Genomic DNA, 64,850 nt, shown 5'->3' with positions numbered 1-64,850 from the left:
TCCTCACTGGGTTTGAGACTCAAGCCGTCTATGGCATTGCAAAAGGTAGATCGGCATGACATATAGTTCTCAGGCTGATTGTCAAACACCTTGAACCTTGCTGTGAGAAGGTCACGACGAGCGAGAAAGGCAGCAAGGTCACAAACATCTGTAAACCTCGGTGTAAGCCTGTCCCTGACTTTACGTGGAGAGCTTGCATGTTCATACAATCTACGACGGTTACCTGTGTATACAAGGAGGACAGGCAGTCATCAGGTGTCTCAACCTGAACCGCACAATTTAAGAGCTGTGGCATCAGAATTCCACGCCCAGGCACAAACTACGGAACCAGAGGATGGGCAGCAGCTAGAGGAAGCGTTTCCACTGGTCGTACCAGCATCATTACCAAAACCAACACCAGCTGACAGCCTGCCTGCTGAGGGAAGCCCGGAACAACTTGTAATGGATGATAATGAGGGTGATGCAGGAGCGCCGGCGGAGTTGGTGGAATCGGACACCGCGTCACAAAGTGGAATGGAATCGCTGCCACGAAGGTCTACTCGTACTCTAAGACCCAGAGAGATATTTACATATGAACACTTGGGTCATCCATCATACCAGGCTTGGAGACCTGGGGTAAATGTGTTGTATACTTGCATGCCTTACCCCACGACTCATTATCTAGTGCAACCTGAACACTATTGCTACTCTACCCCGACGGTATGGACTTGAATGTAGTTGCAGTATAATGTGATTGACACCACCCTACGGAGACCAGACAGATGACTGTGCTTCTACTGGTACTTGACTACTTGTTGGTATAGTCGAGATGTCGGGGGACATCTTTTAAAACAGGGGAGAGTGTAGGGGGTTAGAAACGATCTCTGTTATTGTATGTTAGTCGATGAGACTACCAAGTCAGGAGAGGGCGCTACGCGCCTGTGAGTGGAACAGAGGAAGGCGATGTAGGCTCAGCTCACGCATGCGCAGTTGTCATAAATGCCGTTGTATGAAGCTGATTAACACGGTTGTCTCGTGTCGTCTTTCCTCGTCGTTCACAGGTATTCAAAATAAGTGTTAGACATTCTCAAGATGTTAAAGTAATTGGGGACTTATTGGGCGATGCTAGATATGAAACCTTGTTTTGTGGCTTTGATGAATATTTTGTGGCTTTGATGAATTTGGATTTTTGGATGTCAATTGTAGTTCCCAGTACAACACACACGAGCGGGCAGACGTGCATAAGCATGTGCGAATGTGGAGGATATATACAATGTATAGATGTTGAATGTATAGATCTACACATGAATGTATTCTGATATTGAAATTGATGTTTTGATGAGTAAGTGGTCATAAATGCCGTTGTGTGAAGCTGATTAACACGGTTGTCTCGTGTCGTCTTTCCTTGTCGTTCACAGTGCTACCTGCCTGTGACGCGTTTGAACCGATCAGGTACCCCCTAGGCCTGAGGCCGGTTACACTTGCTGCATTGTTGCCCTGTGGTGAGTGTGATCTGAAGGCATCAACATTGGCATGAGGGAAGACTGGCCGTCGTGTGGCCTGGGGTTGCTCAGAACGCTGGGTTGTACGAGATGCTCCAGGCTGCAACACGCTCGGGCTATTATGAGAAATGTCCTATCATGGCGCTGTGGAGCGTATACTGATTTCCCTTTGTGATCACCTTTATCGTCATTTTGGGGGCTAAAGTGTGCGTCAATGTAGTCATCAACGTGTTGTTTTGATACAGCCGGTGATAGAGCAGGTCCAATAGCCAAGTCAGCGCAACCACTTTCACTTTCTGCTGCTGCTTCAAATACCTTTGCTGCAGCCAGTGCAGCTTCAGCTTCACTCTCTTCTTTAAGAGCATTCAACGTTGCATCAATGCGGGCTCGTTCAACTTCCATGTCAATTCTAAGTTAAGCATATTCAGCTCTTTTGCGGGCGGCCTCCACCTTTGCCCGTGCTGCTGCAGCATCCAGGCTTGAATTTGACTTGCAAGAGCGCTGACTAGCACTTGATGATTCACACACTGACCTGACTTCCAGTTTAAACATTTATTTGGGCTCTGACATATTGATTTTGAAGGAGAGTAATATGTATCCAATCCACAGTTATGCTTTCGACGTATAGGTAATCTTTTTACTCTTCTGCCCTGACCAAATGGTTGGTGTGTAGACAGCGAGCTTAACAATCTTCCAATAAAAACATGAAGATGAGAATCCACCGTTTAATATTTTTATGGAAGTCTTTCTTGTAAAACTGCATACAAACAGAAAAAGAATACAAATGTTGTACAGCATCCAATTATGCATATAAAATAACATGAATGAAACAGGCCTATTCTCTAGTCTAGCACATTCAATGATCCTATGGAAAACATGTGAAATGCTTAACTGGCGAAATATCGATGTAGGATTATAGATAACTTGCACAACAAACAATAAAATGTATAATCGTGTAAATGTATTTACAGATTGTGCCTGAACAAGTCGATAGAAAGAGGATGGACATGGATGTAATCACAACTCTCCACTCTCCACGATTTCAAAATGGCTACTCCACAACGTTTTTGAGTGGTTTAAACTATTCCACCACTAGGGGCACTGTACTGCATTGTAACGTAATTACTGGGGGCAGCACACTCGGTATGAAAAAGCTAAACAATGTCCATCACCCGGATACTCTATAGCAGGGGTTTCAAACTCAATTTACCCGGGGGCCGCTGGAGGTAGAGTCTGGGTGAGGCTGGGCCACATCATGATTTCCATAAGAAAAGCATAGATTAAACATTCCAATGTTCTCAAAATCGTTATGTTTAACACACAAAAAAATAATTAAATGAATACATTTTAAAATGAATAACAAATAAATTAACCAGTAGTAAATAAATAAAATAATTATAATGATCATAAGGCAGATACTGACTGAGAAAACCACAGGAAAACTAATTCTTTTAATAAAGCTTCAAATGTCAGTATTAATAGTTCTTTAACCTTTAGCTTTCTTAACATAAATAAAATATTGGACATGAACTGTCCTAAACATGGCTTCTCTTGCCTACTTGTTCAGCTCCACATACAAGTTTCATTCGTATCAATCATGCGGGCCGCACTAACATTAATCTTTCATATCAAGGCGGGCCGCAAAATATTCTTTCGGGGGCCGCAGTTCGCCCGCGGGCCGCGAGTTCGAGACCACTGGAAATTTGGGAAATTATCATAGCTGTCAGCAATATGCAGAACCTTTCCACATGTGCAAGTCAGAGCACAACTTGTTCAGTGCTTCTACACTGACGAGGACACAGTGGAGAATAACCACACTGAAGCAGTCAATCACAAACATGGGCTTTTGGATCAGCTCTTTGTGTGCTATTTATTGCAGTCTTGTGGGAAAGGTTTCAGCAGAGTCTTTTTCTGTCAAGAACTTCCACAAGATCATCTAGGTCCACTTGTGAAAAGCCCTTCATTGCTGCTCACAAACTGCATAAAATGGCTTTTAGATCACTTGTAGACACATTTGAAAAGCATCTTGAGGAAAGGAAACATAAGTTTGTTTGGGAAATAGCAACAATCTTGGTAACCGTTCACAAGGATTCTCCCAACTGCTTTCCACTTTTCTGCTGGAAAATCATCCTGAATAAATATAACTTTAATTGTTTTACCAAGGGTGCATAGGTCATAGAATTCTTGCCCAAAGCTTGTGAGAACATCTCTCAATACTCCAGATCTAATGCTTCTGTATTATCTGGGAGTGTGACTTTCACATCGAGTGATTTGTTCAAAATATAATTTTCAGAAAATTATATGATCATATCATTCAACGTGTCAGTGTAGTGAACAGTTATTGTCATCACATTTTGTGGATCAGGTGGACACACATATATCAGTGTGATGTCTGCATCTTCTTCTGTGTTGTATGCAGGACCAAAAGTAATTTCTGAACCAACAGAAATGTTGAATGCCATGTAGATTTCACTTGAATCAACAGAGACCTCTTCAATTTCAGAGTTGTAGTCACTGGCATTGTGTGACAAAACCAAGACTCCTTTGGAGACTGTGCTGTCATCATTGTGGCCATCTTTTGGCCTTGTTGCAACAGCTTCGTGTTTGCTTTCAATATTTAGCTTGTTGCAGCCGTGCACATTTCACTATGATGTCCCTGATCCACTGGTGAAAAGGATGCTTTCATCCTCGAGCACCTCGACAACATTCCTCGGGCACTTCGACAACACAGTAACCTACGCAAGGATCCTGTTTGTGGACTTCAGCTTTGCGTTCGACACCATCATCCCGGAACTCCTCACCCCCAAACTTCTCCAGCTCCGTGTATCCCCTACTATCTGCCAGTGATATTCAGTTTCCTGGCAGGACGGACACAACCAGTGAGACTGGGAAAAATATAATCATCAACACGCACCACTACCACTGGAGCCCCACAGGGATGCGTCCTCTCTCCACTGCTCATCTCCCTCTACACAAACAACTGCACCTCAACGCACCCAGCTGTCAAATTCATAACATTCTCAGATGACACCACGGTCATCGGTATTCATCAAGGACAGCGATGAGACTGCATACCGACAACAAGCGGCACAGCTGGAGCTATGTTGCCCGCCGACACAACCTAGAGCTGAACACGCTCAAGACGGTAGAAATGATAATGGACTTCAGGAAACGTCCATCACCACAACTGCCCCTCACACTACTTCCTGGGAATCACAGTCTTCCATGACATGAAGTGGGAGGTCAACACCAACTCCATCCTGAGAAAGGCCCAACAGAGGATGTACTTCCTGAGGCTGCTAAAGACATTTGTACATAGCAGCCATCGAATCAATCCTGTATTCTTCCTCCACGGTTTGGTTCGGGGCCGCCACACAAGTTGACAAAATCTGACTTCAAAGGACAGTTAGGACAGCATAAAATATTTATTATAATTAAATATTCTTTAATACGCTCAGTGGCATTACAATATGTAAGAAAGAAGAAGAATGTTATTTTGCTGTGGTTGTACTTTGTAATCACGATGATGCTTGATCTTGTGTTTGTAGAATGCTTTATTACAGCTGCAATTGTGAAAGCGCTATGTTGAGTTGAGTACTTTCACATGGGATGAACATGTCACATGGTAAGTCTCAGTGGCACACAAACATAGTACAATTTGAAAAAATACTGAACAAAGTGAGTCTTGTTCTGTTACCTTGAATGAGGTCTGTTGGTGTTACAGCACATTGGGAGGCGAACCAGCAGGAAAAAGTTCTCCATGTGTGAAGAAAGTTTTGACATAAAAAGGGTGAGTGTGTATCCTGTCTGCTACGTCTGAAGGTCCATCGTAGACTGGAGTCTGTTTTGCGCAAAGTGACGGAAGGTAGGAGGGGAAGAGCCTCAGGATCAGCCCGCCTACTGGCTCCCACAACCACAGAACTTTGTCCAACACTATTACTTTACATTCACTATGCTCTTACTACCTCAGTTGGCGAGCACCCAAGAGCTCTCACCGCACAGAAACTGGGTTGGGTCATATGTGTTGGTGAATTTGCATTGCATTTGTTTTTTGTTTCTGCTGCTATTTTTAGATGACAGGTATTTAAAATGATTGAACCCCCTAAAGTAACCCTGAAACCTGACTTCTATGATGCTTCCTAACATGTTTACCCAAATTTCCAATTCTGAGCACGTTATATATAAGAGAGTAATTGTACATTTTCTTATAACCAAAACCCCTATTGCAGTAACTTAAACTATAGATGAATAAAAGACTATTATTGACTTCATGATGTGGTTTCTCAATCATAACGCCCCTCTATGGAAACTGGAAACATTAATGTCGGCGGTGACAAATATGAGTTTGAGACCTTACATTTTCTTCAGATGTGCCTATGTATTATTTAGACAAGAGGTCCCCAACCCCCGGGCCACGGACCGGTACCGGTCCGTGGGTCATTTGGTACCGGGCCGCGCAGAAAGAATAAATATTTTACATAATTTCCGTTTTATTTATTATCTGAATCCGAACTATGTTTTATTTTGAAAAATGAAAAATTACCAGATTACATCCGTCTATGGCTTACTCTTGACGCATGTCAAAACGCTTGTCTAGGACAAGCGTTATGCCATAACGCTCTATGGCATAGAGCGTTAAAGGGGCAGAGATGATGTTACATATGTTGTTGTTGGCGCGATGTTACCAGGACTCTGCGAATAAAGTTGTATAAAAATACACAATGGATTCACATTTATTATTATATTTAAAAGAAAGGAAAAAACAGTTTCCTTGCCTGTCGTATCATTTTATTTAGTTGTATTTATCCGCCGGTCCGTGAAAATATTGTCTGACATTAAACCGGTCCGTGGCACAAAAAAGGTTGGGGACCACTGATTTAGACAACCAATCCAAATGACCATCATAGATGCTACTGTTGACAAAGCATTAAGTTTACCAGTGTGGGAGAATCAATGAAGAACACATACCAACCATTCAGTTATGTTTAGTATTTATAATATCCATATGATTTCAGTGGATTATTCTTATTCTTTATTTTTATAGCGTATTTCACTCCATGAAAGAATACAAATAAACTGACAACACACAAACCCTCAAACTAATAACACATTTGATAATAGATACATTAAACAGAAACAATGTCAAACAGTGGCATAAATTAATATCAACATTTTAGAAAACTAACTAAAAATCATTCCGATTACATGAGACACCTCAAACTCTAACTTGGGAGACTGTGGAGAAGTTACCATTCTAATCGTGCGTCACCCTGCAAGAGGCTTTGCCAGTAGTGGTCAAGTATAGCATTTGGTATCAGTTCTTCATCAGCAACCAAATGAACTGCCTTAATGTTCATGATATGAGTCAGGCTGCTCGTCACTGCAAGACAAAAGATATCCACAAACACCGATTTACAAGAAGAGACAATTATAATGCCATTACTGGAAAAGTTCAAAGAACTTCCAGTAGGGAGAGAGGTACTGAAATACCCACTTCTATGTTTGTGAAATATTTGACAGTTTGATCTCATTATTTTGAGGTTCTCATAAGGAAGTGGCAAAAACAGGAAGCGACTGGAGCAATCAGAATTAAACATGTCAGCAGAGTGGGACAACAGACCTGTGGTCAGTGTTTCCTGAGAAGAACGAATGCTGTAATGATGCATCGACTTTTCAGAGCGTCTGGATTCAGGTCTCTTATCGAGAGGGTAAGAGAAATTATTTTCTGAGAACATCACCTGGTAAACGAGAGGAATAAATCAGAAAAACACATATATACACCACAACGTTTTGTTTGTTTTAAACAACAAAACAAACTGAAAGACTCATAAATAGGACATGTTTTACTACTTACTTTTAAACTAAAATGCAGATCAAATGACATTTAGCAACACTGAGAACCAGGCAGACATTACAAAGCCCTCTTCAGTACTTCTATTGTCCCTAATGAGTTTTTCTGTGTGCGTGTGTGTGCGTGCGTGTGCGCGTGCGTGTGCGTGTGTGTGTGTGTGTGTGTGTGTGTGTGTGTGTGTGTGTGTGTGTGTGTGTGTGTGTGTGGTGTGCATGCAACTTTTAGGTAGGGAACAGAGGAGACCTTTAACTTTGGTTAAGCATGTGCTTGACAACTTGACAGACTTGTCATCACTGTTTGTTGTGCCGGCATGGTGGAGGTAGTGCCTTGGTAGAACCCCCCCCTCCCTCCACACACACACACACGCACACGCACGCACACACACACACACACACACACACACACACACACACACACACACACACACAGGTTTTTTCCCCCCCAAAATTGCAGGGCAGCGCCTTCCAGCTAATTTTTATTGGCGCTCCCACCCAGATCAATTATATTGCTCAACACCACGTTAAGCTCCACCTGTGCTGAGTGAGTGATTGATGTCTCTCTGCATCAGCTTTGTATTTTAACTACAGTTGCATCAATGCACCACTATGAAGGTGCAATGCCAACAGCAGTGCAAAGGGAAGACAAGAAGCACTGGCTGATATTCGTTCACCAAGCTGCAGTACCCCTCCATGTCGCGCGCACATCCACGTCAAGTGCTGTCTCAAAACACGCCACAAAGAGGGTACAGCAAATCCTAAAGAATGAATGACTCTCTGTGTCTTTGTGTTGTCATATTTGTTATTTTTGTTTTTTTTTTCCCCACGATGGCGGCGCGTGAACATACAGTGGGTCCCCTCTCCTGGCAAATTGGCATTTTCGTGTTTATTATGTTTGTTAAAGTCATTATAAGTGACTTGCACGCTGGGTCTGAGAGGACAGTAATTTCATCTGAGCTGTATGTCATGCATATTAGCATATTTAACAATAAAGCTGACTTTGACAAACTCAGGATGCACAATAAATATCGGAATCATGACATCTTGTCAATAAATCTAAAAACATTACTAAAAAAACAAAGGACGGTCATGGGAATGATGAAACCCAACAAAGACTCAAGTAAAAGTCAAAGTCAGTCAGCTTTATTGTCAAATATGCTAATACTCAGCTATCAAGAAATGACTATCAGAATCAGAAAATCTTTATTCGTCCCAGAATGGGGACATTTGCAGTCCACAGCAGACATTTGAAAGGGGGTGTGTTGGGGGGGGTGAAAGGATAGAAACAAGATATTCTAAGCATAGCAAAATAAAAATGTGTTGACTGTATACTATAAATGTGCAAAACCGTTTCATAAAAAAAACTACATAGTGCAAGTATCAAGAAAGGCATATTGATATATGTAGCTGTATTGCATCAACCCATATTTACAAGTGTCCAGTTGTTTTTTTTTTCTTTTTTTTTCGCATGCGATCATAGAGAATTGAGAAGACTAGTGCTAGATTTGCCATTTTGGATGCTTAGTCAACAACTTATTCTTGAGCATCCTTGACTTTGGTGAACTACAAAACATATACAGTATCCTCAAAAACAGAAGAAGGGGAAATAAGGAGGCCAGGTGACATTAGCCCTGTCAGCTTTGCAAGCTCATGTCAAATCTTACACTGCAGTGTTGACAAAAACAGAGTTTTTTTTGCAGTCTAGTAAAATGTAATCTAACATTGTCTTGGACATATTGAGAACTGATTGCAAAGTTATTATCCAGGATAAACTGCAGCCAGAGCTCTGGAGACAAATGTAGCTTTCTTTTGCTGCCTGCCTGTCAATCTGTTTTTGCACACAGGCAAAGTGCCACACATCCTGAGGAATGAAACACACAACTGTGAAATGGGAGGTTTGCAATAGGTGCAGGAAAATGGACAAACGAGATAAATGAGGCAATGCCGTCCTGAAAGTCACAACCGTATACGGTGGTCCAGACAACATCAAGGGACATTGATGGAGGACAGTTACGGTACAAATAAAAAAACTGAAAACTTCGAGCAGTGATGTTTTTATTCTGTGTTGTCAAACTATTTGAGATTCCACAAAAGGCAATGAACAATTGCAGGCTACATGTAAAAAAATTTTCTGCAAATCATGTGTAATGTCTACCTTGCAGTGTGCAAATGCTATACTGTAAAGGCCAAATCACCGCTTGCACTACTTCTGTATACTATTCCATCAGTGACATGGGACGGCAAAAGGAACATTGAACAGTACAACCAGTAAATTGCCACTAAAATGGTACCGCCCGAGCTGAAAAAAATACACGCCTAGAGCTCCGTAAACACCTAAATCGGTATTGTGTTTTGCTTCGTCCTTGTCTTACTTTGTAGATAGAAAACATTTCACTTGGTGCCATGAATACTGTTTGCTCTCCTTTGGGCTGCTTAACATTTACTATGTTTCAATAATTGGAAATTCCATCTATCCATTTTGAACACTGCTTATCATGATGATGGTCGCGGAAGAAGAGGAATAGCTGAAGCCGATCCCATCTGATTGAGAACAAGAGGCAGATTAGCCCCTGAGCCCGTCGCCAGTCAGTCACAATGCACTTACAAACACTAACAATAATATATTCCCACATTCACACCGACACTGAATGCAAACTGATCCCACACTGCTAAGACAAATCAGCCAGTTGTCGCACTGCACCAAGGGTGTCAAACTATTTATTTATTTTTTGCTGTGGCCCGCATTGTATTTACCGTTTCCTCTCGGGGCTGTTATAAATTTGGGGAAGCCATTAGGATGTTTAATCCCGTCCACATATTACATGTAGAGCGCACAACAAATTAATGAATACGTCGTTTTCAAATTTGAAGTAAAAAGTCATGACTGTTATTGTGGTTTCCATGGGACAATTTGAAATTTTGGTTCCAACTTTAGCAAGCATCATGGAATTTCATAAGTTTGATTTGCTTTCATGGGCTGAATAAGTGATGTGGGGGGGGGGGGGCAACATTGGCCTTGACTTTGACACCAGTGCACTACACCATCAGCGACCTGATGAAAAAAAGCCCATTTGTTTGATATTAGGATGGTGACAATTGGAAGTATGGCAACCTGTGATAAATTATTTCACTTGGCTTTGTATCTAGCGGGGGAAAAGTACTTGGTGGATTGAGTAATTCCGCTGTATCTGAATTGATGAGTCAATAAAAAATATTATAGTTAAACAACTTAGTTTCACTAATATTCATAAATGAAATTTTAATGTGTGGTGTCTTTGAGCAAGAAGAACAGAGAGCACCACAAACACTCCTCAAAATGATCCTAAAAAATCCATTTGCTCCCTGGCGTATGATTTTCTTGCTCCTATTATTGCATCATCACAGTCTGAGACTTCTGCATTTGAGCCTGGGGTTTTGGTGTCAGGTGCTCATTGGGATTCCCCGCTGCCCACAACCATGAAGTCAGGCAGGAATTCTGGAGTGGTTAAGTCTACCCGTGGCCGTCGGCCCACAGGTAATGCTCCATGCCCCATGATACAATGTCCCCTATGATGAGTGAGGCACCTCATTGGCGCCACTCATTAGGGTCCCGTCCTCAACTGCCACCTGGCCCTGTAATCTCATACAAGAGTCTACAGTTCTACTGGAGCTCGTTCCTCACATCCTCTGTTTCCAACAACCACCGTCAGAGTTGAGCACAGCGTCATAAGACATATTAATTATTCCGATACCATCAACCGCTGTTATCCCCCCAGCAAAGGTTATGGACAATGGTGAACATCCTGCCTGGTATTTTTTATTCTCTTCCATCATCCATAACCCGGTTCATTGTCCACATAGGGACAATCAAGTGTGTCAACAGTTGGAGCAAACAAAAAGAGATTACATGCCGACTTTGGTTTGCCAAGAACTTGGAGAGAGTCTGTCTGGATAAGCATCCCTTTACCAAGGTTATCCCATGGCGTCAAGCGCTTCAGTTCTATTTTAAATGCATGGTTATTAAGTAATGTCAACCTTTTCTTGATTCATCCTTCTTCTTACTGGGCAGATGGTGTTATGAGCTGTAATCATCCACCATGACGTCATCAATTTCATTCCCAGTTGACTCTTCTTTACAAAGTACTCAGTGTGTGCCCTTCTACTTCAACCCTCAACTATGGCAATAATAATCTCACTATGCCAATTCTACCAGCACTTTCCCCTTCACTAGCTCTGCAAAGAGCCAACCCCTCTCCCCTATCGCTACCACCCCCATTGAACAGTTTCTTCATTCAAACCGTCACAGACAAACACATCCATCCCGCACGCACAACCAAAGCATTTTAAATGGTGACAATCAGGTACATGTCAGCACTTTGCATTCCTGCGACAATGACCGCATGTCCAGCACAGACATTACTTTAGCCGACTCTTTAAAACAAAGCTTTTATCATTAATCATAAACAATCTGGAAAGTATTCTTTTATCAGAGATATGGCTTGGCACAGATGCTCAAGTTGCTCTCACCTTTCCAAACAAAACGTTCAAGGGTATATTTGGTGTACAGGTGCTGTGACAAGCCATTGGACCTTCACAAGTACACATTTGGAACTTTTTTGGATCATCTAGAGTACAATAGGGTGTTTGAATAACTTCTAAAAATCTGTAAAATTCATAAATTACAGTAACCTTACCACAAGGGACTTTTTTATATTATTAATGCAAAAGGGGCTTAATTGTAAAGTTGGTGCTAAGGACAAGTACTCCAGAAATTTCTGAATATCACAGTGAAGGAGAAATATGATTTGTCTCTATCACCTGATAATGTCCAAACGTTCCAACATCATGTTGGAGGTTGAAACCATCATGGTTTGAAGCACTGACATTGGCCCCAGCATTGTATGGTTCACTCACCACTTCCAAATTAAGAGCTGTACAGCCTGAAAAGAAATACGTTGAAAACAGATTGCAGTTGAATTACAGGTAGTAAAAAAAAAAACAAAGGTATCAGAAATATTAACTATTAATACTTAAATGAGCACTATTATCTTCAATGTTCACATTAATCCCATTTTCAATTAGGCCTTTGACAGAAGCCAAATTTCCTCTCCTGCATGCTCTGTATTAAGTTGACTCATGTTTAAAAACATTTTCTGTGAAAATGCCAACATTTTGAATAATATCAATTCAAGTGGGCAGCACAGTGATAACTGATGAGCACGTCTGCTTCGGAGTGCAGAGGTCGAGGGTTCGATTCTGGCCCCAACATTCCTTTGTGGAGTCTGAGTGTTCAGCCCATGCCTGCGTGGGTTTACTGCGGCTTCTCTGAAATTCTGAGCATTCAAGAGTATTAATGTGTTAAAATATTGGTTCTCAAGCACCGTATTTCCATCCATGCAATATCTGATCTGCCCTTCCTCACAAGGGGCGCGAGGCGTGCTGGAGCCTATCCCAGTTGTCTTCAGGCTGTAGGCGGGGTACACCTTGAACTGGTTGCCATTTGTGCTTATTATTACACCTAGAGACAATTTTGAGTGTTTAATCAACATACCATGCAAGTTTTTGAATGTGGAGGAAACCGGTATACCGGAGAAATGCAAGCATGGGAGAAAAACATGCCACCTCTACACACAAGGACGGAACCGAGAATCGAATCCAGGATCTCTGCAGTTTGAGGTGTCAACCGTGTCGCTTCTTCGTATTCTCAACACTTTTAAGGAGTTAAGATTGCAGATGAAATAAGGACAGACTAATCGTACAGGTTTCTGAAAAAAACATTTTTGACATATGAGGAAACATGGATTTTCTCCCCAACAGCAATGATATATATGTGATGTGTGCATAAACAGTATGTGTGTGCTATAAACTGGCATCTCACATACACACGATTGTTCATCTCTTACCACTGTCTGTTTCACACTCTGACAAGTTTTTGTACTCCGTCCATGAAGGAGTCCTTTGTGGACTTAGGTCCATCCTATTATCTTGCTCCTTCGTGATGGTTTCGAAAGGTAAATGATGTTTTTCCAAGCTTGCCATCATCCTTCTGCTTTGGATGGGCTCAATACCATGTAATAGGCTTATAGAGTCATCATCAGAAGTCTCATGTTCCTGATCGCAGATGTCACCTGTTTCCCTTTAAAAGAAAAATTGAAAATGTAACACTTTTATGAAACAGTGCTTGTATTTATACGGTACATTTTCAGTATCTGCTCTAACCAATTTTTATAAGCCATTGTTAGAATTGGTTATATACACATGCTAAAAACATCCCATGTTATTTCATTTCTACTTGTTCTTATCAATTAGTAAGTCCATATATGTATGTAGTTTAGTTTTCTGTATATATTAATTAGTAAACATGCACTCAGCTTATACTTAGTATAGAAATCTAGCTATCATGTTTCAGCTTTGATCCTCTCCTCTTTCATCTGGAACTGCTGTATGTAACAAAGAGGGTACAGAAAGTGCTTAAGAATGAATGTCTCTCTGTGTCTTTGTGTTGTCATGTTATTTGTTATTTAGTTTTTTTTGTTGTTCTTTTGACTTCAAGACGGCGCCGCGAGAGTGGCTGCCTTTCCAGCAGCTCCTATGTTTTGCTTTGCTACTTTCATTCCACCACAAAGAAAGGAAAGAAAGGAAACAGCTAGGCCAAGGGACAGAGAGGCTAGGTGGCTAGGAGGCTAGGCCCTAGCTTCTCCCCTGGAGAACATCCTCTTGCTGCCTGATAATAAATATTCCTTTTTTTGTATATCACCTTGCTTCCTGCTGATTTAATATCGAGACTATACAAATGGAGAGCTGAACCAGGAAGAACAACAGTTAATGCAACACCCAAACTGTGTTTATGGTTGGCTGATTATATATATATATATATATATATATATATATATATATATATATATATATATATATATATATATATATATACAGTGATACCTCAGCTTACGAATGCTTTAGACAACGAACGTTTCGCCTTACGAACGTTAAATTGGCGATAATATGATTTTGGCATACAAACTATTTTTCGGGAAACACACACAGCGCCAAAATGAGTGATGCGTTGTTCGCGAACAAGCCGGTTCTTGGAGCTCCTGAAATGGCAACTGTTTTTTCCCCTCTATTCCCCTCCCCCAGTCTTCAGTTAAAGCCTCACGTGATTGGTCAAGATCCGTGGTAGAGTAGGGAGGGGACACTAGCAGCAGGACACACGCAGCAGTGAGTGGGGGTAGTGGTTACAGAAACACACACACACGAAAGGAAGACGACAGAGCTTCAAACAAAAAAAAACTAAAGTGAAAAAAAAACGTGAAATTGTGAGAAAATGGATAGAAAACAGTAAACTTTGATAGTTCAAAGGCAGAGTGTAGACTGCAAGGTTAAAATATCCCATCAATCAGGCTCCACAAACAACCCGCGCAAGCCATCTATCTGTACAATTTGAAGAGAAAATGCAAGCAAGGGAACCAGCTATTAATGAAGTTCTAGTGTGTCTGCCTGCATCTGTTGCTGTTGCAATATCACAACTTGTAAGATGTACAACCCAGAGCTCCTTGAGACACTTTATGCAAAAAGGTATCCATTCCAATAAAACTGCTAAAATTATTTTGACACGGACCGCATTTTCGTACAGAGAGAAATGCGGGTGGGGTCCGGAAAAGTCCTAAAGTATCGGTTTTTAGATTTCAGAGGGTAACATGAGTTAGAATTTTACAATATATATCAGGAAAGAGAGAGACAAAAAAATCATATTCGTGATGGATGGCATTCTATTGGAATGCGTGTTGTGTGGAATTGTGATTTATAATAATTAGAAATTATTTTTGGGTATGCGGGAAGGCACGTTATTTGGGTTTTGCCCGTTTAATCTGAATGTTTTTGTGTATTGTGGGTTTTTGGCTGCCTCGCTTGGGCAGCGAATATGAAAAAAAGAAGATTGAGGGTTCAATTTGTTGGGAAAAAAACGATTGGTCGATATAGACCAGGGATATCAAACATACGGCGCGCGGGCCAGAAACAGCCCCCAAGTAGGTTGGATCAGGCCCACGGGATAATTTAGAAGTGGAAAAAATGCACGAACGACATGGAATTCATATTTTTAATGAGGTGCAATTCAAGGAAAAATGGATAAGGAGTGTAGAATTTGCAAAAAGTTTCGGTATCCGGCCCACTTGACGTTTACCGAGGCCATATGTGGCCCACGATGTGAAATCAGTTTGACAGCCCTGATATAGATCGACATTGTGCAAGTACGGAGAGACTAAATGGGTCAATGTGCCCATGCATAAATGTTATGGGAGAGAAAATTAATCATGTGTTTTGTTTTTCAGTATGATTCATATTAGTGTTCACAGCCTGGTATCAAGCGCCGGGGCGTGGATGTTGAGGCTGCTGGCGGAAGGGGCCCGAGGATCATCGAACCATGGGATGTTGGGCCATGTCGGATGTTGGGGCACCCTCCTGGCTGTCCTGCTTGCATGCGGCCCGAAGAACACTCACCCTTGGGTGACACCGGTGGAAGGAGCTCCTCGCTTGCCTCGCGTGGCTTGCGGGACGGAGGAGCAGCACCAATGATCACACGCAGGGCGACTTCCGCTGTCCCGCGGGGTCTGCCTGTCATACCACAAACATCACTTCGGAATGCGACATCTACGGAGGACAACACAAGTGGTCCATAATCCTGGGGGCGGGATGCAACGTTGCTGTTGCGGCTAAAGTAGCCCTCTGTCGACTGACGGGTAATCCTTTCGCGTCAAATGGAACTGTACCATGCTCATCAACCAATGGGACACATTGGACAGTGACAACAAGTGACACGGACATTGGGATTTCGAGCTCAACTGAGGTCACAGGACGACCATCGACGGTTTTGGTCATTTTGGTAGTACCACAACATCAGCGGGTGACAAACCCTACGTTAATGCTAATAGTGACATCATGCACACACATGGCTCACCAGATGACACATAAGGTTCACTGGGAGATAAGGTTACCATCGATACCAACTTGCAAGCCACGAAGGAACAAGCGTGCGTGGTATGATATTTTGTTAGGGGGAACAGGAACTTTGTTAGGAGTATCCAACACCATTGATTGAGAAATTACACAATCTATGTTATCATCCACAGGTCAGGCGACAGCTCATGGGTTCCGCAGGGTGGCGCAATGGACACCCACAACAGCAGAAACACAGAAAGGGGGAGCTCATGTCAAAGTCAAAGTCAAAGTCAAAGTCAAAGTCAGCTTTATTGTCAAACGTGCTAATATGCATGACATACAGCACAAATGAAATTAATGTCCTCTCGGACCAGCGTGCAAGACATGCAAGGCACTTATAACATGGCAAAAAGACATACAATTGACAACAGACAATACTTATAATTTCTGTATGTAAAGTGAGGTAGTGTCGTCTGGAAAGTGAGGCAGTGACGTATGTAAAGTGAGGTAGTGACATATGTAAAGTGAGGAAGTGACGTACATAAAGTGACATAATGTCGTAATTGCAAAAACAAACAACAAGAAAGGGTTGAAGTGAGGTCTTGCAGAAAAAAATGAGAAAGAACAAAAAAATAGAGTTCAGGATGATCGTACAGCATGTAGGGTGTACTCAGAGTTCGGCGAGTGTGGCAGTGGGAAGGGGCAGGGCTGGGAGGGAGTTGAGTCTCCGGACTGCCTGGTGGCAGAAACTGTCCTTGAGCCTGCTGGTCTTGGCTCAGAGACTCTGCAGTCTCCTACCAGATGGCAGCAGGCTGAAGAGGCTGTGGGAGGGGTGTGTGGGATCGCCAGCGATCCTGATGGCTCTGCGGGTGAGGCGGGTGTTGTAGATGTCCTGAAGGGGGGGAGAGAGACACCGATGATCTTCTCAGCTGTCCTCACGATGCGCTGCAGAGTCTTACGGCAGGACACGGTGCAGGCACCGTACCACACGGTGATACAGCTGGTCAGGATGCTCTCGATGGTACCGCGGTAGAAGGAGGTCGTGATGGGGGTCGGGGCTCCAACTCTTTTAAGCTTGCGGAGGAAGTACATGCGCTGGTGGGATCTCTTGGCCAGTGATGACGTGTTGTGGCTCCAGGACAGGTCTTCGGATATGTGCACTCCCAGGAACTTGGTGCTGCTCACTCTCTCCACTGCAGCACCGTCGATGGTTAGTGGAACATGCTGGGGGCGCACTCTCCTGAAGTCCACAACAATCTCCTTCGTCTTCTCCACATTCAGACGGAGATTGTTGTCCTTGCACCACGTGGCCAGGCGGCTGACCTCGTCCCTGTAGGCTGTCTCCTCGTCGTTGTTGATGAGGCCCACCACAGTCGTGCCATCCGCAAACTTTATGAAGAGGTTGGAGCTGGGTGATGATGGTGAGCAGTCGTGCGTGAGCAGAGTGAAGAGGAGGGGGCTCAGCACACACCCCTGGGGGGCCCCTGTGTTCAGCGTGCTGGTGCTGGAAGTGTTGTCGCCAACTCTGACTGCCTGTGGTCTCCCCGTCAGGAAGTCCAGCAGCCAGTTGCACAGGGAGGTGCAGATCCCCAGTTTGCTCAGTTTATCGGTGAGCTGTTGGGGGATGATTGTGTTGAATGCTGAGCTGAAGTCGATGAACAGCATTCTGACGTAGGAGTCTCTGGTCTCCAGGTGGGTGAGCGCTGTGTGGAGAGCAGTGGAGATGGCATCATCGGTAGAGCGGTTGTGCCGATATGCAAACTGGAAGGGGTCATGGTTGGGGGGGAGGGCAGCCTTGATGTGGTTCATAACTAGCCGCTCGAAGCACTTCATGAGGATGGGAGTGAGTGCGACCGGGCGGTAGTCATTGTGGCAGGTGGGGGACGACTTCTTAGGGACCGGGATGATGGTGGTGGCTTTGAGGCACGTGGGCACAACAGCCTGGCTCAGAGATGTGTTGAAAATGTCAGTGAAGACATCTGTGAGCTCCACAGCGCAGTCTCTCAGAACACGGCCGGGAATGCCGTCAGGACCCGGGGCTTTTCGTGCGTTGGTCCCTCTGAGGGATCGCCTCACGCTGTCCTGGGACAGTGTCATCACCTGTTCGCCGGGAGGTGGTGGAGTCTTCTGTGCTGGAGTGCTGTTGTCTGCCTCGAAGCGGGCGAAGAAGTCGTTCAGCTGATTCAGCATAGTGGTGGAGTTCTCACAGGTCTGTGGAGAGGGCTTGTAGTCTGTGATGGTCTGTATCCCACGCCACAGGTTCCTGGTGTCTCTGCTGTCTCTGAAGTGGTTGGCGATCCTCCTCGAGTGCTGTCTCTTGGCCATCCTGATGCCACGTGACAGGTTGGCCCTGGCTGTTCTCAGGCCCAGCTCATCGCCAGCTTTGTAGGCAGCGTTCCGAGCCCTAAGGAGCCTGTGGACTTCACCCGTCAGCTATGGCTTCTGGTTGGCCAGGATGGTGACAGATCTGGTGACAGTCACGTCATCCATGCACTTCCTCATGTAGGAAGTAACAGAGTCTTTGTACTCTTGGAGGTCGGTGTGGTTGTTGTAGGTGGCCGCTTGTCTGAACATGTTCCAGTCAGTGTTGGAGAAGCAGTGTTTGAGTGCCTCTGACGACCCATCAGGCCACACCCTTATCTGCTTCTTGACTGGTTTGACGACTTTGACAAGTGGCCTGTATGCGGGCATTAACATAAGTGGAGTGGTCCGAAGCTCCTAGGTGGGGGAGGGGGTAGGCTTTGTAGGCTCCTTTGTGTGTGGTGAAGACATTGTCCAGAATGTTGTTACCTCTAGTCGGAAAGTTAATATGTCCATGGAGTTGTGGAAAAACGCTTTTCGGGTTGGCATGGTTGAAATCGCCAGCCAAGATAAGGAAAGCATCTGGGTGGGCTGTCTGTTGCTCGCTGATGTTCTGGTAGAGTTCATTCAATGCCGCGCTCCTGTTGTTAATTGAGCTCGGGGGGATGTAAACTGCTACCAGCAGTATGGCACTAAATTCCCTCGGCAGGTAGAATGGCCGACATTTTATGACCATAAGCTCCATCAGTGGTGAACAGTGTTTGCATACCACAACAGCGTTGCGGCACCAGGCATCACTGATGTAGACACAGAGTCCCCCGCCGTGAGTCTTCCCCCCCCTCGATGAGCGCTCTGTCTGCCCGGAAGCTAGTTAGCTGGGCTAGCTGGATGGCACTGTCCGGTATGCTGTCGGTCAGCCATGTTTCCACAAACACAAGGGCACAACACTCACCCACGGTCTTGGAAGTTGAGCGGAGAAGTCTGATGTAGTCCATTTTATTGTCCAGCGAGCGCACGTTAGCCAGCGTAATGGTAGGGATGGACGGCCGGTGAGGGCTAGCCGCGAGCCTAATGCGGATACCTCCACGCTTCCCCCTCTTCTGTTTCCTCATGCAGCGCTTGGGGCGCCTCCACTCTGGGTTGGGTGCAGCAGTGGGGGTTAGTGGACGAGCCGACTCTCTGAGCAATCCATGCTTGCGTAGCACTTCTGCTTCAGCTGGTTTTGGTTTTAAAAATGAACTGCCGATGTCGAGCAGAACCTCACGGGAGTAGGTACGCCTCGGGTGTAGCGAGGCAAACGGAGACGGACATTTACACGAGTGAGACAAACATAATAAACACGAAAAAAACAATTTGCCGGGAGAGAGAGGAGTCGCTGCGTGTGCACGCGCCGCCATCTTGGAAAAAAAAATGTAATAGACGCATTTTTGGGTTGGAACATTGGTATGTGGGATGCAACATCAGAGGTTTCTCACAATGTTACAAGGGTGTTGAATAGTACCAAATGTATTTTGCAAATGTTCAATGTTAAAGTTCAACAAGAAACACACTGTCAAGGAATGTGGTTGGAAGTAAACGTAACACGATCCACGACCTTATGCAAATATCGGATTTTGCCATTAATAGTGGGAAACCATTATTATTTTTTGAAGACGCAGGGAGACTGGTTTAGTCCACAGACTAATTTGACTTATGATTTGGGGGGTTGTGACATAATGGACAAAGGGACTGCATGCTTACAAACACAAATATATCGAGACCCATGTTTTACGAATGACACGGCACTGTGTGATTGGAATGTGGAGAAACCTGAGGACTTGCTATATCAGATAGGGCCCCACTCTATTTGTGTCGCAACAGTGAACCCACATCCCCAGTTGCCAACGACACCTTTTTCCGGATGTTTATGGGCCGTGCATCTGTTTACCTGGCACAATCAATCGTTTCGATTGACAAATTTCAGTTGGACGCACAGGCTGTCTACTGTGCAATGGCAAGCCCTGTCGCTGCCTTGGCAAGTGGATCTGACACGTTTCAGCACCGCACTGAACCGTTCGAAGACACTTAAGCATCTTGTGAAAGCTCATTTGACAGATGTGTCCAGGTTGCAGGTGTCCACCAGGATCGCCCGGGAAGAGGTGGTACATGCCGCCAGAACAATTGAGCAATCTTCGGCCCATCACTGGTGGGATATATATACAGGAATGTCGGTAACAGCACGACAATACTTAGTCCCTCCATTATTGGTTTTTATTATATGCTTAGTTTTAATGACTTTGGTTAATTTCTGCATGTTTTGGCATATTAGACGCACCCGAGCTATCTTGTCGCGACGAATTTATCACAGTTTTTTGAATAATGAAAAAAGAATTATACCATGATTTGGGGCCGTTTGGGAGAGATATAACAAAGATGGTTGTGAAAGCTGACCCCCCGGGTCACCATGGATCTTATTGGTCAATGTATTCGAACCCCCGGCACGTCACCTTCCCTGATCGTATTTCTATGTATGGGTTTGTTATTAGGTATATGTTACGCGGGAGTCATGACATAGAGGTGTTGTTGCACCAGGGGGATGCCTATGTTGAATGGATGTTTGAGAATGAAGATGAGTTACCTGAACGATTTATCAATTAGTTGGTGGTGTCAGCTCAGGCCACAGGGTGGAATGAAGGAAGAAAAATGGTTATTGGTGTCCTGAGCTGACTCATATATAGTTCCACTTCCTGTATTTTCTCACATTGATTGTTTTGTATTCACATTTTTTGCTTCTCACAGTGATTGTTTTGTATTCGCTTTTTTGTTTTTCTGAGTCGAAACACCTGGGTGCGGTTTGTTCGGTTACACTGACACAATCGGTCACACTGACCCAATTTGTTTTGGTTTTGAAAACTGCATGTTCTCACGCGCCTTTGTGTGCCTGCCAAAAATTACTTGTTAGTCCGGGGCTGAGGAAAAGGAGGAGGAATGACTCATCTCCTGCGTGGACCGGCTGGCCACCTGTCTTAGCAAGAGTGGGTCTATAAGATGGGGGTTTCCTCAATATCGGTTAGAGTCTGCTGTGAACTGTGAACGAGTGTCTAGCTTTGGGTTTTCCAGTCCAGATTACTCTACCGGGGTGTTTTTGCCGGCTCTCCGCCCTTTGTCAACGGTAAGGTATACTATTCTGGATATTAACCGCGATGTTGGAGTCTTTACGTGGGGGCATAGAGGTGACAGTTTGTGTCTAGCGTAATTACTCATGATCGCGAAATGCTGTAAATTGCTGTGTTTTATCAATAAATACATATCTATATATATATACAGTCGTTGTTTGTGGTCATTTCTCTGCTGCGATCTCTCCGAACCTGTAACAAGGCAATTTTTCATAAAACACCATTTTGAATGCTTTTGGATCTACGGCCGTTTCACTTACGACGGTTTAGTCGGAACGGAACCCGGTTCTAACTCGAATGTTACCTGTGTGTGTGTGTATATATATATATATATATATATATATATATATATATATATATATATATATATATATATATATATATATATATATATATATATATATTACGAACTTTTCATGTTATGAACGTCAAATTTATGAAAATTAAACCTTGAAATACACACTATTTTCATGATACACAGCAACCACGGCTGGTGGAGTAATCTTCGGCGGAAGAACACCAAAGCACACAACCTTTGGATCTGGCGGAGTGATCTTCGACAGAAGCACACGACCGAACAGCGCTCCAGCCGGCGCTACTTTCCACACCCCCTCTCATTGAATGCACACGTTGATCGCCTCCTTGGAGCTTTTTGCTGATAAATTTACTATTATGGGACCAAAAAAAACCACCACAGGCTCGTCTTCAGCCCAAGAAGACACAAAATAAAATCACAGTCGCTGAGAAGAAGGAGATAATCGAAAAACACGAACGAGGTGTGCGTTTGTGTGATTTAGTGGACGAGCACGGCTATGCTAAGTCAACCATTGCGACCATTTTACGGAACAGAAAAGCCAACAAAGGTGCATCTGTTGCAAAAGGTGTTTCCGTGCTCTCAAAGCGACGGTCTAGGGCAATCGAAGACGTTGAAAAAGTTCTGTTAATTTGGATTAACGAAAAGCAGCTATCCGGTGACAGCGTGAGTAAAGCTATTTTATGCGAGAAAGCACGGCTAATTCACGCCGATATCGCCATGCGCCAACCTGGAAGTTCGCCGCTTATTGAGGATTTTAAAGACAGCAACGGATGGTTCGAGAACATCTGAGGAGGAGGAGATGGCTGCAGCATCAAGTGAGCTCATAAAGGCATTGTTGTCAAATGTGCAGGCTTTTACCGAACAGTTCCATCCAGAAAAGACTGTGGCTATGACAATCATCAACATGATGAACGATAATGTGATGCCTCAGCTTCGAAAGACGTTACAAGTCAGAAAGCAACAGGTGTCAATTAAGAGGTTTTTAATCAGCAAAAATGATGAGTCTCCAAAGAAGCAAAGAGAAACCACACCAGAGGTTAAGTTACCAACAGTCCTTATGGAAGGTGACTCTCCTCCCATAAGCCATCAACGACCATCAAAAAGGTAAATAAAACTTATTTTATTATTTCATAGCACAGTATATTTCTTCATGTCCTCATGTAATGTGCCTCTCTTTCCAAACAGCAATATATATATATATATATATATATATATATATATATATACAGTTCCAAAATGGAACTGTATAGTGCCACTTAGCAGTTTTTTTGACAACGATACTAGTGCAGCGTGTTCTACCGGAAACAAATTCCTTGTGTGTTCCACATACTTGGCAATAAAGATGATTCTGATTCTGATTCTGATATATATATATATAGCCCAAGATGGCGCCCGAGTAGGAAGCCTCAGCAAGTGCTCTCATGAGCCTTGCTTTTTTGGTTGTTGTTGTCTTGTTTTGTGTTTTCTTTTGTCACTTTGTGTTGTTGTGCATCGTGTGGAACGGATACAGATTGTTTTTCAGGATTTTTGACCACGACATTCATCAAGGAGGAGACTGTGCTCAGCGGTTGCGCCTTTTCGGCAGCATGAATATGCCAGTACTGTTTTTGAATGGGAGGAATGTCGGAGCCATTCGACTGCCATCGCTGGACACCAAAGGGGCCATTGTGTTTTTTTGCGCCCCGCTTTGTTTAGCGGAAAGGTCAGTGCTGTGGGACAGTCTGCGGCTGGACGGATGCATGGCTTGAGGAACCCGCGATAAGAAGAAAGGAGCGTCAGCGCAGAGCGCCGATGCATATGTGGAACTGTTGCGGCTTGGAATTGAAGCAGATTTATGTGGAACAGGAGATGTGAGACAATCTCTTTTCGTCAATGGATGCTACAGCTGCGTGTTTGCTTTCAACATTTAGCTTGTAGTCGACGTGCACATTCCACCATGATGTCCCTGATCCACTGGTGGAAAGACGCTTTGATCCTCTCCTCTTTCATCTAGAACTACTTCATGTCATCACAAAGAGGGTACAGCAAGTCCTGAAGAATGAATGTCTCTCTGTATCTTTGTTTTGTCATATATATATATATATATATATATATATATATATATATATATATATATATATATATATATATATATATATCAGTGACGTGCGGTGAGGTTCATGGCTGGTGAGGCACTGACGTCATCAATGACGTCACCGCTCGTCTCTACTTAGGTAAATGTGGAACGGTAAATGTGAAAATTCAGCGATTTTGAAAAAAATCCTAAAACGGTGAAGTTAAATGGACAAGACCTTTAAAGTACAAATCACTAAATACATCTAACTGTTTAATTTATTTTTTCATTTGATATTTCCATGACAGATTTCCATGATGACAGGTGAGGCACTGCCTCACCTGCCTCCACTGACTGCACGTCACTGCTATATATATATATACAGTAAAGTCTCGTTATATCGATATCGGATATATCGATAGTCCCGGTTATATCGATACTATTTCTATGCACGCACGGAGAAAATTACATGCAAACAGGGTCGGATATATCGATAGTCCCGGTTATATCGATATTTTTTCGGACTCCCTTGAATATCGATATAACGAGACTTTACTGTGTATATATATATATATATATATATATATATATATATATATATATATATATATATATATATATATATATATATATATATATACACACACAGTAAAGTCTCGTTATATCGATATCGGATATATCGATAGTCCCGGTTATATCGATACTATTTCTATGCACGCACGGAGAAAATTACATGCAAACAGGTTCGGATATATCTATAGTCCTGGTTATATCGATTTTTTTCGGACTCCCTTGAATATCGATATAACGAGACTTTACTGTATATATATATATATATATATATATATATATATATATATATATATATATATATATATATATAAATCCTCGTCTCACCCCTCATGGGTAGTGTCTGTCCCCCATTTTTTTAGCTCGGGTCCTCTACCAGAGGCCAGGAAGCTTGAGGGTTCTGCGCAGTATCCGTGCTGTTCCCAGCACTGCGCTTTTCTGGACCGAGATATCCGATGTTGTGAACCACACGTCAAGTTTGGAGGTCACTGCCCCGAGTGCTCCGACCTCCACAGGCACGACTGTCACCTTTACCTTCCAGGCTCTCTCCAGCTCCTCTCTGAGCCCTTGGTATTTCTCGATTTTCTCATTTACTTCTTTCTGATGTTTCCATCACTCGGGACTGCTACATCCACGACAACGGCTTTCCTTTGCCCTTTATCCATGACCATGATATCTGGTTGGTTGGCCATTACCATCTTGTCAGTCTGTATCAGGAAGTCCCACCGTATCTTTGCTGGGTCATTCTCTACTACCTTGGGAGGTGTTTCCCATTTTAACCTTGGGGTTTCCAGTCCATACTCCGCACAGATGTCTCGGTATCCTATGCCAGCCACCTGGTTATGGCGCTCCATGTAGGCTTTCCCTGCCAGCCTCTTACACCCTGCAGTTATGTGTTGGATTGTCTCAGGTGCCGCTTTGCACAACCTACACCTTGGATCTTGCCTGGTGTGGTAGATCCGTGCCTCTATGGCTCTGGTGTAGAGGGCCTGCTCTTGAGCAGCCAGGATGAGTGCCTCTGTGCTGTCCTTTAGGCCAGCCTTCTCTAGACACTGATAGGACTTCATGAGATCAGCCACTTCAGCCACATATGTCGGTGGTACATCCTTTGTAGGGGCTTCTCCTCCCATGATTGTCCCTCTTCCAGCACCTCATCCTCGGTTCCCCACTGTCTGAGAAATTCTCTGAGTACGTCATCCGTTGGAGCCTTTGATGTATTCATTGAGCTTGGATGTTTCATCCTGGACAGTGGTTTTCACACTCACTAGTCCCCGGTCTCCTTCCTTACGGCTTGTGTACAGTCTCAGGTGCTGGACTTGGGATCGAACCCTCCATATATATATATATATATATATATATATAATGTCACAGTTAACTGTATGACAGGCCTTGGTAAGGTCGATGAAGATGATGTAGAAGTCCATGCTTTTTTCCCTGCATTCCTCCTGATCTTGTCGCGCAGCGAAGATCATGCCCAGAGTACTTTGGTCCTTTCTGAAACCACATTGTGTCTCTGGGAGGATGTCTTTGGTTATGTGCAACGTAACACAGAACAGCATTATTTTTGCAAGAATCTTGCCAGCAACAGGGAGCAGGCAGATGCCACGACTGTTGCCACAGACTGACTTGTCCCCCTCCCTTTTATAAATGGTGACACTGTTGCTGTCTTTCCTTTCCTGAGTGTCCCGTTTTGCCAGCTGTTGCAAATGAGGTGGTATAGCTGCCATGATAGGAGGTAACCACCGTTTTTGACAACCTCAGCTGGAAGTCCATCAGGGCCAGGGCTTTTGTTGTTGTTAAGGCTCTGGATTGCAGAGAGGACTGCTGTGAACTTAGGAGGTTCATCAAGGGAGATAACTGATGGAAGCTCTGGGAGGGAGTCTATGACAGATGGGTCTGAAGGGTTTACTTGGTTAAACAGGGACTCATATTGCTCTGCCCAGAGCTCAAGTATTCGCTGTTTGTCCTTCAGTAGCACAGAACGCTCTGCAGATCTGACTGGGACAATATGTCGTCTTTATAGACCATCGAGGGATTTTACAGGATCATAGAAGGTGTGTATGTTGTTGTTCACTGCATGCCTCTGGATTTCTTGGGGCTTGCTGAGCCACAGCTTGTTTTCCATAATCTGCAGCTGTTTCTGTGTTTCACCACGGCCTTGTAGCGATAGAGAAGTGGGGAGTGAGGGGTATACAAAGGTGTTGTATGGGCTTTGTGCTTGGCTTCCAGAAGCTCCTGTATGGCAGCGGAGACTTGAACATACACATAGATAATCCAACTACTCCGCTAACAATTGACTTCACTTCTTGATAGCCTTGGCTTCAGCCAACTTGTGGATGTTCCTACGCACATAAAGGGTCACACACTTGGCCTCATATGCTACTCTGGATTGTCTCCTTACAACTGCACAGCTGTTGAACTCCCAATAACAGACCATTACTTCGTTACTTTTTCCATCTCACTCTCCACCACCAAAACACCCCGTTCTATCAACTTTCAGAACATCAAGGGCATTAACCCGGACTCTTGGTTTAATATTGGCCTCTCAAGCTCCTCTCCTGATGAACTGGTTTCCCACTACAACTCGGACCTCAACGATATTCTTAACACTCTTGGAGCAAGCAAAATACGCTCTGTTTCATTCACTCGTTCTGCACCCTGGTTCAATGCTCATCTGCACTCCATGAAATCGAAAACACGCCAGAGCTTGAAAGACTTTATCGGAGAACCAGACTCACTGTTCACAAAGATATGTACACCGCTCACTTTCTCTACAAGAACAGTATCTCTCAAGCTAAGTCACAATACTACTCTGGACTCATTGACTCAAATACTGGAAATACTCTGGCTCTCTTTTCACTATATAACATGACAGAATCATTCAACCCCCTGCTTCTCTCCCTCAAACTTTTATTCCTCTGACACCTTCAATTCTCTCCTTCTATTATTTACTGAAAAAGTCAACAAAATCCACCAGCATCTTGGCTCCTCTGTACCCCTGCCCTCCCCAACCTACCTACCATCTCTTATCTTCTTTTGATCTCCCTCATCCCTCTACAATCTAGAACAGGGGTGGACAAACTTTTTGACTCGCGGGCCGCATTGGGTTCTAAAATTTGACAGAGGGGCCGGGCCAGGAGCATTTGGAGGGAGTGTTTGGGCCGGAAATACTCTGAACAAGTTATGTCCATAATTTATAAAATCACTTCAAATGACTTCGACTGAGCGTATTTTACAAAGATTCCACAGCATATAGCTATAGTTTACGTTTTAAGACTTGCGCTGAATGTTCATGAAGTCTTGTTTTCGAGTTGATGACGATCCCCATGTGACGTCACGTTTGGACCGCCCCTGACCGAGAAAGCGACACATTTTGGGTACTTTGTTTGGTCTGAAAACTTCGTGTTGATCCGTGTTGATGGTGAAATTAGAAGGAAAACACATAAATGACGCCATGGTGAATCGTTGTGTGTTGCACCAAGACAACTATTTGATATTCGCTGACACAAATTCCAACTGAGCTTGGGCGCAATCTTCTGCTTTTTCTGGGTGCTACATTGCTGTCATTGACGGCTCGAATTGATGTGGGAGGACTCCTTGAATCAATTGCAAACATTTATGCTTTCCTCTTCAGAACTATTTGAATCATATTCATAACTGGATGAGTAACAAGAAAACATCTTCTCCGAATCTGAAGCCATTGTTTTGATTCTCGATCAAAGGCAAGACGTCTTGGCGTGACGTCACGAACAGGGGGGTGGGACCTTCTGAAACTGACCATTTCCGGATTAATTTTGAAGTCATTTTTATTGGTGTTTTTCATTGAACTAAAAATATCAGCCTGCCTGATTTGGGTATTTTACATGCTATAAAACGTTTTTCTGATGTCAGTGGGAAACAAAAACAAAAAATGGTGCCGGTTGTCCTTTAAATGTAGTATGTACAAACCTCATAGCACAGTAAGAAAACTACAACCCAATTTATTAACTGTCTTTCAAATGTGAAAAATATCCCTGATCAGTTAATAAATTTGTCTCATTGTGCTTCAAGTTGTGAAAAATGGGGCAGGCAACTTTTCAGTTATCTGCCCTGTTGTTCGCTAACTTTTTGTCGTGAGTTTTAGACACTGTTTGTACTATAATTTGGGCAAGTTCGGCGGGCCGGATTCAAAAGCCTAACGGGCCGTATGTGGCCCGCGGGCCTTAGTTTGCCCATGTCTGATCTAGAACCTCATAACTAAATCCAAGAATTCTTCCTGTCAATTAGATCCCCTCCCAACAGTTCTGGTCAAATCATGCTTGCCATCTCTTCTTCCATTCATTTCAGCCATTATTCACTCCTCGTTGTCCTCAGGAATCGTCCCTGTCCCACTCAAAACGGCGCTGTCAAACCAATTCTTAAAAAGCCTGAATCTGATCCCAATGACTTCAAGAACCTTTGCCCCATTTCTCGCCTTCCTTTTATTTCCAAAATCCTAGAAAAATTTGTGTACTCTCAGCTGCACTCTCACCTCTCCCAGAATGATCTCTGCGAACCATTCCAATCTGGTTTCCGCCCCCGCCACAGTACAGAATCAGTTCTCTCAAAAGTCACGAATGATCTTCATTTGGCAGCTGAAGCCGGTTTACTCTCGATCCTCATCCTTCTTGACCTCACTGCAGCTTTTGACACAATTTCTCATCCCATCCTCCTTGACAGACTTTCACCGACACGCCCCTACGCTGGTTCCACTCTTATCTCTCGGGCCACTCTCAGTTCATCCAAATTAACTCCTTCACTTCACAGTCCTTTCCTGTATCTTCTGGTGTGCCCCATGGCTCTGTCCTGAGACCGCTCCTCTTTTATCACCTACCTTCTTCCCCTTGGCAATATTCTCCGCAAGTTCGGTATACAATTTTATTTCTTTGCGGATGACACCCAACTCTCTCTCCAGCAAACCTGACACCTCTCTTCTACCTTCTTCCCTTTCACTCTACCTCTCTGAAATTAAATCCTGGTTTACCCATAACTTCCTCAAACTTAACAGCGAAAAAACTGAAATTCTCCTCGTTGGTACCAAATCCACCTTGAGCAAAGCTAACAGCTTCTCTCTCACTATTGACAATTCGACCGTTTCTCCCTCCCATCAGGTGAAAAGCCTAGGTGTCATTCTTGACAGCACACTATCTTTCCACTCCCATATAAATAACTTAACCCGGTCTGCGTAATTCCAACTACGCAATATAGAACGTCTTCGCCCGTCTCTCACTTCTCACACCACTGCTATCCTCGTTCATAGTCTTGTCACTGTGGTGTCACAAAGAAACTTCTCCACAAACTTCACCTCGTCGTTCCACACATCCTCTTCCTCCCTCCACCTCTGTGTGCCCCCATGCCCGTCTCGGCACGATGGGTGACAGAGCCTTCAGCTGCACTGCCCCCAAACTTTGGAACTCACTGCCTCCCAACATTCGTAACATCGATTCTCTTCCCACCTACAAGTCCCATCTCAAAACCCACCTATTTAAAATAGCATTTTCTGTGTAGCTCTCTCTCTTGTTTCTATTTATTTATTATTGTATTTTATTTACTGCATTCTATTTGTTATTGTATTTTATTTATTATAGTACCTATGCTTGTCTATGTCTGTAAAGTGTCATTGAGAGCTTTGAAAGGTGCTGAAAATGTAATGTATTATTATTATTATTATTATTATTATTATCATTATCAAACAAGTCTTGGTGTCGTTTCTGAGTAAAGCCGATGGTCTCAGAGGCAGCTTGATGTCCTCAATTTTTCCCACCCGCTCTCCACATCAAGGTCACCGTTACTTGTGTCGAGGATGGCAAGTCCCTCTGCCAGCTTGCTGCTGTAACTTGCAACACATTCTGGGGATTCCAGGGCCCTGGAGTTGAGACACCTTCGGGGTTTCTGTTTCTTATGAGTAGGTCAAATTCTCAGCTTGAGCCTGGACATGGTCAGTCGATGATCATTCCAGCATTCAGCCCCATGCATGGCCCACCTAATGCAGACGCTATTTTGGTCTTGTTGCCTTGTGATGATGTAGTCCAGTAAGTGCCAAAGTTTGGACCTAGGGTGGATCCATGATGTGATGTACTTCGTTTTCAGCTGAAAGATGGTGTTGGTCATAATCAACTGATGCTCAGAGGACAGAGTGAGCAGTCGGAGTCCATTGCTGTTTATTTTCCCAGTCTCACGCCTTCCGATTACTTGTTTACAGAGCCTGGCATCAGTACCTACAGGAGCATTGAAGTCACCCATCAGAACAAGTTTATCAGAAGTAGGGCGTTTAGATATATTTGCATCCAGGGACTCGTAGAAGGTATCTTTGATGTTGTCGTCAGCATAGGCACTGATTAGGGAAGCAAAGCGACCTTTCACCAGGGGAATATGCCAGGTCATAAGCCGTTCATTGATGCCTTGGGAGGGGCTCAGGGATGTTACTGAGTAAGCTGCTTTTCACAGCAAAGCCAACTGCATGGAGTCTTCGCTCATTCTCGGGGAGACCCTTCCAAAACAAAGTGTAGCCCTCACCAACTTCTGAGTGAGTTCTCACCTGAAAACCAAGTCTCACTGTGTGCCCCGATATGAATGTTGTACCTCCTGAGCTCATGTGCAATAAGGGCGGTTCATCTTTGAGGTATCTCCATCCCGTCTCAAGCATCGAGGAGGTTGCAAACTATTTCAGGAAGCCAGGTTCATAGTCATGGGTTTAATTATACTTTGTTTTCGACTGCAGAGCCTTGGTGGCTGCAGTGGGCCATCTAAGTTTGGGGGAGCAAGCAATGTTTAGGTCACCTTTTCTAGACCCTTCCCCTGTAAGGGGTGAGCAGTGTGGACCAGGAACAGGGCTGCTCAGACGCACACAATGCTGCTGAAGGACAATGTTGCTCCATCCCATCTTCGCAACGACCATCAATCCTGTACCGCCCATGTGTAGGAATCAAGCTAGAAGCTCCCAGTCACATCCATGACCTGCCCCTGTCATTTTATCCTATCGCCAATGGACTTATATGGTGAAAGTTTAAGCCTGCGCTACTTGTGGATTTAGTGTGAGGGAGGGGGCTCATGATTCTTTCCTCCACAAACTTGGTCACACTCACTGTATTCCAGTGGCATGAGTGAAGACTCTCGACAACCTTCAGGTGAGTGCGGTTGCAAGGGGCTGCCGGTGGTCTCATCTGTTGGACACCACCTAAGCCTACCCCCAAGAGCGGGTTTGGGATCACTCCTTGTCTGGCCTCTACCCGTTGACCTGTTCGGCAGGTCTGGCCCCTGCCAGGAGTACAAGACTACAGCCGACATAGCTTTTGGGGTCATGGAGACATACAAAGTGCCTCACCACAATAAGGTGGTAATCCCAGTCGAGGCACCACACACGCACGCACGCACACACACACACACACACACACACACACACACACACACACACACACACACACACACACACACACACACACACACACACACACACACAAAATAATATACTAAATAAATGTGAAGACAGTACAGATGTATCCCTCCGGACATTATTGAATGTATGGCAAGGCTATAGAACAGTAGAGTGTGTCGAGTGACTTATGATTCAGAACCTTCTTTGTTTTATTGATGATTGCTATACTTCCAGATATTTTGAACTCCATGTAGGTAATGTGTGGTTTGCAGATAACTTTGTCATCCTGAGGAATTTGTTTGCATATCAGAATCAGAATCATAATCAGAATACCTTTATTCGTCCCACAATGGGGAAATTTGCAGTCCACAGCAGCAATTGAAAAGGGGTGGGGTAGGGGTGGGGGTGAAAGGATAGAAAACAAGATATTCTAAGCATAACAAAATAAAGTGTCAACTGTATACTGTGCAGATGTAAATGTGCAAAACCGTTCCATAAGAAAAACTGTACATAGTGCAGAATCAAGAAATGCATTGATATATTGCAACAACCCATATTTACAAGTGTCCAGTTTTTTTTCTTTTTTCACATGTATATCCTATCAAAGGCAAACTTATCTATTCCTAACTGCACCTTTGTATTTATACCATACGTGCCAAATAACATTTGTATTGCTGTGTTTTAAAGATCATATCAAACCATAATTCCAATGTGTCCAATTCTTCATTGAGTTCAAGTAGTATTTATTTCCTTTTTTTGCCAGAGCAAAAAACAAACAAACAAAATGTGTCAGCTGTAAAAAAGTAACAATGACAGCAGCGTTGATACTTGGCATTCTGTATTTGATTAATGTACATGATAAAACAATTTAGCCCCAACACTGACCCCTGGGGGACACCACAAGCAATGTACAACTTTTGAGTTACATATACGTACTGTACAGTACACTACAGTACTTTCCCTGCTTTACAATCTGGTGATATCCATCCAAATAACTCATGATCCAGTGTATTCCAATGTCTCTCGATGAGAATGTTTCTTCAGCCGTCATCTGTACAAAAGTGAAGGCTTCGGACGTTTCGCCACCTATCCAAGAGGCTTCGTCAGCGAACTAAAGTCTGACTGGTCGTATCTGCCCCATTTATATATCCCTAATGTCCAGACATGGTGGCGCCGGACACAGCTATGATAGGTCCCTACTCTCAGGTTGGGGGATCACCTGAACTCTGTAGACTTCAACATTAAATTTACTCGTGAGGACATTCAAGAGAACCAACTAGCCTTCTTGGATTGTAAAGTAATTATAAAAGAGGACAGAGCGCTAAAAACAGAAGTCTTTAGGAAGGCTACGCACACTGACCAATACTTACTTTTTGACTCTAACCACCCTTTACAACATAAACTAATACCAACTAGCACTGAAGGTAGAGAAAAGGAGTCAAAACATATCAGGAGAGCACTCACTAACTGTGGGTACCCTCAGTGGTCATTCAACAAATGTCAGAAAGAAAGAATAGCGAACGAAACCAATAATTCTCAAGATTCAAAAAGGAGAGGAGTAACAGTACCGTACATTGCAGGAGTTTCTGAAAAATTAAAAAAAGAGTCCTTTGGCAACATAAAATTCCTACTTATTTCAAACCGATAAACACGTTAAGGCAAAAATTAGTGCATCCAAAAGATAGGCTACCAAATGAAAAACAAAGTAATGTAGTTTATTCCATACATTGTAAGAATGAAACTTGTAAAGAGCAGTACATTGGGGAGACTCAACAAATTCTCAAAAAAAGACTTTATCAACATCGCAGGGATAATACTAGTGGGCCTCAATCGGCAGTACATTTGCACCTAAAAGCTAGCAACCACTCATTTGACGACAATGAGGTTAAAATCTTAGCGAAAGAACATAGATGGTTTGAAAGGGGGGTAAAAGAAGCGATTCTTATAAAACAACAAAATCCATCATTAAACCGGTCTAGTGGGGTGAGGTTCAATTTGGATCGTTCATACAATAGCCTGCTTAGGCAAAACAGGTTAGGCAACTTTCGCAATGCTGATGAGGGTCGTTATGCTGATGAGGTGATACCGGGGGGAGTGGGGGTAATAGGCCAGTCGTTAGTTTGGAATGTAGGAACAATCAGTGGGGCCACAGGGAGGGGTCCCCTGCCCCCCCAACCTGAGAGTAGGGACCTATCATAGCTGTGTCCGGCGCCACCATGTCTGGACATTAGGGATATATAAATGGGGCCGATACGACCAGTCAGACTTTAGTTCGCTGACGAAGCCTCTTGGATAGGAGGCGAAACGTCCGAAACCTTCACTTTTGTACAGATGACGGCTGAAGAAACCTTCTCATCGATGGACCACTCCTGTACGACTGAGAGCTTACACAGACGTATTCCAATGTCTCTTACACCAAATTTCCTGTGTTTATTTAATAATTATTTGTGATTAGATTATCGCGTCAAAAACCTTCTTGGGTCCAGTGAACATGCTAACTGTGTGATGATTGAATATGCTGTTTTTTTGTCAATTGGGTCTGTTATTCTTTCTATTGATTCAATGAATGGCATGTGATGTTGATCTATTTGTCCCAAAAACAGTCACAAGAAAATGCTTTTGAGGAATGATGAACAACTGATCGGTAAACTAATATTCCCAACTTCCCACCAAGATCTGCACAAAAATTTGGTAAAAAGACCATTTCAGCATCTGTGAAGTGTCTCTGAACCTGATAGTATATATGTTTCATTTGATACATTCTCTGAAAATACTGCCTCACAAGATATCCTACTGAATTAATAACTACTTGGAAATGTAGCCAATGAAACATCACACTCACCCAATGGTACAACAAATACTGTTGACTGGGTCAAATGTGGATGGAGTTTCCTCCTGTATTTTAGACTCTGGAATACAAAAAAATAACTTAAATTGAGCTGAAATATTTTTATTTAGTGGACTGCAAGAATCACAATGTACCTGAAACTACAATTACAGAGGTGATTGTTGAAAATTACCGGTATTTGCCAAACATTTTGTTAATTCTTCATTTTTATGCTTAAACCTTTGTGTGGATTGTTTTACTGTGTTTAAATAATTACATGCACCACTTCATTGCTGTAAGATATGGTTTAATTTTCTGCCTTCAACATATTCTTAAAGAAAACGAATATAATACAGCAACAATAAAACCTCTCGCAACAAAGTTATTACAGTACATTGCAGAACCTTATTTAATGCTTTGTGATTTGCTAAACCATTAACCTCTTGCAATACATATGCTTAAGGGTGTTGAGACTTTAATGAGCTAACTTGCTCATTAAATGTCTGGAGAAATGTTTGCAAATCGGATGCGTCTACAATTCTTGAAGACTAGTGAAATTCTTGTGTAGGTTGAATGGCCCAGTCCATTGACTCATCAGAACTCTCTCCAATATAGTCAACAGTTTGGTCACTGTCAGTGTCTTCTTCTGCTGGAAAATCCTGAGACAAGCTAGTATCGCCCCGGCTCAAAAACAGCAGGTTTACTGGATGAAAAAGCTTGGTGCGTTGTGAAGGTGCTAATGAGGGAGACATGCAATTCATACAGTATATGTGTTGCAACTAATTACTGTATTATTTGTCCAAAGCACTACAAATCAAGAACTTAATTTTATAATTACCCATTGTCAATACATTCTTCTGGTTGTTTTTGGGAGCTGCAGTCTTGTGCTTTGGTTGATAATCTCTATGTTGGACATCTTCCTATCAAATTAATTAAAAAAGTTCACAAGTCAGGTACATCTTTGGCATATAGGGCCCAATTTTCACAGAGGGGCGTCTGTGCACTCGATATAAAACCTGGTACATTTTCATTTCAAGCCAAGTTCAGTTTACTGGTGTTGGGAATTTAGCAGACCATTTTGTGCCTCGCTGGCCGGTCCAAGGGTGTTTTGATAATAATACATTTCATTTATAAGCACTTTTCAAAACTCTCAAGGTCACTTTACAGTCACAGGATAAGTTCTTCTGTGGGTGAGCAGCGGCAGTCAGTTTTCTGTTATACCCGCCACAGTGGGGCAAACGACAATTTGGCGACATAAGTGAGACTGACTATATGTGTGCTTGGTGTGAAAATTTGTACATTCTCACTTTGATGGCTGGTTAAGTCTTGTTTACTCTGTTATGGAATTTGGGGGATCACATGATTCCTGGCTGGGTGATCCGCCGCATTGTGGTGTGACAAAAAGCAGATTAAAGTTTCGACAAGGAAAAAGTTTGTTTAAATAGAAATATTGAATGGTACTCGTAGGAGGGAGCTCATAACTCCTACTCTGGCATTCCTTCAGTGGCTCCCTATACATTTTAGAGTTCTATTCAATATGTTATTATTTGTCTTCAAATCTTCAAATGGCCTCGCTCCTCCTTACCCCTCCAAGCTCATCCACCTCTACACACCTTCCCGACACCTCAGGTCTGCTGGCCAGACATTATTAGATGTGCCAAAAACTAATCGGTGGCTCAGAGGGGATCGAACCTTTTCCGTTGCTGGTCCCACTCTCTGGAATGACCTGCTACTGAACATTCGGCAAGCCCCCTCGCTGCTCATCTTTAAAACTCAAAACTCACTCGTACTCTTTGGCATTCGACATTGGGGACACTAAACAAATTCTCAAAAAAAGACTTTATCAACATCGCAGGGATAATACTAGTGGGCCTCAATCGGCAGTACATATGCACTTAAAAGCTAGCAACCACTCATTTGACGACAATGAGGTTAAAATCTTAGCGAAGGAAAATAGATGGGTTGAAAGGGGAGTGAAAGAAGCAATTTTCAGAAAACAACTAAATCCTTCATTAAACCGGTTTGGTGGGGTGAGGTTCAATTTGGATCGTTCGTACAACAGCCTACTTAGGCAAAATAGGATTAGGAATACTGATGAGGTGATACCGGTGGAAGTGGGGCATTCAGGCCAGTCGTTAGTCAGAACAATAGGAACAATCACTGGAGTGGCAGGGAGTAGTCGTCTGTTCCCCCCAACCTGAGAGCAGGGACCTATCATAGCAACCATCCATACTTACATTCACACCTAGGGACAATTTAGAGTGTTCAATCAACCTGCATGCATGTTTTTGTAATGTGAGGGGAAACCAGAGGAGCCGGAGAAAACCCATAAGGGCCCGAAATGTATTATTTTTATTTATTATAATTGGAATCTTACACCTCCATATTCTACTATCTGTGTGATTATTTTATTGTTTGTACTGTATTTGATCGTTCTTCACTTTGTATGCAGCTTTGTCTGTTTGAAGATGCTCTATAAACAGTTGAGTGTGTCCAGGTGTGACACATGTCCTCACCACCGAGCCCAAATCAGGAGTAGGATACCAAAATATTTTTAACATGAGAAGGATTATATTTCCTACTATTGACTGATTATGACAAGAATTCAGAGGGCCTGCCCCATGAGGTACATGGTGTACATTTGCAGAGCGACAAACTGTCTGCCTGCACCCCGAGTAAATGAACAAAAATTACATTTAAGAATCTGCACTGAGAACATAGACCACCTTTTAGCCAGTCAAAAATGTAGTGAATTTTCTATCATCAAATTGTGAGATGTACCGGAATGCGCAGAAGTATTACCCATTAAGGTGAAGCAGGTCAACCATATTCACAAACACACTGAACGACGAATGTCATTGCTGGATCTTGAAAAAAGGAATGTGCCCATTTTTATGCAGAGCACACACTACATCTTTCACTAAATCTTAAGATTCCTCAAGTGCAGGTCGCTTCATGTGAAGAGAAACCCTGAAAGGCGCAACACGGCTTCAAACATGCTATACAAGACTTGTGCTTTAAAACATGAATTTTACAACATTTTTTGTGCAGTGCACAGGTACCAGTCTCCTAAGATAGGGCCCGAAGAGTCGACTTTCAATAAAGCTAAAAAAATGTATTTGTCCCACAAAATTACTGACATCACTTTAAAAAAACATTTGTTCATTAATAATACTGTTCTTCACAGTGTGTTAGTGCGTCTACTCACATTGTTACGCTGCACATCTCTTCCAATTTCCGTTCCCACATCTTCGTGTTGTTTGGTATTCTCTCCTGCAAGCACAATGAAGAAACACTTAAACAATTAAATCATAAACATTGAAAAAAACTGAAAGACTTTGAAGCAATGTTTTCTCTAATGTTTTGACACTTGTGGATATATTTTCAAATATGTTTAATTTAAAACAGCCAAGGCCATGATGAATACTCTTATCTATTTGTCTGTCTGTCCGTCCATCCATCGTCCATCCATCCATCCATCCATCCATCCATCCACCCAATCAATGGATCAGTGCAACCACAATACTTTGTCACATCGTTCATCTGTGCAACTCTGAAACCTTACTTTTAGGGAAGGAATAATTCATGTTTGGCTGTGGCTTTAAAGTCGATCGGTCTGTTGGTCTGTTGTTACTCAACAAAAAACACACCCTACTTTAAAATTACACAATTTGTGATGTATGATGATGTACTCAGCTGACACTTGGTGAATATCAGTACATGTGCAGCCACGTCGCTTGATTCTTACATAATATTACAATGCTCTTAATCTGAACTGTGGCCATTAAACAATTAAAATGAAACAAAACAAAAGCTGAAATCATACCTTCTATCTCTCCTCCATTGTCAAAAGGTGGCTTGCCTTCAGTTATTGTTTTAGCCACCTTCACTTGACGAGGACACTTTTCAGTACTGCGCTTTTCATTACTGCCAGATGCAGTCTTTTTCCTGTTGGTTTTCTGTGGTGACTGTGCGCCGTGTTTCAGGAGGAGCTGCACTATCTGTCGTCAAACAAAATTAGCTGTTTACAGGAAATGACAAACAAAAGTTCGTTTTAAGTGTTACTTTGGCGATGTAGTATTTTGAGGTACCCTTTTGTTGCCAAATGTCATGGCCTCTTGCAAAGCTGTAACTTTCTTTTGTGTTGCAAAGTTGACCAGAGCGCCAGCATTAATCAGACAACAACAAGCCTCATACTGATTGCGGAGAGCAGCTTCATGCAGGGCTGTTCGTCCTAGAAGCGAGAAAGGGACTGTTTCACCATGACCGAGATAAAATAATAAAATGGACTGCTTTTAACAGTCTGAGCTTACACTCCATTTTACCTGTACAGTCAGTCATGTTGACATTTGGTCTAAGCTTCAGGATGTCTTTCAGCAGTTGAATATCACCCTTAAGTACGGCATTATGGAGAAGACTTTCACCAAAGCGATTCCTTTGGTTCACAACTTTGAGTGTCAGCATTGTCTCTGTGCATGTAGTATCAATGGTTAGGACAGAAAACTCATAAAGCAAATAATGACTTTCAGCAATTTTCAAATCACATTGAACAAAGGAAATAAAGAAGCAGTCAATAACATAGTGTACCTGTTAAAGATTTCTTTGGTGCTGGGACGATTTGCTTACTAGATCTAGCTCCTTTCTTTGCAGTCACTTGAATTGATCTAAAAAAAAACTAATATTTTTTTTAATATTCTTTTAAGAAATGGCAGATCGCTCCTTGGATCTTGAGACATGACATGACTCATAATACAATCACGTGTCATATTTCTTAACCCCATTTAAAAAAAAACTGAAATGAACCAAACAATTGACTGACAATTACAATTATCTACCTTGCTTTTGTAGTCATGCTCCTTGCAGAATGTCAGCCACTTGAATGAATGGCAGTGATAATTGTGAGATGATGGACCTTGGTGACTTGCTGATCTGGAGCAACCTTTGCGGAAATAAAATTCATGAACGTCCCAGAACACTTTGCTATTTGCTCTTAAATGTGGGCGCAAATGAAGGATTTTGGAACTCAGGGACCGATGACCATACTTAGCTCTCTATAACCATTATATGCATAAATTCAATAGAAAGTGGATTTGATTAAATTGGATTTGATTGGATTTGCCTTTATTCGTCTCGCAGTGGAGAAATTTACATTTCACAGCTGCAAAGTGATGAAATGAATGAAAGTAGAAAAACAAAATACATGAGCTGCTGGAAAGGCAGCCACTCTCCTCCTCCTGACTTGGTTCAGACATTGCAGGCCCTTTCATGTAAATGTTTGATCTTTTCCCCTTGTAGAAATGATAATACTGATAAAAAAAAATCATTTTCCAAGGAAACAGAGTGAAAGTTGAAAATCCATTTTGAGCAAATGACGGTGAAACAGATTTTAAGATGAATGACTCCAAAAACATGTTTACACGCTCAAATGAAACTAGTTACTGATATAGTTCAGTTTTTCTACATCATCTCAGTGAAATCTCAATTTCGATGCACCGAGACTATGTCCATATCAGGTGGTGACAATAATGTACTGCCTTTTAACGCATTTAACTTTGGATGATGGATATGGATTGATTAAGTGACTATAGACATATCTTCTTTCCTTTCGGCTTTTCCCTTCAAGGGGTCGCACGGCGAATCAGTGTCCTCCATCTTCAGAGGTTTGATTCGTATGTTTGTTTTGGCCAAGCTAGGATCGAATGAAAGTCAGAGTTATTAAAGTTTGAATCTTAAGATTCAACAATTTAGGTTAAACTTAAACTCGCGAATTGCACTAGGACGTTTGCCAGAAATTTGTAAATTTTCAAGTTATAACTGTTTTAGTATTTATCCAGAAAAAAATGCTATTTACTGAACAGACTGAGGCCATTTTAAAATCTGTTTTCAGTAGGAATGTTGTTAAAATAACTTATTATTTTCCAAACACATATGTACTTAAAAAAAGACACGAACGCCCTATTTACATCGTGTAAAAAAAGTGTAAACACATCCACTTATAATGAGTATAAACGAGTTTGCAAGCAAAATATCAATCGGCGAATTTCACTTGGGGTTTTCTGCGAGTAATATTTGCACAGTTTAACCACTTAGTATGCGGGAAATATAGATCATTATTAGATAAAATTACCCGAACATTAATCGCAGTTCTCGTTTTCCTCGGTGAAACTGTAAATGAAATGGGATCGTGTAGATGTAGAGTATGTACCAGTGATGTGTCGTTCGCGAACAAGCCGGTACTTACAGCCTCTGAAGTGAACGAAGAGAGCCGGTGACTAACAAGGAACCGTAAATGGAAGCCGACTTTTTTGTCCTCTATTTCCCACCCCCGGTCTTTGTTTCAAGCCGCACGTGATTGGTCGTTATCCGTGGTAGAGGAGGGAGGGGAGAATTACAGACACACAGCAGTGAGGAGAAGGGGGAGGGGCGTTAGCGTAGGACAAATGTTATCACATTATGCTGTTAATATTATTCAATTATTCTACTTTTTTAGTAGGTAGTATGATAGCATTATTAATATGAAAAGTAAATTATCATCCACTAATTCGGTGCAACTGTAAATCAAGCCATACAAATACAAATATTTGATATAGTGTATTTTTTACATGAGTAATTCGTTTTTCACATAACTTTACATGATTTTTGGTTGTTGAATAATTTAAGCAACAAAAAAAAACAAACAAACAAACAAACTGAGGAGCCATTTGGGAGCCAAAAGAGATGGATCTTTTTAGTGAGCCGAGACAAAACAACCGGCTCTCTGTAAAGAGCCGCAAATCCCATCACTTTTATGTACACCGAGGACAATGTCGCCATCAAGTGGCGCGAAATCAGTAGCATAGAATCACAACGAATGGGCACTGAAAATCTACCGTTCAACCAATCATCAAAAGGCGAGAATGTATTCAATTCTCAACCTTTAAGTAGAATAAACAACGCCTCTTCCTGTCAGAGGAGAGGTTGTGCTGACAGACAGGGGTGATCACAACCGCCTGGCGGAGACTCGTGAGGTCGCCACACAGCGAAGTGTGTTCAAGTGGCAGACAAATTAGTGTCATAACATAATCAGTCGTAAGAATGCTTTCAAGGATGGCAGAGACTTTCTTTCTTTGCCGTATTACTTGTTTAATTTTGTAATGTGCCAAAACCCCACTTGTGTTTAGAGTTCGCACTTTGAACAATTTACTGGTTTTACCTTAAAAGTACAGTAGACAGTAAATCTGGGGTTTAGTGGTGTGATGTGGTGCTTTCACACGGGTCACGCCTACGCTGCCGTCACGAAGGCAACGGGGCGTGGAAAAATCATCATGAGAGAGTTTGGCGCTGTGATTGGCTGATCGCTCGTATGATGTAGTAGCGTGCCATGGTTCCATGTGGTATCGCATAATTGCGGAATCCGCTCAATTTGGATGAAATTGATGTGGGGAGTCTCAGGTCCAGCCCACTCCATCTCCGCTTAATTTGCTCAACATGTTTTGCTAAACCTCTGTCACATTTCACTGTCATCTCCCGCACAGGTAAGTCACGCTTATTTGTATTTGTAAACGTCTTTATGCTTCTCAGACAAAGCCTGCTCACGTATTTCTACAAGCTTATTACAAAGACGAATATACTGCACATGGAGGACTAAGCAACATTAAAAACGCATACTGTACTTTGATTACATAGGTACAACTAAAGTTGTAAAATGAAACGGTCCTTGGTACATGTGGCTATGCAACCCAATTTAACAAAAGTACTTCAATTATATAACGTGTTGGAAGAGAATGGCGTTATCTGAATAATGTTTTCAAGATTAAATAACACCACTCAAGATTGAGAATACTGTCATAACAAGAATATACCAACATTTTATCTATCTAAATGCATATTTACATCACGTTTTGCTGAAATACAATGCAAATGAATAACTTGTGCAATTACGTATAACTTAAATCTAAATCATGTAAAAATACATAATTAATTTGACGTTTAATTTATACACCTGAATTAGGTGGAAAAAATAGAGTATGAAAAAAAATTACAAATACAGGGCTCACAACCGTTACTCGTTTTTGTTACAGAAAGCATTGAGCACTGATCAGAATCATCTTCATTGCCAACCATGTAGAACACACAAGGAATTTGTCTCCGGTTCAACACGCTGCACTCGTATCATCATAAAAAATGGCACTATACAATTATATTTGGGTTACTGTTTAGAGAGTTAATTGCTCGGGGGGAAAAGCTGTTTAAATGTCTGCTGGATTTGGTGCGCATGGATCGGTAGCGCCTGTCTGAGGAGAGTAGCTGGAAAAGGTGGTGGGCAGGGTGCGGAGGGTCCAGTAGGATTTTCCGTGCCCTTGTTTGGATTCTTGCAGCGTGCAAGTCCTCGAGAGTGGGTAGGGCGGTGCCAATGATTTTTTTCCGCCATTGTAACTTTCCGTTGTTGCCTATATGTAAAATAAATAAATAACGCAGTAGGCAAGGTACACACTAAACTAGCTGTCAGCCTGTCTCAGACCACTTGTACCCGAACAACCACATTAACACTTAAAGGACAACCCACGTCTCCGGACAAGTTGTGTCCATAATTTGTAAAGTAGCTTCAAATGACTTCCACTGAGCGTATTTTGAAAAGATTCCACCGCATATGGCTATATTTTACGTTTTGAGTCTCGCGCTGAATATTCCGGAAGTCTTGTTTTTGAGTTGGTGACGAGTCCTCACCCTACGTCACTGAAGGAACGCTCCTGACTGAGAAAGGACAGACCTTGCAACAACTCAATGCATTTTGTTTTGTCTGAAAACTTCGTGTTGATCCATGTTGATGGCGAAATTAGAAGGTAAACACATAAAAAACGCAATGGTGAATCATTGTATGTTACACCGAGACAACTCTTTGATATTCGCTGACAAAAATTCCAAGCTGAATAATAAACCGATTTCCAACGGAGCTCTGCCGCCATCTTCTGCATTTTCTGTAACACTACACATTAGTCTTGATCTGTCAAAATGACCCAGAAGACCTTCTTTAATTGATTGCAAACATTTATACTTTCCTCTTCAGAACTATTTGAATCATATTCATCACTGGATGTGTAACAAGAAAGCATGTTCTCCGAATCTGAAGCCATTGTTTTGATTCTCGAGCAGGGCGTGACGTCACAAACTCGGTGAAGAACTTTCTGAAAATGGCCAATTCAAAGCTAAATTTTTGCAGATTTTGGACACTTTAAAGCACAGGTGTCAAAGTCAAGGCCCGCGGGCCAAATCCGGCCCGCCACATCATTTTTTTCGGCCCGTGAAAGCAAATCAAACTTGTTTAATTCCATGATGATTGCTAAAATCTGAGCCAAAATGTCATATTTTTGGATGTCAACCACAATGAAAGTCATTATTCTTGACTTCAGATTTGAAAACGAGTTATTCATTAATTTGCTGTGTGGTCTATATGTAATATTTGAAGTGATTTAAACATTCTAATGGGTTCCGCAAATTCATAACGGCCCTCGAGAGAAAACCATAACTACAATGTGGCCCGCGGCAAAAAATGACTTTGACACCCCTGCTTTAAAGGATAACCGACGTCACCGGACAAGTTGTGTCCATAATTTGTAAAATGGCTTCAAATGACTTCTACTGAGCGTATTTTAATAAGATTCCACCACATGTAGCTATATTTAACGTTTTAAGACTCGCACTGAATATTCAGGAAGTTTTTGAGTTGGTGACGAGTCCGTACCTGACGTCACGAAAGGAACGCCCCTGACCGAAAAAAAGACGCATTGTAGCCCTCTACAATGCGTCTATGTATTTTGCTGTATTTGATCTCGTGTTGCACCCAAAAGCCGCCAGAAGAGGGCGACCATGCTCCATATAAAGAATTTATCAGCCTGTGGAAACGGAGGTGGCCACAGGAGGTGTGCCTCATTTTCTTTGAGACATCTCCCCTCAATGTTGCCTCATAATGGCACGGAATAAATTATTTAATCGATTGCAAACCTGTATGCTTTCCTCTTCAGAACTATTTGAATCATATTCATAACTGGATGTGTAACAAGAAAGCATATTCTCCGAATCTGAAGCCATTGTTTTGATTCTGCAGAAATGCAAGACGTCTTGGCGTGACGTCACGAACTGGGGGCGGGACTTTCTGAAAATGCCCAATTCACAGCTCAATGTTTTGCAGATTTTGGACACTTTATGTCATTTTTATTGGTGTTTTGCATTTGAATAAAAATATCATACTGCGTGTTTTGAGTATTTTAGATGCTATAAAACGTTTTTCTGATGTCAGTTAAGAAACAAAAAAGTGACGTCGGTTGTCCTTTAAGTCATTTTTATTGGTGTTTTGCATTTGAATACAAATATCAGCCTGCATGTTTTGGGTATTTTAGATGCTATAAAACGTTTTTCTGATGTCAGTTAGGAAACAAAAAAGTGATGTCGGTTGTCCTTTAAGGAATGGTTATGATGAGAAAACAGGAAATTGCTGTACTGTCATTGTCTTCACCTTTACAGCTGGAATTACAGTATGATCCAGTTAATGTGGAAGCCAGTTGAACACGACAGCCTACACTTTACGCTAAAATAAATAAGGGCAAATAAATTTAGGACTCATTTCGCAGCTTAATTTTTCTACTTGCGGCACAAAACGTCATGCCACTTTGCTCCAAGTAAAAAACAAAACAAGTTTGTCTTGAGCCCTGCTCAAACAGGTTGACAATCTGCAACAATAATACCAACAACAATAGCAACGCGATGAATATATTTCCACTTTGCAACAATCCATCTCAATAAGCTCAGGTCCAGATAAGTCGGTGGCGTTTCTGTGTTGTTGATAAATGGCTTTTACTTGGCATAGTAGAGTTTTAAGTGCCGAATTGCATTGGCCGATGTTTGTTTTTTGAAGTGTTAAGGAGCCTACGTAGTGATCTCCTTGATACACTGATTTGCCTTTTTGATGTAGTGCAGCGTGAGGGATTGAAGGTCATGGTTATTCAATGTTAGTTTTTGGTCTTCCTGCGAAAACACATTGATGGCTCCTGATTCTCTGAACTTTTTCAAGGTATTATTTACCATCAATGATGACACCCCCAAATGTCTTGCAATTGTATGTTGAGGAACATTGAAGCTCTCTATATACTCAGATATGGGGTTGGCTGTTGCCAGTTGTCCTGTACCAAACTGATATTTGATGAGCATTCCTCAACTTACGTCTGTGTAAGCTCTCAGTCGTACAGGAGTGGTCCATCGATGAGAAGGTTTCTTCAGCCGTCATCTGTACAAAAGTGAAGGTTTCGGACATTTCGCCTCCTATCCAAGAGGCTTTGTCAGCGAACTAAAGTCTGACTGGTCGTATCGGCCCCATTTATATATCCCTAATGTCCAGACATGGTGGCGCCGGACACAGCTATGATAGGTCCCTACTCTCAGGTTGGGGGGGGGCAGGGGACCCCTCCCTGTGGCCCCACTGACTGTTCCTACATTCCTGACTAACGACTGGCCTATTATTTTTGTTTGTATTGGGGAGACTCAACAAATTCTCAAAAAAAGACTTTATCAACATCGCAGGGATAATACTAGTGGGCCTCAATCGGCAGTACATTTGCACCTAAAAGCTAGCAACCACTCATTTGACGACAATGAGGTTAAAATCTTAGCGAAAGAACATAGATGGTTTGAAAGGGGGGTAAAAGAAGCGATTCTTATAAAACAACAAAATCCTTCATTAAACCGGTCTGGTGGGGTGAGGTTCAATTTGGATCGTTCATACAATAGCCTGCTTAGGCAAAACAGGTTAGGCAACTTTCGCAATGCTGATGAGGTGATACCGGGGGGAGTGGGGGTAATAGGCCAGTCGTTAGTCAGGAATGTAGGAACCGTCAGTGGGGCCACAGGGAGGGGTCCCTTGCCCCCCCCCCCCCAACCTGAGAGTAGGGACCTATCATAGCTGTGTCCGGCGCCACCATGTCTGGACATTAGGGATATATAAATGGGGCCGATACGACCAGTCAGACTTTAGTTCGCTGACGAAGCCTCTTGGATAGGAGGCGAAACGTCCGAAACCTTCACTTTTGTACAGATGACGGCTGAAGAAACCTTCTCATCGATTCCTCAACTTAGTTTTTTGCCACTGATCCCAGCATTTTTGGTTAATCTTTAGGTTTTTTTCCTTTTTCCAATGAAATACACACAATTCATAAAATTGGGGACGTTACCATCCAACGTAGGAATATAGAGCAATAAGGCACAGCGGGAGGAAAGAGTACTGTAATTTCCGGACTATACAGCACACCTGAATATAAGCCTCGCCCACTCCATTTTTAGAGGAAAACCAATTTTGTACGTACACAAGCCGCACCTGTATATAAGCTGCATGTGCCCACATTAAAACATGTAAACATATTTACAAAGAAATACGGTACACGGGGAGTGTTTTTAAAGTTTTAACAATATAACTTAACAATAATACTACTAGTACTACTACTACTACTACTACTACTAATAATAATAATAATCTTCTTTTCCTTTCGGCTTTTCCCTTCAAGGGGTCGCCCCAGCAAATCAGTGTCCTCCATCTTTAGTGGTTTGATCCGTATGTTTGTTTTGGCCAATCTTTTGGGTCCCAAAGGAAAAGAAGTAGCGGCTTATAGTCCGCACATAATAGACCGGGAATGTTCATTGATGTTCTTAACTTAAAGTTTGACAGGACAATAGATTAATGTGCTCACTACTACTGTAAGTTCAAATCGACATCACACAATTGAATCGGAATACCAGTGTGGTCAACTGTAGCTATATATTCTGATTTTGTTCCTCAATTCAGTAATGTTTTTCATATAGTATGTGTTGAGTTTTTTTTTTTCCTCAGTGTTGTGTTTCTTCTCTTCTGGTATTCAAGAGCGCTCATCCACCATGCTGACCCACCTGTTCCGTATTCATGGCCATGTGGTGGCTTCCCATCCATGGGAGGTCATCGTCGGTACCGTCACACTCACAGTCTGTATGATGTCGATGAATATGTTCACTGGAAACGATCAAATCTGTGGCTGGAACTATGAATGCCCCAAAACCGATGAGGTGAGTGAATGCAGTGATGTAATCTGTTTTAAAATACTATATTGACAGTGCTGCAATTCCGAGAGATTTCACATCACTCATTTATTATGTAATAATCTATTTTTAACATGAATTTGTTACATATTTTGATATATTCTTGTGCACTACGAACCATTTATGTCAGAATTAGTGGTTTGAATTGAGGAGACTTGAAATGATTTTGGGCATTTACATGGAAAACACTTCTATACTTCAAAAATGTTTCCAGTTGAGAAATTTATTTTAGAACCAATTAATTCCATAAGTGGAGTGACCACTGTGTACTCTTTCAGACATCTGCCATGCTGCATTTTTACATGTCATGCTTTGAATTTTTATTGGAGTCGAGATGTGGCACGAAGTTTGTACCATATCTCTGTGCACTGTACCTTAACATTGTATTTTTTTACTGCTTACTTCGTTTTTATTGATTTAGTTTTTATTTTGTGCACATTCTTTTCACAGCAAATTCTGAGCAGTGACATTATCATCCTGACCATCACACGTTGCATTGCTATCGTCTACATTTACTTCCAGTTCCAGAACTTAAGGCAACTGGGATCCAAATATATTTTAGGTATGAACATTTATTGATGCTACACAGAAGGGCAATGGTGGAAATCCCGTCTTTATCTGAATTTTGACTCATCCATTTTTTTTCTTTAGGCATTGCAGGGCTTTTCACAATTTTTTCCAGTTTTGTATTTAGCACTGTGGTCATTCACTTCCTTGATAAAGAGCTGACTGGCCTCAAGTGGGTTATTATTATTATTATTATTATTATTATTATTATTGTTTTTGGGGGGGAGAAATGTCACTTGTTTATTCGTTTTCTGGTGTTTCTTGCAGTGAGGCACTACCTTTCTTTCTGCTCCTGATTGACTTGTCCAAAGCATGCGCTCTTGCAAAGTTTGCCCTTAGCTCTAGTTCTCAGGTACCAAATACTTCCAGTGGAACTCAAAAACTGTATGATTGAATGTATTTTTCCAGGATGAATATAGGGGGGATTGATTTTTGCATTTCAATATTTTTTTCTCCCCAGGATGAAGTTCGGGAGAATATTGCTCGAGGTATGGCCGTATTGGGGCCTACATTCACCTTAGATGCTCTGGTGGAGTGCTTAGTGATTGGTGTGGGAACTATGTCAGGTACTATTAGTTTGAGCTTATCTGTTAGATTGTGTGTACAGAACAAATTACTGTCTACATAACTAAAGAATTGATATTGACAGGCGATAAGAGTCATTAGAGAAAAATAAAGCAATGCAAAATTGTCTACTCAATTAATATACCGTATACTGTATGACTATATTAAAATGTCTAATGTAAGCTACATCACCACTTTTTATATTTCAGGTGTTCGACAGTTGGAAATAATGTGCTGCTTTGGCTGCATGTCTGTTTTAGCCAACTATTTTGTATTCATGACATTCTTCCCTGCATGTGTGTCACTTGTTCTGGAGGTAAGAGTTCCGTTAATCTCAATAGGTTTTCATATACTCAGTGTATCTACTTGCATTTGTGATGCCTACGTTTCACTGAAGCTTTCTCGTGAGAGTCAAGAAGGCCATCCGATTTGGCAGTTCAGGCATCTCTCTCAGGTGCTGGAGGAAGAGCAGGATAACAAACCAAATCCTGTCACACAGAGAGTAAAAATGATCATGGTAATTCTTCTCCATTTCATTATTTTGATGTTTTTATTCATCGTGTCACTTGTATTGTTTACTTTTCTTTGAATTCTGAGAATGTGCTTGATGATTTGTGCATCTCTGTTGTCTGCAGTCTCTGGGCCTTGTCATGGTTCATGCTCACAGTAGGTGGATTGCTGAGCCCCTGTTGCTCAATGCTACAGTGGGAATTCAACAAGGTGCCACTGATGAAGAACGTCTGGCCCCTAGGAGGATCGAACCAGAGATACCTCTGTGGCATTTTTACCTTACCAGGTAAGTGGCCACAAAGAATCCAGCTTCTTCCAGGACAAAATCTATGTCCAAAAATATTTCTCAACATTGCAAAAAGTCAACAGTGGTGTTTCAATCGTGTATATTCAAATGGTGTGCAAACCCCCCGTTCCCCCCCCCCCCCCCCAAAAAAAAAAAAAAAAACAAAAACATTAACAAGGTGATTTACATTTTATCAAGCACAGTCTTATCAAACCCAAATCAATTTACACATATTTACACATCACTCACATCAAGAACAAGACAAGAGTCTCTTATTATATATATATATATGACACTACCTCACTTTACATACGTCACTACCTAATTTTACATACGACGCTACCTCACTTTACATTCAGAAATTACATGTATTGTCTGTTGTCAATTGTATGTCTTTTTTAGCCACGTTATAAGTGCCTTGCTCGCTGGGTCCGAAAGGACATTAATTTCATCTGTGCTGTATGTCATGCATATTAGCATATTTGACAATAAAGCTGACGCTGACTTGAACTTTTGACGTATGACGTCAGTGAACCAGTACAAACGTATCCACCTGCAGTATATCAATCAATATTACCACATCACATTAATTCTTTGCACTTCACATTAAATCAGTGGTGTCAAATATACGGCGCGCGGGCCGGAAGAGGACCCCAAGGAGGTTTGATCAGGCCCGCAGGATAATTTAAAAGTCGAAAAATGCACAACCGACATGGAATTCATATTTTTAACGAGGAGAAATTCAAGGATTGTCCACCAGAGTGTGCTGTTTCGATCAACGTAGTAGAAAACTGCTGTTTTTTTTTCAACCACAGTCTTTTTTTCAGTGGTTTCAACACTCTCATTAGCCAAAATGTCATAAAAGTAGATAAGGAGTGTAGAATTTTGACCAGACCTGATGCGGACGTGAAGCGGTATAAAGTCAAGATTGCAGGATTACTGTGGGAGTTTGAGAAACGTTTTCAGGTACCTATTAGGCGAACGAACTTTCAGTTTTTCGCTCACCTTTCACAGTTAAAGCTTCGGATCTACCGGTCGAAATCCAGCTAGAAATAATTGATTTGCAATGTGATGCAGATTTGAAGGGCAAATTTGCCTCCGTAGGTCTGGACAATTTTTTTTTTTTATCAGTATCTACTACCAGGTTACCCCAAATTAACAGCCCTGGCTGCTAAAGTTTTGGGCATGTTTGGAACAACCTACCTTTGTGAACAAATCTTAGTAATGAATAGCAATAAAACAAAAATGCGTTCACGGCTCACAAACAAGCACTTAAATGACATTCTGAAAGTGTCAGCTAGTCAGGACCTGACACCCGGTATTGATGCACTTGTACAGGCCAAAAGATGCCAAATATCAGGAACAAAAACAATGGTTTAAAATTTCTTTTTTTTTTTTACAAATCTCATTTCAACTTAAAGTGCATTACTATATTTTTTGATACAAATTTATTGTTAAAGTTTTGTGCCGTCTTAGAATCATTGGGATCAGTTGCGATGCATATGTCTTCTTTTCCATTCGGCTTTTCCCTTCAGGGAACACAGCGAATCAATGTCCTCCATCTATCCCGGATTTGTGCATCCTCTTCTCTCACACCAGCTACCTTCATGTCCTCTTTGACCACATCCATAAACCTCATCTTCGGTCCTCCTCTCGGTCTCTTGCCTGGCAGTTCAAGGCTCAGCACCCTTCTCCCGATATAGTCACTGTCTCTCCTCTGGACATGTCCAAACCATCTCAGTCTGCCCTCTCTGACCTTCTCTCCAAAGCCTCTAATATGAGTTGTCCCTCTAATGTACTCATTCCTGATCCTATCCAACCTGGTCACTCCCAAAGAAAACCTCAACATCTGTGTGCTTATCTGTTTCACACGCACTTTACTGTATATATATATATATATATATATATATATATATATATATATATATATATATATATATATATATATATATATATATATATATATATACAGTAAAGTCTCGTTATATCGATATTCAAGGGAGTCCGAAAAAATATCGATATAACCGGGACTATCGATATATCCGACCCTGTTTGCATGTAATTTTCTCCGTGCGTGCATAGAAATAGTATCGATATAACCAGGACTATCGATATATCCGATATCGATATAACGAGACTTTACTGTGTATATATATATATATATATATATATATATATATATATATATATATATATATATATATATATATATATATATATATATATATATATATATATATATATATATATATATATTATTGTTAGTTTCAGACGTAACACGAACGTCTCATTGTTAAGATGGGTACAAAATTTACCTTTTTTGACCAAGGAGGGAAGAAAAGAAAAGCTTGAAGACAAGATAAAAGTAATACAAATGAAAGATGGAGGAAGGAAAGTAAGACCAATGTAAGTGAATGCTGCTTGTAAATTTTGCAATTTATTTCCTGTTGCTTTCTTTTTACACGGGATATATGAAGTGCCAAATAATTGTGTGCTCATACTTATGCACTATTGGAATCAAATAAAGAGTATACACACATATGTACACGCACACACGCACATTCCTGTGTGTGTGTTTACATTTGAGATTAAATTTGTGATGGTGAATAGTCCTCTGTTGTGAAAGATTAACGCTGCAAACATGAGTTCGTTGATGCACAGCGCATTACATTTTGGCACCAAAAAAAATGTGTGCTTATCTGTTTCACACGCACTTGTGAAATTATAACAATTGTTAAGGGTTGTTGTAAAATACAACGTCAATATTATCCAGGTTGCTGTGTCCTAAACTATCAACCAACCGCTATCTGAAAACCCATAAACGTCTGCATGAAAACATGATTATGGTAGACTGCTTTTCCAATTGTCATTTGTTGCTCAGATGCTATTGCTATGACAACACAGCAACATCTATTTTATTTTGGAGTGACCAGGGGGTCGCTAAGCATGATTCCCCCCAACTGAGAAAAAGAATACTAGAAATGAGCTTTGAAGATTTTGATGTTATCAGTTTTGCAAAGAAATGACTTCATTTGCGGATCAACCGTCACATTTTGAGTGCAGTTTTTTGCAGGTTTCAATAAAAACATGACAAGATAGCAGGGACATGAGTTGAATGAAGGGCTATAGCTATCAATTATTTATACATTTTGCTGATATGGCATCAAAGTCCAAATGTTGGTATTATGACAACACCAGTCCAGAGTCTACCACCCTTCTCGCCCAAAGCCAGTTGTGATCTGCGCCAGCTTAACAGTGACCTTCATGAGGATAAGCAATATAGAAACTGGATGGATAGGATTTAAGATTGAAATATCTACTGAAATGACCTCTTATGTTGGCATAGTGTTTGCTAATTTGTACTTTTACCCATTTTCATGTATTTATTTTTTTGTCATGATACATTTTTTGTAAGAGCAAATGGAAAGAGATGCACATTTCATGGTAAGACATTCCTATTCACCTTTATTAAGTTCATTGACTTGCTTGTTCTGTCGCCACAAGGGGACACACGCCAGTGTCTTATTGTGCCGGTCCCAAGCCCGGAAAAATACAGACGGTTGTGTCAGGAAGGGCTTCCGACGTAAAAGCTTGGGCAAAACAAACATGCGAATCAAACCTCTGAAGATGGAGGACTCTGATTCGCTGTGGCGACCCCGAAAGGGAAAAGCCGAAAAGCAAAGGATACATTTTTTTTGTAATGTATTGCATATTATTTCACAGACCAGCAGTCAGAGATAAATATCCATTTTCGTTTGAATTGTGATTCATCAAAGAATGTGATTAGTTTTCCACAGTTTTTCTTGATTCATTTGGATGTAATTGCGAGCCTTTATTTGCAAAATACAGTTTGCAATGAACAGAAAATGTAACACAAAATGCTGTTGGTTTACTTTTTTCCTTCTTTCACTGACAGAATGATCACCATGGATATTGAGCAGGTGATCTGCCTGTCATTGGCTCTGCTTCTGGCAATCAAGTACATCTTCTTTGAGAAAGCGGAGACGGAGTCTACTCTATCAATAAGGAACCCCATAACTATTTCCACTGTGTCCCTGACTCAAAGGCAGGCTATGGATGCTTGCTGTAGGAAGGAGCTGGCACTTCTACAACATCACACACCCTCTCCCAGTTTGCCTTCCACCACACCGTCCAACAAACAAGATATAGGTATGTATATGCACAGTTGCTGATATTTCACAGTCTTAGAAGGAGATATTGAGTAAATCAGCACATCTGCGTTATCACAATATCGCAAAAATAAAGGTAAATGGTTGGCCCAGTAGTGGAGTGGTTAGCATGTCGACTTCACAGTTCAGAGGTTCAATTCTAGCACCAGCCTCCCTGTGTTGAGTTTGCATGTTCTTCTGTGCATGCGTGGGTTCTCTCCAGGTCTTTTGGTTTCCTCCCACATTCCAAAAACATGCCTGGCAGGCTAATTAAACACTCCAAATTGTCCCTAGATGTGATTGTGAGCATATATAGTTGTTCGTTTCTTTGTGTCCTGCGAATAGCTGGCAACCAGTTATAGGTGTCCTCCACCTACTGCCCCAAGACATCTCGGATAGGGTCCAGCACTGCTACATTTGTTGCTAGTTGTGATTCATTGTTATTTTATATGACGATGGGCTGGAGGGTTCTCATTCCAAATGCTCACGACATGCATTATGATAAAATGCTACATTGACGACATTTCTTAACCTGTTTGAAAAGTACAAAACAACCTAACACATTTTGCCATTAAAGTCACGAGAAGGAATGCAATTGGAAAACTTACCACAAACTAAATATGTTTGCATGGTTTGGTAGTGCAACTTTCATTCTGATGACACAGAAAAACCATGCTTCCCTAGCTCACTTTGCTTCTTGGCATTGCTTCTCCAGATGAGGTTATCCGGCCCTTGCTCGGTCCTGTCAAAGATCCTGGGTCAAGTGATGACTTCATTCTTGATGAAGGAGAAGAGACCAAATTTGATATCACAGAGCCTCACCTTTCCTTGAAGCCAAGAGGCATTTTTGAATGTGTGGCCATTCTCAACAATCCACAGGTAAGGCACCACCTACTTAGTTTAAAATTCTTCATCGCATGTGGCCAGTCTGTCGTTCAGGTTAGTTTTAAGGAGCAAACTGAGTGACTTATGATTGGACCATTGCCCCGCCTTGTATGAGGTTATGGCCTCATTGTATCCTACATATATTACACATTAAAGGACAACCGACGTCCCCGGACAAGTTGTGTCCATAATTTGTAAAATCACTTCAAATGACGTCTACTGAGCGTATTTTAAAAAGATTCCACCGCATATAGCTATATTTTACGTTTTAAGACTCATGCTGAATATTCAGGAAGTCTTGTTTTTGAGTTGGTGACGAGTCCGTATGTGACGTCACGAAAGGACCACCCACTGACCGTGAAAAGGACGCATTGTCGCATTGTCCTTCCATCACGTCAATGTATTTTGCTGTAGTTGTTTGGTCTGGAGACCTCGTGTTTCACCCAAAAGCCGCCAGGGGGTGTCCAAGCGCCATTTAAGAATTTATCAGCCTGTGGAAACGGAGGTGGCCACAGGATGTCGCCATTTTGTGAGAGATTGTCCCCCAATGTTGCCTCAAAATGGCCCAAATAAATTCTTTAATCGATTGCAAACATTGGATTGGATTTGCCTTTATTAGTCTCACAGTGGAGAAACATGTATGCTTTGCTCTTCAGAACTATTTGAATCATATTCATAACTGGATGTGTAACAAGAAAGCATATTCTCCGAATCTGAAACCATTGTTTTGATTCACAGGCAATGCAAGACGTCTTGGTGTGACGTCACGAAATGGGGGCGGGACTTTCTGAAAATGCCCAATTCGCAGCTCAATTTTTTTGCAGATTTTGGACACTTTAAGTCATTTTTATTGGTGTTTTGCCTTTGACTAAAAATATCATACTGCATGTTTTGGGTATTTTAGATGCTATAAAACATTTTTCTGGTGTCAGTTAAAAAACAAAAAAGTGACGTCGGTTGTCCTTTAACTGTCCATTACATTAAAAGTAGTCAACCTTGGTGAGAATCTGATCATCAATTTCCTCCCCACGTTTTCACTGAAATATGCTGATTTCTTCTCTCTGGACGGATTCTGTCTTTGTTCAATTTGACTTGTCTATGTTTGGTTACCCATTGCGACATTGGCTTTTATTCTGTTTAATTAGTTTGATAAGGCATCGTTCTGGTGAAATGACCCTGTATGTCCCCTGGACACACCTAATTTTTGGTACATATGGGTTTGCCCTGTACTGTATCACATTGTGAATTGTTTTGCAGCAAGGCCCTCGTTTCCTGAGTGATGCTGAAGTGATTACGTTGGTCGACTCGAAACACATTCCTGCTTACAAACTGGAAGGTGTCATGGAGAAGCCTGAGAGAGGTGTGGCCATCCGTAGACAGATGCTATCAGAAAAGCTCTCCTCTCCCTCTGCACTATCATCGTTGCCATTCACAGATTATGACTACTCCAAGGTGATAAATGACTCAAATAAAGTCAACATAAATTCTCTTTGGTGCATGTAATGCAAAGTTATGAATGCATGCGCCAGGTTATGGGCACCTGCTGCGAGAATGTCATTGGATATATACCTGTGCCAGTGGGCGTGGCTGGCCCGCTACATCTGGATGGAAAACAGTTCCAAGTTCCCATGGCGACAACAGAGGGATGCCTTGTGGCGAGCACGAACCGAGGATGTCGGGCAATTGCGGTGAATTTTGCAGTTTTAAAGATAAAACAGTGATTGCCATTTCTGGGTGTGTATGTTTGTCTCTCTGTCTCTCAATCTCTCTGTCTCACTCGCTGTCTTTCTCCCTCTGTCTGTCTGTCTCTCTCTCTCTCTCTCTCTCTCTCTCTCTCTCTCTCTCTCTCTCTCTCTCTCTCTCACTGTCTTTTTCTCTGTCTCTCTCTCTCTGTCTCTTTCTCTCTATACTTTTGTCTCTCTCTCTTTCTTGTTCTCTATCTTTTCTTTTTCTCTCTTTTGTTATCTCTTTTTTCTCTCTGTCCATCTCTCTTTCTCGCTCTGTGTATCTCTCTCTCTCTCTCTCTCTCTCTCTCTCTCTCTCTCTCTCTCTCTCTCTCTCTCTCTCTCTCTCTCTCAGAGTCATTTTATATCAGAATTCATGTTTATACCATGATTGTTTTAACCATGAAAGAATAGGAGGGAGCCAGATACCCCTTTGCTCATTTGTGTGTCTGACTAGCTCTGTTCTCCGTACTCTGCAGCTTGGAGGTGGAGCCAGGAGTCGCATCCTGGCTGATAGCATGACCCGTGGGCCTGTTGTGAGGCTGCCTTCTGCTTGCCAGGCTGCTGAGGTAAAAGTCTGGCTCGAGAGCAATGGTGGCTTCCAAGCAATCAAAGAAGCCTTTGACAGCACCAGCAGGTAAACCGAGCACGCTTGTTGACATGTGCATGCTGGTCCACGTGATGTCTTTGCAATGATGAGTCACATCCGTGGTTGACATTTGGGCAGGTTTGCTCGACTCCAGAAGGTTCTTGTTGGTCTGGCTGGAAGAAATCTATACATTCGTTTTCATTCAAAGACTGGCGATGCAATGGGAATGAATATGATTTCAAAGGTAATTAATAAAGAACTATATGAGATTTATGATGTCAGTGTTAGTCAAGTTTTGTTCCGACATTGTATAAAAGTCTTGGCAGAAAAATAATGTAGTGTATCCCACATTCTGAAAAGTGTCGTTTTGTGCTGCAGGGTACTGAACAAGCTTTGAAGAAACTTCAGCAGTACTTTCCCGAACTGCATGTTTTAGCTGTCAGTGGGAACTACTGTACAGATAAGAAACCAGCTGCAATCAACTGGATAGAAGGCAGAGGAAAATCAGCAGTATGTGAGGCCACCATCCCTGCTCATGTGGTCAGAGAGGTAAGTTTAATTCTGTTTGTGACATTTTGTCTTTTGATAAAGCAGTCCGTTAAAGGAGACGTGCAGTTCCAAAATGTAGGTCACACCTTTAAAATTGCTTTACCTGAATTTCTGGGCTTCATCGATGACATAATTAGGACTGGCAACCAATTCAGATTTCCAAAATCACTTTGATCCACAATGACCCAATTCGATTCAATTTACGATTCAAAATTGAGTTCAGAATTTGACCCCCTTGGACAGATTTGAATCTCAATGGAAGTCATTTTCAGAAAAAGCAATGCTGGAAATAGAATATTTTTTTGCTCTAAATATGGGTAAAAAAATACATGTTTGCATTGAGAATTTGCATGTTTTATTGAACGTGACCTAATCAGAACTAATATTATCATGATTTAAATCCATTCGACCTGCAGCACAGTCACCGTAGTGTCCTTGAGTGTTTTGAAAGGCACTTAAAGAAATTAAATGTATTATTATTATTATCATTATTGTCAATAAAGTGGCAAAAACACTATAAACTCAAATATTCATTTTCCAGCCTGCATTACAAAGTTTGACTGTCTATTTTTTTCAAACCACCTAACCTCCAGCTTGCCGTCGCTTATTTTTAGTGTTTTCGCAATGTTCTGATATGCTACTCTTGCGCAGTCACAAAATGTTGTGATGTGAAATGGTGGACACATTTATGAGGGAAAAAAGACATTAAAAGGATACATGTGATGGTTTTATGAATCGATGTTGTACTATGAAATAAAAAAATAATTACATTAATTGAAGCTGTGTTTTGAAACCCAGTGTCAGACATTGTCGACCATACAGTTTGTTTGGACTGATATCACCCACAATGCCCCTTTGCCAATTTCACTGTTCTTTGCATAATTTTCAGATACAAAGGTTCCAGTTCATCAAACCATTTTTAATATCACATAGGGACTCTAATAAATATTTGAATAACTTTTTTTTACAGTAGGGTTTATTGCAAATCTCTCCCTCCCAGCAATTTTTTTCTTCTGAACAAATTGTTTTCATTTGGTATTGTTTCATGATGAAGCAAAACCAAATAAGCAACAATGAAGCGATATCACATGAGATGGTGCGATCTTGTAAACACCAACTTTTGAGAGCTACTTCTTGCCGATTAATGCGAAAAGCTTCTAGTTGAGGATGCTTTCGGTTCATAGGCTACACATACTACAAAGTTGAAATAATTATTTTTATAAGATGTAAGCTGTCTATTATTGTTTTCCCTGAATTGGTGATGACTTTGCCACTGGTTTTGTCTGCAACATGCCTGAAAAACAGAACAAATGACATGAAGCAATCTAGAAATCTCTGGATATTAACTGTTGAGATGATAAACTCAAAGGACGTGAACAATTTCATTAAGCGATTATCAGAGGAATTCTCATTAATTTGGACACCTCTGGATAGGGCACGTGTGAATAGTTGTGATTTGGATAGAAATTGGATGCTGATGGTTGCTGAAAGAGAACTCAAGCTTCTCACAAAACTTGTCGACCTAATTTGGATAATCTACGATAGGTTTTGAAGACCTCGACAGCAGCTCTGGTGGAGGTGAACATCAATAAAAACCTGGTGGGCTCAGCCATGGCTGGCAGCATCGGTGGATTTAACGCACATGCAGCTAACTTGGTAGCAGCCATATACATAGCCTGTGGACAGGTAATAACATTCTATCCTCTGCTCATTTGCATTGCGTTCCCAACTTTATCCCGTAGCTCTGTGTGCACACCAGGACCCTGCGCAGTCAGTGAGCAGCAGTAACTGCATCACTCTGATGGAGGTTTCAGGCCCGACAGGGGAAGACCTTTACATCAGTTGCACTATGCCCTCCATAGAACTCGGCACTGTAGGTGGCGGAACCAACCTACCTCCCCAACAAGCTTGCCTCCAGGTACGCTCACATGACATGTCCATGAGGAATAATAGTGTGGCTGTAATAAATATGAATACATTCACACAATGTTGTACTTAAAATGTGTCCATGTTGAAATAATGAAAAATGTTTCCCTGCAAGAATATTAAAGAAGAGAGCACAAATGAAGAATGATCAATCACACTCGGTTAAAGGGTAGCTTTATTTGTTGTTGTTTTTTTCCAACAAAATCACTAGGTAGGCTGGAAAACATCACAAAGACATCAATGCTAAGAGTGAATTCAGACACATAGTAATCTGAAAAATGACAGAATGAACACTTTATACAGGATAGCAATAAAACTGCTATCTCATCTTTATTGTTTTAATTTTGTTTGTTTGAATTTGTCTACAAATTGTGTTTAGTTGGATTGGGACTTTAATCCCAACCGTCTTCCGGCAGTAGACGGGAGGGGGGGGGGGGGGGGACACACTCTGAACCGATAGCCGGCCAATCACAGAGTACACAGAGATGAACAACCATTCAGGCTAGAAACAATTTAGTCTTCAATCAGCCTGCCATGCATGTTTTTGGAATATGGGGGGAAACTAGGAGTAAACCCAAGCAGGAGAGAACATCCAAATTCCACACAGGGAGACCGGAGTTGGATACCACTGGCCCACCAGGCAATTTACCATTTAATCATTTTCAATTATTTTTGTAAAACGAAAAGTGGCTTTTTTACCGATTCATGATTCTCCCAGTGTAGTAATTAAAAAAGAGTGAGGCATTTTGTTTGTGTCTGCGTCCAGATGCTGGGAGTACAGGGAGCCAGTGAGGCTTGTCCAGGAGAGAATGCCAGGCAGCTTGCCAAAGTGGTGTGCGCCACTGTGTTAGCTGGAGAACTGTCACTCATGTCGGCTCTGGCAGCTGGCCACCTGGTCAAGAGTCACATGACACATAACAGGTACGCTGGGATCATTCTATATACAGTGAGACCTTGGCTTACGAAGGTTTAAATAGGGCCGATACGACCAGTAAGACTTTAGTTCGCTGATGAAGCCTCTTGGATAGGAGGCGAAACGCCCGACACCTTCAAAAAAGTACAGATGACGGCTGAAGAAACCTTCTCATCGATGGACCACTCCTGTACGACTGAGATCTTACACAGACGCTTGGCTTACGAATTTAATCTGTTCCCAGACAGAGTGTGTAAGGCGAAAAGTGTGTATCCCAAAAAGATTTTCCCATAGGAAACCATTAAAATGAGAATAATCCGTTCCCAGGTCTGCATAAAATATAATTTTCAACGAAATAAGCCTTAAAACTACACACAGCATACCTTATTCTATGTATAATAAATGCGCTATTGTATTGTAATGAAAGAAATACACTGCGCTGTATAATAAAGTCACTTTATTTACATTTGTGATGGTCGTTGATGGCTCTTAATTGACACCTGTTGCTTTCTGACTTGTAAGATCTTACGAAACTGAGGCATCACATTATCATTCATCATGTTGATGATTCTGATAGCCTTTTCTTGATGGAACTGTTCAATAAAAGCCTGCACATCAACTCCTGGATGGCCTGCTTCTGCTTGTCCTCTTGAAGGCGAATCAAATCCTCTGCGTTGTGTGTCCACTTCGAGTCCCGTAGGTGCTGGCAGAGATTTTATGACAACAAAAGGCGCGAGTCCGATGATTCCACGGACGCGGAATGAAATGCGACAAAAGAAGGCGGGCGAGGCGATCCGTCCAGCACATTCGCAATCCCGGAAAGCACCAAACTTACGCCATCGCTGCTAACAATCACCTCGGCAAAGCAAACTGTTGGACTTGCCAGCACAAGCGTTGTAATCATGTCACTGGTGAGGTGACAGCGACTCGTTGAAATGAAATTATGTCTTCTTCGGCTGGCGGAGGTCGCGAGCGGCGGCCCCGCCCCAGCTGTCAACTCGCACGTGACAATTTCGGTGGCAAAGAAAAAGGATGGTAGCAATGGTGAATGGTACCGGGCTCTTTTTTTGTAGAATGGTCGTAGAAAGTTACTCTCAGGAAAGTGACACACAGTGTGAGAGATGTGTCAGGATGAGATTCACATGACAGCCGCGGTGTGCACGTGACGCCACAAACGCACACATCGTTCGTGTTTCTCAATGATCTCCTTCTTCTCCTCGACGGTGATTATTAGGGGATCATCTTGCATTCATTTCCTAATAGTAAAATTATCTGCAAAAAGCTCCTCGGAGGCGATCGACGTGTGAATTCAGAGTGAGGGGGTGTGGAAAGGTGCGCCGGCTGGAGCGCTGTTCGGTCGTGTGCTTCCGCCGAAGATCCGAAGATCACTCCGCCAGCCGTGGTGGGTGTGTATCGTGAAAAGTAGTGCGTATTTCAAGGTTTAATTTTCATAAATTTGACGTTCGTAAATCGAAAGGTTCGTAAGGTAAGGTGTTTATAAGCTGAGGTCTCACTGTATTATTGTTTGAGTAATTTTTGATTGGAATGTAAATGTTTTCTGTTGCAAGCCATTATTTCAATCGAAATTTGCCGAGGGATGTCTAAAAGATCAAAAAGAAAAGACCTTGTAAGACTTAATTTGAGAGTGATTGTTTAAGGAAAGGATCTCACTAGGTACCACCCAGATAAATCCCAAGTATATGTTGAGAAGTTGTAGAAAACATATATTCTGTCTCTAGATCCAAGGTGAACCTCCAAGAGTATGGAACCTTCACCAAGCAATCCTCCTGAGAGTATGAAGGCAGCGTTGCTCCCCTCGGCATGCCCTCTCACTTGCTGAACCAGCTTGTGGAGGATCATATGGGCAAATAAGGGACTGAAATGAAGACAGACTTTAAGTGCTTTGAAAAAGAAACCCACGTATATGGTCTGAACAAGCTGCTGTCTGTTTCTCTTTTACCATGAAATTATTCAATTTCCATGTGAATTGGAGTTGTATTAAATCATACAAGACAAAAATGCACATCTTCACTTTCATTAAAAACCAAAGAAAAATAACAAACGTTAACTGTGTGAATGTTGAACATAGATTACACATGCAGGTATGTGTACTGTATGTATCAAAGATTGCAAAGGGCTGAAACACGATTGACGTGTCAATGCAATTTGTATGAATGTTGTCCGATTGTGGACAAAATTTCATTTTTCCTTGCTTAATACATTTGTTTAACTGTGGAACTCGGGCTGAATTCATTACTTGTAATTGGTGAGAGAGGAACAAAGATCATTGAAGCAGCACAAGAGCCAACCCATTACCTCACATACAAAAATGACAATATACGTAAAAGGATTAGATTATACAGTTGACATTATGCGATCGCACCACAATATATTATTACAATATAATACAACACTAGTTGTTTGTATTATTGTATATTTATGCACCAAATTACTTGCAGTTTACGTTTTGAAAATTAGCTGCAACTAATTTGTTGACCGTCATGTCCTCCTCAGCAAATTCATGTCGTGTTGACATGTTTGGCACGAGCAGTGTTGCGCTTTCACATCCCTGAGAGGTGGTACAGTACTTGTGAATTTATGTGAATGACTGCCTCTGGTGTGAATGACTGCCTCTGATGTGAATGACTGTCTCTGACTTGCCCTGGCCAGTGTGCAACCAGCTGGAATAGGCTCTGGCTTTCTCATGAACATAAATGTGTGACCGAGCAAAGCAAATGGGATGATGTTGTACTGTATTTGGAAAACAATGTTATAAATTCCTTAGGACAGTCTCCCAGTACCAAACATTTTGGTTATATTTTGTAATAAAAAATACTTTGTTCCGTCGATTTATTATTATTTGTGCCTTAAAACATTGCTGCTACTGCGGTAGCATGTTAAAAGTTGTCTTGTGTGTGCGTGAGTGTGTATGTGCTGCCTCTTTGCAGTAGCACAGTAAAAATGAATGGCTCTTAGTCTCTGACCCACCCCTGGCCCAGAGCAATCGGTGTTCTTCAGAACATGAATTTGGTGACCCAATCCTCTCCCATTTCCCTGGTAAATTGCATCGTCCTTGGCATTTATCCTTGAAAAATGACATCTGATTTATTGAGCACTGCAGCTTTCTCAATTCATTAAAGACATGTCATTGAGCTGCTGTGCTTAAAATAAATACAGAAATCCGTTTCCTTATTTTAATGTGTCTTTTCTGGCAACCAGCCTTCCTCTTTGTTGTGGTCGATTCTGAAAAAGACATGGGACGGGGTGACAGGACCGTTTCCTTCCACTTGGTGTCGCTTCAGAACTATGTTTCGCTCATACCAGTCATGCATCTGAGCTCTTGTTGCCCATAAGGGATTTTTTTTTTAAATAAATTGGCATTGGAGCATTGCTAAAAAAATCATCTCCATTAAACTGGCCGCAAAATGGCTGTTGGGCATGAAATTTCAGAAAGTGACTGACACTGCTAAAAAAAGAGGGTGATGATCGAACCACATGACTTCAGTACGGCACGGTGAGGCGTGACGCATAGACCATGCGTTGCGTTCCATGCACAATGTACCAATCCAAAACCTGACCTGTTTCAGTGTGGCTCTAACCACGTATCTCTCATCTCATCTCATTTTCCGTACCGCTTATTCCTCATTAGGGTCGCGGGGGTTGCTGGAGCCTATCTCAGCTGTCTTCGGGCACGAGGCGGGGGACACCCTGAATTGGTTGCCAGCCAATCGCAGGGCACACAAAGACATACATCAGTCACTCTCACACTCACACCTTGGGACAATTTGGAGTGGTCTCTAACCACGTATCGTTTAACCATATTAAAACATTTCACATTTACATTAAAAACACAATTATAATTATATTCTTCTAACATGAGTAACATATTTTAATTCACCAAGTTTTTCATGACCTTAAACATGAGCAATGTTTTCACTCACCTGTACATGTATTATCGATGAGAAGGTTTCTTCAGCCGTCATCTGTACAAAAGTGAAGGTTTCGGACGTTTCGCCTCCTATCCAAGAGACTTCGTCAGCGAACTAAAGTCTGACTGGTCGTATCGGCCCCATTTATATATCCCTAATGTCCAGACCTAGTGGCGCCGGACACAGCTATGATAGGTCCCTACTCTCAGGTTGGGGGGGGCGCGGGACCCCCCCCTGTGGCCCCACTGATTGTTCCTACATTCCTGACTAACGATTGGCCTATTA

General features: G+C 41.9%; 3 protein-coding genes, 1 long non-coding RNA gene and 1 pseudogene across 7 annotated transcripts in view; 1 reads left to right on the top strand and 4 right to left on the bottom strand.

Moving 5' to 3' along the window:
* The window catches only part of gcnt4a (glucosaminyl (N-acetyl) transferase 4a), a 12,583-nt gene extending 6,869 nt beyond the window's left edge, over positions 1-5,714 (bottom strand). For all 3 annotated transcript variants that reach the window (XR_016114767.1, XM_088994999.1, XM_088994998.1), the window contains exon 1: positions 5,179-5,714. Coding sequence is in view for 1 of the 3 variants with exons in the window: in XM_088994999.1 (XP_088851125.1) it covers positions 5,179-5,264 (86 nt within the window). In the remaining 2 variants the exon portion in view is untranslated. The remainder of the gene's footprint in view (positions 1-5,178) is intronic.
* On the bottom strand, positions 2,865-4,267 carry LOC148899616 (uncharacterized; annotated as a pseudogene).
* Positions 5,715-6,521: 807 nt separating the features above from the next.
* LOC148899614 (uncharacterized) lies at positions 6,522-12,245 on the bottom strand. The gene is made up of 3 exons (XR_016114870.1): positions 12,126-12,245; positions 7,102-7,219; positions 6,522-6,861 (listed from the first exon to the last, which is right to left on the bottom strand). It is a non-coding gene; the product is annotated as an uncharacterized LOC148899614 (long non-coding RNA).
* Positions 12,246-34,955: 22,710 nt separating this feature from the next.
* On the bottom strand, positions 34,956-41,056 carry LOC148899613 (uncharacterized). The gene is made up of 9 exons (XM_088995561.1): positions 40,987-41,056; positions 39,695-39,798; positions 39,447-39,523; positions 39,185-39,328; positions 38,951-39,093; positions 38,686-38,860; positions 38,068-38,132; positions 35,698-35,779; positions 34,956-35,595 (listed from the first exon to the last, which is right to left on the bottom strand). Exons 2-9 carry the CDS (start codon positions 39,709-39,711, stop codon positions 35,408-35,410), a joined length of 891 nt encoding a protein of 296 aa, XP_088851687.1. The 5' UTR covers positions 39,712-39,798; positions 40,987-41,056; the 3' UTR covers positions 34,956-35,407.
* A 1,169-nt stretch (positions 41,057-42,225) lies between these two features.
* On the top strand, positions 42,226-63,825 carry LOC148899612 (3-hydroxy-3-methylglutaryl-coenzyme A reductase-like). Of its 2 annotated transcripts, none has more exons than XM_088994997.1 (20): positions 42,226-42,373; positions 47,743-47,921; positions 48,405-48,516; positions 48,606-48,693; positions 48,789-48,873; positions 48,982-49,087; positions 49,295-49,401; positions 49,483-49,602; positions 49,721-49,881; positions 53,798-54,051; positions 54,766-54,929; positions 56,193-56,387; positions 56,465-56,623; positions 57,139-57,296; positions 57,387-57,492; positions 57,627-57,797; positions 59,343-59,483; positions 59,557-59,715; positions 60,490-60,644; positions 60,752-62,349. In XM_088994997.1, the coding sequence occupies exons 2-20, from the start codon at positions 47,757-47,759 to the stop codon at positions 60,795-60,797; spliced, it is 2,652 nt and encodes an 883-aa protein (XP_088851123.1). In that variant the 5' UTR covers positions 42,226-42,373; positions 47,743-47,756; the 3' UTR covers positions 60,798-62,349. The 2 variants fall into 2 exon arrangements, with proteins under 2 accessions (XP_088851123.1, XP_088851122.1); XM_088994996.1 differs by lacking the exon at positions 60,752-62,349 and adding an exon at positions 62,376-63,825 and having other exon boundaries at positions 42,227-42,373.
* The last annotated feature ends 1,025 nt before the right edge of the window (positions 63,826-64,850 follow it).

This window comes from Hippocampus bargibanti, linkage group LG04 (assembly GCF_051943395.1).
Source record: "Hippocampus bargibanti isolate YZ-2025 linkage group LG04, ASM5194339v1, whole genome shotgun sequence".
NCBI classification, from domain to species: domain Eukaryota; kingdom Metazoa; phylum Chordata; class Actinopteri; order Syngnathiformes; family Syngnathidae; genus Hippocampus; species Hippocampus bargibanti.
Note: the sequence above shows the minus strand (reverse complement) of the source record. Positions and strands in the feature narration are given on the sequence as shown.

Coding starts and splice junctions, on each gene's coding strand:
- LOC148899612 (XM_088994996.1), top strand. CDS start 47,757: ATGCTGACCCACCTGTTCCGTATTCATGGCCATGTGGTGGCTTCCCAT. Junction 48,694..48,788: donor AAAGAGCTGACTGGCCTCAA/GTGGGTTATTAT, acceptor TGTTTCTTGCAG/TGAGGCACTACCTTTCTTTC. Junction 56,624..57,138: donor GAGGATGTCGGGCAATTGCG/GTGAATTTTGCA, acceptor CGTACTCTGCAG/CTTGGAGGTGGAGCCAGGAG.
- LOC148899613 (XM_088995561.1), bottom strand. Junction 38,861..38,950: donor TGACATTTGGCAACAAAAGG/GTACCTCAAAAT, acceptor GTTTGACGACAG/ATAGTGCAGCTCCTCCTGAA. Junction 35,596..35,697: donor GAAGAATGTATTGACAATGG/GTAATTATAAAA, acceptor CTCCCTCATTAG/CACCTTCACAACGCACCAAG.